Below are 72,089 nucleotides of genomic sequence, written 5' to 3' on the forward strand. Positions count from 1 at the left end.
AGCCAGAGCCCTGACTTAAACCCAATTGAGCATCTCTGGAGAGACCTAAAAATGGCTGTCCACCAACGTTTACCATCCAACCTGACCGAACTGGAGAGGATCTGCAAGGAGGAATGGCAGAGGATCCCCAAATCCAGGTGTGAAAGACTTGTTGCATCTTTCCCAAAAAGACTCCTGGCTGTATTAGATCAAAAGGGGGCTTCTACTAAATACTGAGCAAAGGGTCTGAATACTTAGGACCATGTGATATTTCAGTTTTTCTTTTTTAATAAATCTGCAACAATGTCAACAATTCTGTGTTTTTCTGTCAGTATGGGGTGCTATGTGTACATTCATGAGGAAGAAGAATGAAGTTAAATGATTTTAGCAAATGGCTGCAATATAACAAAGAGTGAAAAATTTAAGGGGGTCTGAATACTTTCTGTACCCACTGTATATAGCCCAAACATATAATTGTATGGGGAATCCCTTTTTTGTGGTGTTAGGGGAGACTTGGATGCATGGGGGTTTTTTCATTCGGTTTTTCCTCTTTGTATTTTACTTTTTTGTTGTTTTTCAATGTATAAGTTTCATCTATTTGTGTATATATATTTTTTCTAGTCCAGAGAGTTGGAAGACATTGCGCATTTCCTGAAGAAGCCTATATCAGCGAAACATGTTGAAATAAGAGCGCATATAATCTTTATACAACTTTACAGCTCCATAATGTCGTACGGTGATGTAATGAAGTGTTTTTTATTTTATGGATCTGTGTGTCTTTGTATACCTTTTTATGTAATAAATATGAGATATTTTTACTTTTTTCTTCATGTCTGAGTTACTATTTGGTAAATGTTAGCACCTTTAAAGTCCCACATCTCCTTCTAGTTTTGGTTTTCCTCTTGTTGAGATGTCAGCGCTATTGTCAACATTTAATAATTATCCGAAAAATACTGGTAGCATGAGGTGATACCTGGACCCTATAGAGCAGCTTTTCTCAACCTTTTCAACACAGAGCAACCCTTGAAATACATTTCTGGTCTTGGGGAACCCCTGCTAATTATTAAAAATCTACAACTCATGACACATTAGTGTGACAGTCAGTGGGAAGAATTCTCCTTACTCTTGTCATCATTGGGAAGAATTACCTCTTCACAAATAGCTAAAAGGAACAATGGTGTCACTGGGAACTTATCAGAGAGGCAGAAATTGCCCATTGCTCAAGGAACCCCTAGCAAACTCAGGAGGAACCCTGGTTGAGAAACCCTGATATAGAGGTTGCACAGGCAGTCCAACTCCTCCAGGATGGCACATCAATACATGTCATTGCCAGAAGGTTTGCTGTGTCTCCCAGCACAGTCTCAAGAGCATGGAGGAGATTCCAGGAGACAGGCAGTTACTCTATGAGAGCTGGACAGGGCTGTAGAAGGTCCTTAACCCATAAGTATCTGCTCCTTTGTGCAAGGAGGAACAGGATGAGCACTGTCAGAGGCCTACACAATGACCTCCAGCAGGCCACTGGTGTAAATGTCTCTGACCAAACAATCAGAAAAAGACTTCATGAGGTTGGCCTGAGAGCCCAACGTCCTCTAGTGGGCCCTGTGCTCAGTGACTGGTACTGTGGAGCTAGATTGGCATTTGCCATTGAACACCAGAACTGGCAGGTCCACCACTGGCACCCTGTGCTTTTCACAGATGAGAGCAGGTTCACCCTGAGCACATGTGACAGACGTGAAAGGGTCTGGAGAAGCAATGGAGAATGTTATGCTGCCTGTAACATCGTTCAGCATGACCAGTTTGGTTGTGTATCAGTGATGGCCTGGGGAAGCGTATCCATGGAGGGACGCACAGACCTCTAAAGGCTAGACAATGGCACCCTGACTGCCATTAGATATCTGGGGGAAATCCTTGGACCCATTTTCAGACCCTATGCTGGTGCAGTGGGTCCTGGGTTCCTCCTGGTGCACGACAATACCATGCCTCACCAATACCAATTCCTCTTGTGGTGAAAGTATGCAGCAAGTTCATGGAGGATGAAGGAATTGATAACAATGAATGGCCCCTGCGCTCGCCTGACCTGAATCCAATAGAACACCTATGGGACATTATGTTTTGGTCCATCCCACACCACCAGATTGCACTTCAGTCTGTTCAGGAGCTCAGTGATGCCCTGGTCCGGATCTGGGAGGAAATACCCCAGGGCACTATTCGTCTTCTCATAAGGAGCATGCCCTGACATTGTCAGACATGCGTACAAGCACATGGGAGCCATAAAAACTTCTGTGTACCATTTTGAGTTGTAAATGCAATACAATTTCAGCAAGATGGACTCGCCTACTGCATTATTTTTTAATTTTGATTTTAGGGTTGTCTTTGAATTCAGCCCTCTGTAGGTTGATAATGTTCATTTCCATCAAACAATGTGGTATCCTTTTTTTCCTAACACATTAACCAGTCCATATCAGTATAGATATCCTGCGTGATATTTTTCCCATTTGAAATCTGAGGTGTTTTCAAAGTGTTCCTTTAATTTTGTTTTGAGTAGTGCATTTGTGATAATGTAGTACTGTCCCCGTAGGGTTTGGTGATGACTTCTTGGGCCTCCTCTGATTACCTGCAGACAGTCACTCAGGGACAGTTCACTCATCCATCCTTACTACCAGTTGCTCGTTACTCAATAAACAGTCCAGGGGTTTTGGTTTTGATATTTATTGTGGAACTTGGATGGGAGAAGGGAATAGTGGGATACTCCAACTTGAACTATATACAGTTGACAAGTTGGCCTCACCAGATTACTTGTGGAAGCAGACACTGCTTTAACTATACTGCCAATTGTATTGAAAGGGTTAAGTCTCCAGCGACAGACTTGATGCAAGCTACATTCACTTCAGGACACTCACTAGCATCCCCTTGACTGACACCTGTCCACTGACTCTTCTAGCAGAAGGGGTGGCCCCTACAGGGCAGGCCCCATGACACAGATCTGTACTCACTGTAGTCAGAATCAGATCCTTTCCAGTGTCTCCCTTCCAGTCAGCTCTGCAGGACATCTGGGTTCAGCGTTTCTCTGACTCTCAGGCCCTCGGGTCGATCCACCTGAGGCCGCATGGCAGCTTCTACAGAGAAGAAACAGCCGTCCCCTCCCTCCAGGACCCTGCTCTCCAGCTGAAAGACCCTGAGCACATGTGCCCTTGGCATTTATACAGTATCCCAGCATACAGTATCCCAGCAGGCACTTTCCTCTACCAATCACCAGGGTTGTACTAAATGCCTGTGCACTCATTTGTCAGGTTTCCTCCCACTGTCCAATATACCTCCCTATTGGACCAGTGGTAAACACTTCAGACAAACTGAGCTGCACCTGAGTACAATGAACAGGCCTCACTAGCAGATCTTGCTCTCTCATAGGCAGAGAACAATATAGATTTAGCTGGCAATCACTCTGGTAAGCAGAAAAGATCCAAAATGATACTCTCTCTCTAGCACCTACCTAGGAGGGTGTTACAATAAAAAAATGTTGCCAAAAGATATAATAGCCTTGATGCTAATCGCTGGAATGTGTTCCTACAGCAAACTGAACTAAATAACAAAAAAGTGTAGCGCTGCCTCCATAACTTACATACATTCACCTGTGTCTTTATTAGGTACAATTGTTCCAATGCTTGGTAGCACAAATTGCTAATCAGCTACATGGCAGCAACTCAATGCATTTAGCCATCTAGATGTGGTGAAGACAACTTGCTGAAGTTCAAGCGGAGCATCAGAATGGGGAAGAAAGGGGATTTAAGTGACTTTAATGTGTCATGGTTGTTGGTGCCAGACGGGCTGGTCTGATTTTTTTTAAAAACTTCTGATCTACGGGGATTTTCACATACAATCATCTCTCGGGTTTACAGAGAATGGTCCGAAAAAGAGAAAATTTCCAGTGAGCGGCAGTTGTGTGGAGGAAAATGCCTTGTTGATGGAAGAGGTCAGAAGAGAATGGAAAGACTGGTTTCAGATGATAGAAAGGCAACAATAACTCAAATAACCACTCGTTACAACCTAAGTATGGAAAGCACCATCTCTGAAAGCACAACACATTTTATCTTGAAGTAGATGGGCTACAGCAGCAGAAGACCACACTGGGTGCCACTCCTGTCAGCTAAGAACGGGAAACTTGTTACAATTCGCAGAGGCTTACCAAAATTGGACAATAGAAGTGTAGCACACCCCACATAGGAGCTGCAAGTTAAAGGGATCCCCCATCTCCGTGCAGCCAGGCACACCAAATCTTCCCCAGCACGTTGGAGACAGAGAACAGTCCAAAGCTTTGTTTTTATGTTTTATTGGGGGATTTCAACTGTGATAGGGTTTACAGATTATGGGATGCCCACTTGACTTCAAAACTTCAGGGACAACTTATATACAGTCTCTATATACATTCCTATGTCTTCCTTCTACACTCACTTGGTTGCAGAACCCAGCTGGATCACTGTGTAAAGATCTGATAGTCACTCAGGCAGATTAAAGGCAATAGCCCATTACAGGCGGGAAGCCGAAGCCCCTTGGTTGTGTAGCAAAAAAAAAGGATTACAGGTTTCAGATTGTACTTTTCCTCCTGTGGCCACTGATCCCAGCACCACCTTTTCAGGCACTGCAACCCCACCTGGCTGCAGCTGCCCCTGTACTAGCCCACCAGGCTAGTCCTCCGGTCCTCCAGACCGACACTCACCAGCCCACCCATCTGACATTTAGGAGATCTCCCAGTAGTGCTTACCTGCTCCTGCTGTCCTCTCACCTTTTTCCCATGCCTCTAAGAAGGGTCACCTCTGTGTGTTGTAGTAGGGCCCTCCCAGCACCCAAGCCCTGGCCCAAGGTCACCCCCCCCCCTTAGGGAGCACACCTAAGGGCCACTGACAGCCTCCTCAGCACTCTATCTTCCACCCGAAGGCCCCGGCTGGCTGACATAGCCCATGTCTATTTATGAGGTAAACCTCAGCCCCATGCTGACACTCTACCAGGGATTGGCTGGGGCCCTCATAAATATTCCAGACAGCTCCTCCTAACCTCCACCCACTAGTTCTAGAAGTTTCTACAACCTTCTAGACCAGGGGGAGGCACCAGAGGAGCTGACACGATGAGTACTCCAGCCCTGACCTAAAGTAACCCTGACTCAGATTACACAGTTTAGGCTTAACCCTAAACCAACTATGTCTTTCCTACCCTAATAAACCTACCCTAACTTTAGCATACTTCCAAAGTATCAACAGTTCAGGCTGGTGGTGTAATGGTGTAAAGGAATATTTTCTTGGCACACTTTTGGCCCCTTACTACCAATTAAGCATCATTTAAATGCCACGGCCTACCTGAGTATTGTTGCTGACCATGTTCATGCCTTTATGACTGCAGTGTACCCATCTTCTGATGGCTCCTTCCAGGAGGATAATGCACCATGTCACAAAGCTCCAATCATCTCAAACTGGTTTCAAATACATTTATGTAATTTATAATTGAGTTTTCAAAGTCCTTAAACAGGTTTTTTTGTTATTAGTTTTAAATTAGTTATGTCTCAGTGATGCTAAGGTAGGCCATGGATGATGCAATTTTCTTTCCTGCAACACATTTATTGTTGATGGGGGAATACCTCCCATGGAGTTATTGTGTTCTCCCGGCAGGGGGGCGCAGGGAGCCATCCCTGCCAGGTGAACACAGTGATTATTGCTAGCGGCTATAGCCACTGGCAATAATCGCATGTAAAAATCCAAAATGCTGGTTTTACCAGTCGATGGATGGATCAAATTGGGTACAATCAGCCTGCCCATAGATGGTTTTAATCTCAGCTGGTTCTTGCTGAACCGGCCAAGATTCAAACCATCTATGGCCAGCTTAAGGCAGGCAGTGAAGGTTTTTGAGGTACAATATTACAACCCAGGAGCAAGGTTATGATATTATGAAGGGTGAACTCCATGACAGCAGCAGGAGAACTGGCTCAGCCTTCATCTAGTATTAATGGGCCCCTACTCTCTGAGGACCTTTGTGTAGATGCACAGTCTGCACAAATGGTTTGGCAACCTCTAACTTTTCTTCACTCTACAAGATAGTTGGCTTTTCTGAGGAGTCATATAATCTGCTTTTATAAGCCCAAAAAGCCTTGTTACAGGTGTGTTTTCTCTTTTCTCAAGATATATCCATAGGTGGTAGGGCATTGTTTCTGGTAGAGATGTTCCACCAATGTGTTGCTTCCAGGTACCATAGATACACCCTTTTTATTCTTGAAATTCCAAAGATGTAAGGCATATGAGTCAATAAATGTTGGCAAATTCTCCCAGACTTCAAAGTACTTTTTCCATGCTGGATGCAAGATGGGGTAGAAACGTTGCATATGTAAATAACTGATGTTTGCACACATGACATCATCCGTAGAGTTAAATACCGGCATACCACACAATTTCTTCACAACACGTGTGAAAACCCCAGGCCCTTGGTGTCCCCATATTTGTCCCCTGTAGTTCTGAACAAAGTTCTCCATAAACTGCCATGTCAACTGGTAATGTGGGGAGAGGCCAAAAACACTACTGCTAGTAACTATGGTAGATTCGGCTGCTAGAAAATGGTCCTGGGGTATTGGACGAAGTGAGATGACATCGGTATCCATGTAAATTCCACCATATTTCCACATCATTGCAAACCTACAGGCATCTGAGCTAACGTGCCTCCAGTAGATTTCTTTTTGAGGATTTACCTGGTAATCAAGCAAAGTACAATATTTCATGAGAACATAACATAAGCATAAGCAATATTTCATATTTTTAAAATACCACGTAGAAGCAGCTGTACCATGACTTTCTTGTATAAAAAAAAAAAAAAAAGGATTTAAACCGTATACACATGGATATAATCTTACCCTATACAAAGCTAAAATAAGACCCCATCTTGAATAAGCAATTAAGTTTTGGACACCAATTTACAAAAAGGATTTTGTGGAACTGGAAATGAGTAGCTATGTTAGTAAAGGGCTATGACAAGGAGGCACATAGAGAAATGACAAGGGGGCACATAGAGGAAGGCTTCTTATTAGTATGTTAACACAAATGTAGAAAAGGCTCTGTAAATTGTTTAACCGCTTTACGTCCGCTCACTGTGCCTCTACTGCGGCACAGTGGCTCGTTATCGTCCAGCGACGTAGACCTACGTCGCTGGACTCCTCCCCCTGTAGGCGGCGCTCGCGCACCGCCGGAGGCGCGCTCCCGCTGTTTTCTTTCACAGCGGGAGTCGGGCCAGGGGAGGAGCGGCGGCGATCACCGCTGCTTTTCCCCGGTCGTCGGGGAATCTAGTTTGGAGATCCGCCTGCCTGTGTAAACAGAGCGGGCGGATCTCCTAAGTGACAGGGAGTGACAGATCGGAGTGTTCAGCATAGCTGAACATCCGATCTGTCCCTGACTCACTCAGTCACCTCCCCCCCCCCCCACACGTCAGTAAGCACCAGGCATACATTAACCCCTTCCTCTCCAATAAAATTAACCCCTTCCCTGCCAGTGTCATTTTTACAGTAAGAGTGCATATATATAGCACTGATTACTGCAGTAATGTCACTGGTACCCCCAAAAGTGTCAAAAATTTCAGGCAAGGGTCCGATCTGTCCGCCGCAATGTCACAGTCCCGCAAAAAAATCGCAGATCGCCGCCATTACTCGTTAAAAAAAAAATTACAGCCCGTATCAAATATTATGGATTTGAATCGCTCCCTTTTTCCATTGGCCGGGGTACCCGCTGTCACCCCTCCTATTTGTTCTGGCTTTGGAGCCCTTAGCAGCAGCAATACGTACCCACCCTGACATCTCGGGCATCGAAGTGGCGGGCTCCCCGCACAAGATATCGTTATTTGCGGACGATATCTTGCTGTCCCTTACATCGCCTAGGATTTCATTGCCCAACCTTCTGGCTTTGCTGGATGCGTTTGCCGTTTTCTCGGGCCTGCATATCAATCCTGCCAAATCTAGTGCAATGTCCGTTACTTTGCCCCCTGAGGATGTGGCAGCCCTCCAAGCGGCCTTTCCTTTCAAATGGCACCCTGCTTTACCCTACCTGGGTATTAAATTATCTCCCACGTATGAAGGTCTTTATGCTGTTAATTACCCGCCTCTCTTTCGCCACTTGACATCCCTGCTTTCTTCCTGGTCTTACCTCTCTTTGTCCTGGTTTGGTAGGATCACGGCCGTTCGTATGACCTATCTTCCTAAACTATTGTTCTATTTCCGTGTACTACCGGTTCCGAATCCCTCTCATATTTTACGCATTCATCAGCGCAAAATTCTGAAATTTATTTGGGGTTCTTCTAGACCCCGTATTAATAAACGCGTTCTGTATGCTCGGAGGATTTCTGGAGGGTTTTCGGTTCTGAATTTGAAGGCGTACTACACTGCAGCGTCAATAGCCCCTCTCTCTCATTTACACGACTCGTTTCAATTGCCACTATGGGTCACGATTGACTTGGTGGATGCCAGCCCAGTCCCCCTTTCTTCCATCCCTTGGCTCCCTCCTAAATTCCGACCGCCGGACTTGCGTCCTTGCCTCCTTCACTCTCTCCGCCTCTGGGACTCTGTCAAGTACTCAGCCAGTTTGATTTCCCCCCACTTACCCTTACTGCGTCTCTTCCCTTGCCCTATGTTTCCACCTGGTCTTGCTAATCCACGCGTGTTTTCATGGTGGACGGACCATGGCTTCGTGGACGTCCACTCGTTATTTACCCCCACGAAGATACTCCCTTTTGGGGCCCTCCGCTCTTCGCACGATATACCTTTGCGAGAACATTTTCGATATATGCAACTCCATAGTTTTCTTCAGCAACTCATTAAACATAGGCCCTTACCCTACACACTTACGCCATTTGAAAGCCTCTGTAGGGCACTGCCCCACTCGCCGGGACTCATATCCCTCTTATATGCCTCCATTATTGCCTGCGATACACCCCCTTTCACGGTCTATCACTCCAACTGGGAATTAGAATTGGGGGGTGGGTTGGACGGGGAAGACTGGCGGCATATGACGGCAGCTCTCTCTAAATGTTCACGAAATGTCTTGATTCTGGAAAATGCATATAAGGTATTTTACCGGTGGTACTATACTCCGGCTAGGCTGGCTAAATTTATACCCTCATGTTCCCCCCTGTGCTTCCGAGGATGTGCTCAGGAAGGGACTATGGCTCATATTTGGTGGAAGTGCCCCAGGGTATGCAGACTGTGGATTAGGGTTTATGCCTTGCTCCGTAATATTTTTCAAGTTACCCTGAAGAGGGACCCATATGAAGCACTCTTGTGTAAACCTATACCTGACCTGACTCGTACACAACGTCAGTTGGCTCAGCATTTGTTTACAGCTACGAAACTGACCATTGCCCGATCTTGGAGGCAGTTTTGAGGCGGTCAAAAACCGTATGAATGATATCCTTGTTAATGAAAAGTTGACTGCAATAGTTTCTGATTCCCACGCCAAGTTTTTAAAGGTGTGGGACCCTTGGATCTCGAACGTTGCCCCTTCCAGATTCCAGACCACCCTTCTCTCTCTTTAAAGCCTCCTGGACGCTCGCCCCGCAGGACTTGTTCCCCCCTCTTCCCCTTCCCCGCCCTTTCTCTAATCTTCTTTCTTTGTTGTTTTTCTCTTTGTTTGTCCTGCTTCTTCGCTCCTTCTTTCTCTCTTTTCCTTGTCTTTTTGTGTTGTTTTTCCTCCTGGCTCGGTACTCTCAGGCCCAGCCCCTGTTTGCTCACTGGAACGTAATAGCACTTTTAATTTTGTTAGTCTTTCTGCTTTGTGAAAGCACTAAGGGATTTTAGGTCCCTATTTATGCATTTCCACTTGTTGATACCCATTATTTGGTCCGTGATGTTTCCCGGTTGGCTCACGCCATATGTCGGTATCGTGTTTTGCTGCCATCTGTTCCCATGCGTTCCATTTTCTTTTGTCTTATTGTACACATGTACCATGTTTTTGATGTATGTTTATGCCTCTTCTTAAAATAAAACTTTTGTACAAGAAAAAAAAAAATTACAGAAATCTTTCCCTTAGTTAGTAAACGCAATAACTTTTGCGCAAACCAATCAAAATACGCTTATTGTGATTTTTTTTACCAAACATAGGAAGCAGAAAACAAATTGGCCAAAAATTTTAAAACAATTTGATTTTTACATATTTTTTGGGGGGAATTTCATATAAAAAAATGTTAAAAATATTATTTTTTCAAAATAAACGCTCTTTTTTTGTTTATAGCGCAAAAAGTAAAAATCGCACAGGTGATCAAATACCACCAAAAGAAAGCTCTGTTTGTGGGAAAAAAGGACGTAAATTTCGTTTGGGTACGGCGTCGCACGACCGCGCAATTGTCAGTTAAATTCGCACAGCACCGAATCGCAAAAAGTGGCTTGAACGTAAGACAGCAAAATCCTCCGGTGGTAAAGTGGTTAATAAAAGGCTAATTGTGTTTCTGAATGCAGAAAATATATAATCATTTGGTGTGACACTCATGGCCATCATCTTTGGTGTATACAAGGAAAACATATTCATTTTATTCTGCCTTTAGATGTAACACACACTTTCTTCCACAAGATGTCTCCCTTACCAAAACCATACATTGTTTAGAAACATCCCTCTTGTATAATGTATTAGGTTAAAACCACCCGTGTTATCTAATATCTAATTTTTCCTCCGCCCACTTATTAATCTATAAAAAAAATTTTGACCATTAAATTTATCTTCGTTGGCATTTAAAATTTTATACCACCCACTCTTTTTATTTTTGTTTTTGTTTTCACGTATAATACACAATTTTAACCACTAGATGTCCCTCTCTTTATAAAACTATACATCGTTTAAAACATTTTTTTATGCAATATATAAAATTTAAATGTATTCATATTATCCAATAGCAATGTTTTTAACTATTGATTTCTCTCCCTGTATGTGTATACAGTGGTTTGGGTTATATTATTTGTGGCACGGTGAATATATAGCAACATAGAAGGAGTACATTCCTTTGATGCTTATTCCTTTTTTCTTCCTCCGTTTTTAGATTATAGTATTATTTGCAGATAATATTTTTAGCAAGGTACATTAGTTATATTCACGATCTATGCCATGTTACAGCAAGCGCCTACGATCGTTGATTCTCTTTGCCCTACAGAGATCTGGCGGCTCCCGTTGCCTGGTAACCCCCGTATACAAAAGGGATCGCACTGGAAGTGATGTGATGCTGCAGAAGACGTCTGATGACGAAACGCGTACAGCGCCATCACATCACTTCCGGTTCCGGTATCTCGGTGGAACGCATTGTGTTCCAGGACACCATTTCCTTGCTCTGAATCATTTTGTACTATGTGAGTACCCATTTTATTGTATATATTCTAATAAAGGTTTAAACAGTAATGACTATCGAGCCTTTCTTTGCCCTATATGACCCTCCCGTCCACACACATCATTGAGTGACCGGAATCCACTCACGGACCGCCGGACATCACATCACCCTATTAGGAGAAGTCCTATAAAGCCTGGTTTCCTTCTGGGATACTCTGGACCTCCAGGGACGCCCCGCAGTTCCCCCCCCCCCCCACACTACAGAAGGGAGCTAGGAGCCAACGGAAGGAACACCCAACTACATCTAAAATACCCACTCTATACCCCTGTGTGGGCTGGGTATATCTGGTTAGTAGGTCTTTTTTCACTAGGGGTCACCCTGCACCTCACCAGTCACCCACCACGGGGTCACCGCAAGGCTGTTTTCATCATTCACTTGTACACCTATCAAGTTATGGACTAATATTTGCACTTTACCACGGGTTTCCACTACTGTATTTATTTATTCATCCAGTTATTTTATCCATTCACTTGCATATTTATATTCCACTTTGGTACGCACATTGCACTTTATTATTGCCTATTTATTTAGAGTGTAATTTATTATATGTGGATTATATATAAATTATATATTCTTAGTGTATATTTATTCATTTTTTATACACATTCGTAGTGCATATTTTATACTACACGCATTCAACTATTTATTGATACCCACCATATAGGCAGCGCCAAGTACCCAAATTCCCCACCCAAAGCTAAAATAAGACCTCATCTTGAATAAGCAATTACGTTTTGGACACCAATTTACAAAAATACAGTTTTAATTAATTTAACTGTATTTATTCTCCCTTCAGAAGGTGATATTAAAGGGTGATATGACCACCTTGTGTAAATTCATAAATGGTCCATGTAGTAAACTTGGTTGTTCACTTTATGGTCATTGCAAATGACAAGGAGGCACATAGAGAAATGACAAGGGGGCACATAGAGAAAGGCTTCTTATTAGTATGTTAACACAAATGTAGAAAAGGCTCTGTAAATTGTTTAATAAAAGGCTAATTGTGTTTCTGAATGCAGAAAATATATAATCATTTGGTGTGACTCTCATGGCCATCATCTTTGGTGTACAGTATACAAGGAAAAAAGGGGGAAGATAATATCAGACTGTACAGGCCATAAAGTAGTATAAACTGATATAATATAAAAAATGTTTTTATTAAAATACCAAAAACGAAAAAGATATTATGCCAATGCATATATCAAAGTATTACAAGCGCCAAAGGCTGGCGCATGAGGACCCAACATTAAAGTACCTTACCTCTTGCCTTAGAACCATGCAGGAAACTGCGTTACTTAGCTTTTGTTTTTGTTTTTAATACTTTGATGTATGCGTTGGCACAATATCTTTTACATTTTTGGTATTTCAATAAAATTTGTAATTTTTTTATATTATATCTGTGTATGCCCCTCTCTGGCCTGTACAGTTTGATATTCTCTTTCCCCCTTTTTTCCTAGAAAATATATAAGGCTATAATTATTATACATATATAACCCAAAAAGCTTTTTACCCCCTCAGTTAGCAATTTTATAGGTGCTAACATCCTCATAAAAGGGTTCATTAAAAAACATGGTATGAAATGAGACTTTTTAGGTACCATGTAATTAAACTGAAATGCAACCAAATCTAAAATATATAATGTTTAATAGTACAGCATGCAATTACAATCCCACGATAAAATCACATATTACACCTTGTAGCCACCTTAAAAAATGGTGGAAGACTATTTGGAAATTTTGAGAAATGATTAGGATTGTTTTTGAATTGTATTTGTTGCAACAGAGGGGATTGGTCCATTCATTTGCAATATCCGCTGGGGGTTGCCCCCCTCTTTCTTGTTTCTGGTGCCTACATGGTTTGGCCTGGCACCTGGACATTAGTATGCTGCTTGATTTTATTATGGCTGCAGACTATGCCGTATACAACGTATATGAAACTTTGTAGATCCAACAATATGTAATACATATCTATATATATATACTGTATATATATATATATATATATATATATATATATATATATATATATATACAGTATCTCACAAAAGTGAGTACACCCCTCACATGTTTGTAAATATTATATTATACCTTTTCATGTGACAAAACTGAAGAAATTACACTTTGCTACAATGTAAAGTAGTGAGTGTACAGCTTGTGTAACAGTGTACATTTGCTGTTCCCTCAAAATAACTCAGCACACAGCCATTAATGTCTAAACCGCTGGCAACAAAAGTGAGTACACCCCTAAGTTAAAATGTCCAAATTTGGCCCCAAGTGTCAATATTTTGTGTGGCCACCATTATTTTCCAGCACTGCCTTAACCCACTTGGGCATGGAGTTCAGCAGAGCTTCACAGGTTGCCCCTAGAGTCCTCTTCCACTCCTCAATGATGACATCACGGAGCTGGTGGATGTTAGAGATCTTGCACTCCTCCTCCTTCCGTTTGAGGATGCCCGACAGATGCTCAATAGGGTTTAGGTCTGGAGACATGCTTGGCTAGTCCATCACCTTTACCCTCAGCTTCTTTAGCAAGGCAGTAGTCGTCTTGGAGGTGTGTTTGGGGTCGTTATCATGTTGGAATACTGCCCTGCGGCCCAGTCTCTGAAGTGAGGAGATCATGCTCTGCTTCAGTATGTCACAGTACTTGTTGGCATTCATGGTTCCCACAATGAGCTGTAGCTCCCCAGTGCTGGTAGCACTCATGCAGCCCCAGACCATGACACTCCCACCACCATGCTTGACTATAGGCAAGACACACTTGTCTTTGTACTCCTCACCTGGTAGCCGCCACACACGCTTGACACCATCTGAACCAAATAAGTTTATCTTGGTCTCATCAGACCACAGGACATGGTTCCAGTAATCCATGTCCATAGTCTGGTTGTCTTCAGCAAACTGTTTGCAGGCTTTCTTGTGCATCATCTTTAGAAGAGGCTTCCTTCTAGGACAACAGCCATGCAGATCAATTAAATGCAGTGTGCGGTGTCTGAGCACTGACAGGCTGACCCCCCACCCCTTCAACCTCTGCAGCAATGCTGGCAGCACTCATACTTCTATTTCCCAAAGACAACCTCTGGATATGACGCTGAGCACGTGCACTCAACTTCTTTGGTCGACCATGGCGAAGCCTTTTCTGAGTGGAACCTGTCCTGTTAAACCGCTGTATGGTCTTGGCCACCGTGCTGCAGCTCAGTTTCAGAGTCTTGGCAATCTTCTTATAGCCTAGGCCATCTTTATGTAGAGCAACAATTCTTTTTTTTCAGATCCTCAGAGAGTTCTTTGGCATTAGGTGCTATGAACTTCCAGTGACCAGTATGAGAGAGTAATTCACTACTTTATGTTGTAGCAAAGTGTCATTTCTTTAGTGTTGTCACATGAAAAGATATAATAAAATATTTACAAAAATGTGAGGGGTATACTCACTTTTGTGAGATACTGTATATCTGTATATATATATATATATATATATATATATATATATATATATATATATATATATATATATATATATATACTGTATCTGTATATATATATATTTGAAAATTGTTCAATCCTGATGTACTGACAGCATATCTCGTTTCTTGAGCCCCATTACAAGTTATTGGAAAATGCAGGAAATAAAATGGAATTTGTTTTTTTTACACAAAGTTGTCAGTCAAGAAGACATTTCTAACACACATCATAGTCATACTTAGAATGACACCCCAAAACATACTGTGAGGGAAGAAGTCCAAGGATTACGTAAAAATATGGCAATGCCCAATATGGTCACGCTAATTTGCGCATGCGCATTAGCGAAAGGCACGCAATGGCGCATTGGCGTATGCTCCGGAGCATTGACGTACGCAAAACTTGCTAATTGCCAGTGTTCACTGGCCTATATAAGGACACCGGTGGCTATAGTAAATTGCTGGATTATCTTCAGCTTTGTATCCTGTGTTCCTGTGCATTGTGCTTCTGTTTGATTACCAGTAGGGATGAGCTTCGAGTTCGAGTCGAGGCTACGTTCGACTCGAACACCGGGCATTCGATAATTCGTCGAATGACGAACTGAATGTGCTTCTTCGCGGGAAATTCGAGTTTCCCATAATGCACTGCATGCGCGCCACGCATTATGTGATTGGCCAAAGCATGCACCCTGACCTCATGCTTTGGCCAACCAAATGGTCTCTGCCATGATTGGACTAAAGGCAGGCTGCCTTTATCCAATCATGTCTCAGGGGCCAAGTACAAGCCCCACACTACATAAAGGGCTGCTCGCACAGCCGCAGCGTGTAGTGTCATTGTGCAGCGATCAGACAGGGACAGGCACGCAATTCAGGCAGGGAGAGAGTAGTTGTTTTTTTGGAGTCAGACAGTGCAGAGAGACATTTGTAGCAGTGCAGGGAGGGCGAAGTTCCTGTGTGAGGTAGGGATAGACTGATTTCTTTACATCGTATCAGACAGTATAGCGCCAGTAAGTGAGTAGCAGTGTAGGGAGGGCCAAGGTTCCTGTGTGAGGTAGGGATAGATTGATTTCTTTACATCATATCAGACAGTGTAGGGAGGGCCAAGGTTCCTGTGTGAGGTAGGGATAGATTGATTTCTTTACATCAGATACCAGTACCAGTATTGTTCATTGGTCAGTTTTTGCAACATTCTAAAAATCTTTATAGACATGACTACAGATATCAGCCACAGTAACCTTTGTGCTCAGCTGTGTTTTTTTCTTTGTGGATTGTGTTTTTTTCTATAGGGGTCACATAGCTGTGGGAATAAAGATCACTGCAGATATAAGCCACAGTAACCTTTGCTCTCAGTTGTGTTTTTTTCTATAGGGGTCACATAGCTGTGGGAATAAAGATCACTGCAGATATCAGCCACAGTAACCTTTGCGCTGAGTTGTGGATTTATCTACAGGGGTCACATAGCTGTGTGAATAGAGATCACTACAGATATCAGCCACAATAACCTTTGCGCTCAGTTGTGTTTTTTTTCTACAGGGGGTCACATAGCTGTGGGAATAAAGATCACTGCAGATATCAGCCACAGTAACCTTTGCGCTCAGTTGTGGATTTATCTACAGGGGTCACATAGCTGTGTGAATAGAGATCACTACAGATATTAGCCACAGTAACCTTTGCTCAGTTGTGGATTTATCTATAGGGGTCACATACCTGTGTGAATAGAGATCACTACAGATATCAGCCACAGTAACCTTTGCGCTCAGTTGTAGATTTATCTATAGGGGTCACATAGCTGTGTGAATAGAGATCACTACAGATATCAGCCACAGTAACCTTTGCTCTCAGTTGTGTTTTTTTTCTATAGGGGTCACATACCTGAGGTAATAGAGATCACTACAGATATCAGCCACAGTAACCTTTGCTCAGTTGTGGTTTTATCTATAGGGGTCACATACCTGTGTGAATAGTGATCACTACAGATATCAGCCACAGTAACCTTTGCGCTCATTTGTGGTTTTATCTATAGGGATCACAGATCATCCATCTATAGGATTATAGATTACATCAGATATCAGTGTGAGTATTGATAATCGGTCAGTTGTGTACATCTATAACCACCACAGTTCATCTATAGGGCTATCAATTACATCATATTCTGTCATTGAGTTATATTGTCATATTGGTCAGTTGCGTATATCCTATATTGATCTGTATCAACATAATGTCCAAAAGGCTGACAAGGAGAGGCCGACGCTCACAGGCCATGAAAATAGGGCAAGCAGCCTCTGTGTCGATTGTGAAAAATGGTGGTCACAATAGACATAGTGCATCCTCTGCAGGCGGGGCACACTTTATTTCCGGTGCTGCCCGTGCTATTCATCCACAACACGTGGAAGAGTTGATGGAGTGGATCAATAAGCCATCCTCATCTTCCTCTGACACCAACGCTCCCAGTAGTTTGACTTCCACCGCAGCTGCCAAAGCGGCCCTTTCCACAGGCTCCTCCTCCACAGCTACTCCTTCAGTTGACCCACCATCATGCACGGAGGAGTCACCTGAACTATTTGATCATATTGTCAGTGACATGCTGCTGGAGGATGCGCAGCAATTTGAAAGCTGTGATGTTGTTTCCCAGGTTGATGAAGGGAATAACATGAGCCTAGAGAGAGGGGGTAGCAATAACGGACAAGAGACCAGCAGTCATGTTGCCACAGCTGAAGCATATTGCCAAGCTTGCTCAAGTGACGAGGAGGGAGGGGATGATGAGGTCACTGACCATACTTGGGTGCCTGACAGGATAGAGGAGGAGGAGAAGGAGGAGGGGGAGGATGAGGAGGAGGGAGAGGAGGAGGAGGAGGAGGGGGAGGATGCACAACTGAAACGAGGCAGGATGTGCTCCATGGGCCGGCCTAGCAGTAGCCAACCTATTGCGTCACAGCACAGAGCTCCACAGGTGCAGGGTGCTGCAAAATCCCAGCGGACACTGTCTAAAGCGGATCAAGCGTGGCCAGAACACCAGCCGCTTGGGCATCACATGCTTGACAAGGCATATGACTTCCTGCCATGCAGTCCTTTGGCAACAGCACCTGAAAGAGGCACCAGATCAAATCAAGCATACATCACCTTGCTCCTCATCTGCGATCTCTAACCCTACTATACCATGCCTTCTCAAATACCAGCATTGAGAGGGATGAAGATATAGCAATGAGTGGCACAGACAGTTGCACCCAATCTGCTAGCAGTACACCACCGCATGATTTGAGCAGTAGGCACATTTCACTACCCCAGTATTTGAACCATAGAAAGAAATACTGTCCCAGCCATCCACATGCTCAGCGTCTTAATGCTAGCTTGGCCAAATTGCTAGCATTACAGTCGCTGCCTTTTCAGCTGGTAGACTCGGCTCCCTATCGCAAATTTGTGGAATGTGCTGCACCACAGTGGCAGGTCCCAAAAAGGCATTACTTTAGGCCATTCCGGCTCTCTACCATCATGTAGAAGGTAGTGTTTTGGCCTTGTTGGAAAAAGCGGTCAGCAGGAAGGTGCACATTACTGCTGACTCTTGGTCCAGCAGGCATGGACAGGGACATTACATTTCTTTCACGGTGCACTGGGTAACTCTGCTGGCAGCTGGGAAGGATGCAGGACAGGGTTAGGTCTTGCAGCTTGTTTTGCCACCACGCCTCCAAAAAGCTGGTGCTGGTTCTGCCACATCTGGCTACTCCACCAGCACCTCCTCCTCCTCTTCCTTCATGTCCTCTTCTGCGCAATTCTCCTCTGCAGCAGCAGCAGTGCTCCCTAAGCATTCAAGGGAATACACAAGCAGTCAGGCTAAAAGATGTCATGCTGTGCTTCAGTTGGTCTGTCTAGGGGATAGGAGTCACACCGGTGCAGAGATTCTGTAAGCTCTGCAAGGGCAGGCTCAGAGATGGTTGACGCCATGACAGCTTGAACCAGGAATGGTTGTATGCGATAATGGCACAGACCTTCTCTCCGCCCGCCGACAGGGACACTTGACACATGTTCCATGCTTGGCACATGTTCTGAATCTGGTAGTGCAGCGTTTCTTTAGCAAATACCCGGGCTTCCAAGATCTCCTGAGACAGGCCAGGAAAGTCTGTGGCCATTTCCGCCATTCGTTCAATGCCAGTGATCGCTTATCTGACATTGAACGGGAATTCAACCTGCCCGCCAACTGCCTCATTTGTGACATGCCCACCAGGTGGAACTCAATATTGGCAATGCTTCAGCAGCTGCACATGCAGCAGAGGGCCATCAATGAGTATCTGTGTGAGTATGGCGAAAGGACAGGGTCAGGGGAGCTTTGCTTTTTTTTGCCACGCAGTGGCTTTTGATTAAGGATGCATGCATCGTCCTGTCACCATTTGAGGAGGCCACTCGGATGGTGAGCCGGGACGATGCATGCATCAGTGACACTATCCCGCTAGTCTACCTGCTGGAGCACACACTGTGTGGAATCATGCACAGGGCACTTGAGGCAGAACAGCGGCAGGAAGAGGAGGACTTCCTTTCCTAACAAGGCTACCTTTATGCAGATATCATTCCTGCAGGGGCACGAAACACACAGGAGGAAGAGGAGGATGAGGATTTTCGGCAGCATGCATGTAGAGGAAGAGGATAGGATACAGCAGTCTTCAAGGGATGGTTTGGATTCCCCAGAAACTCCAGGAGTTGTACGTGGTTGGGGAGAGGTTGCTCATGCTGACAATGTCATCCTTAGTGACCCAGAGGACTCAGAAGCTCATGCCTCCTCCAACTTACGTTGCATGGGCTTCCTGATTTTGCAAAGCCTGCGAAAGGACCCAAGGATTTGTGCTATCAAGGAGAGGGATAATTACTGGTTGGCAACCCTTCTTGATCCACGTTACAAGGGTAAAGTTGCAGAGCTCATCCTGCCTTCGCAGAGGAAGGAGAGGATGAAACATCTTGAGGAGGCCTTGAAAAAAAATTTGTGTACCGCCTTTCCAGACACTGGGAGGTCAACATTCTCCGGAGGTGTTTCTGAGGCATGGTTCAGCCAAAGTAGGAGCGGTGGAGAAGGCAGCCGGCTGACCGATGCCTTTAAACAGTTCTTTTGTCATCAGCAGCACCCAGGGCTGTTAGGTTTAAACAACCATCGCCAGCGTCTCCATCATATGGTACATGATTATCTAGGTGCAAGAGCAGACTTGGAGAACTTTCCAGCTGCCCATCGACTGACTTACTGGGTCTTGAGGATGGACCACTGGCCAGAACTTGCTCAATATGCAATGGAGCTACTGGCCTGTCCTGCTTCCAGCGTGCTTTCCGAACAGACGCTCAGTGCCGCTGGAGGTTTTGTGAAGGACAAAAGAGTGCGTCTTTCCACAGACTCTGTTGATCAGTAGACTTTCATCAAAATAAACCAGTCCTGGATCAACAAGAGCTATCAGGCCCCTGATGCTGATGTAACTGATTGAATTTGCTAGGGGTCTGCCATCCCTTGACTGCATATGCTGCCTATCCTATTCCTCTACCTTGATTCTGCTAGCTTCCAACAATGTTTTTGGTTTTGGTCACTACTAACCCCCAAGACCTAATTTTTTAAATGTCCTATGTCGTATGTCACTTTTAACAGCAGGCCCTGTCCCTGTGCCCTGCTAACTGTGAGGGGTTACGGTGTTCAGGCACCAACTTCCACAAAACCACCACCTTCCACCTTCCACAAAGGCCCAATTTTTGGCACTTGTATAGCACATGCGATTTCAAATTTGCATGGCATTCTTACCAGCAGGTCCCATTCCTGCACCAAGCAAGAGTAACTGCGAGGCCTTGGCTACGGTGTTCAGGCACTACCTTTCACAAAGGCCCAATTTTTGGCACTTGTATAGCACATGCGATTTCAAATTTGCATGGCATTCTCACCAGCAGGTCCCATTCCTGCACCAAGCAAGAGTAACTGCGAGGCCTTGGTTACGGTGTTCAGGCACCACATACGGCAAAGGCCAAATTTTTGGCACTTGTATAGCACATGCGATTTCAAATTTGCATGGCATTCTTACCAGCAGGTCCCATTCCTGCACCCAGCAAAAGTATCTCTGAGGGGTTGGTTAACCACTTGCCGACCGCCGCACGACTATCTACGGCGGCGGTCAGCCCCTCACAGGCAAAGTGACGTAGGGCTACGTCACTAGCTTGTGAGGGTCTAGGGAGCGAGCGCGCGCCGCCGGAGGCGCTTCCACTCCCGCGTGGTCACGGACCCCCCCGCGCGTGTGACCGGCGGACCCGATGTCCGCCGGCCACTTTGCAATCGGCGGGGGAGAGGGAGAAAGTCAGGCAGCTTGTGTAAACAAGCTGCCTGTCATTCTCCCCTCTGTATGAGAGATGATCATACGGATCTACTATGTAGATCCGTTGATCACTCTGCATACAGCTGAAGCCACAGCCAATCACAGTAAGAATCACGCCCCTAGGGACACACACAGCCCCTCCCTCTCAAATAAAGTTAACCCCTTCACTACCAGTGTATTTTTACAGTAACAGTGCATATATATAGCACTGATTACTGTAGAAATGTCACTGGTAACCCCAAAAGTGTCAAAAATGTCAGTCAAGGGTCCGATCTGTCCGCCGCAATGTCGCAGTACCGCAAAAGAAATCGCAGATCGCCGCCATTACGCGTTAAAAAAAAACAACAAAAATGACAAAAATCTTTCCCTTAGTTAGTAAACGCAATAACTTTTGCGCAAACCAATCAAAATACGCTTTTTGCGATTTTTTTTTACCAAACATAGGTAGCATAAAACAAATTGGCCGAAAATGTTAAAAAATTTTGATTTTTACTTTTTTTTTGGGGGAATTTCATATAAAAAAAAGTGAAAAATATTGCTATTTTTGCAAAATTTACGCTCTTTTTTTGTTTATAGCGCGTGATCAAAAAATCGCACAGGTGATCAAATACCGCCAAAAGAAAGCTCTGTTTGTGGGAAAAAAAGGACGCCAAATTCGTTTAGGTACAGCGTCGCACGACCGCGCAATTGTCCGTTAAAATCACGCAGTGCCGAATCGCAAAATACCCCCTGGTCGTTTAGCAGCCAAATCCTCCGGGGCTTAAGTGGTTAAGGTGTTCAGGCACCAGCAACACCAAAGGCCCAATTTTTGGCACCTGTATGACAAGTACATGCAATTTCATATTTGTATGGATTTTTTAGCAGCAGGGCCTGTTCCTGCACCCACCAAGAGTAACTGTGAGGGGTTACAGTGTTCAGGCACCACCAACAAGCAAGGCCCAATTTTTCTGCACCTGTATGACAAGTAAATGTGATTTGAAACTTGTATGTATATTTGTATATGACATTTTTTGCTTTAGAAATGTCAGTATTGCTGCAGCAGGCTAAATACATTGTAGAGGTGCACTACTTTATAGGCACATTCAGGGGACCCCCCAGGCATATTTGAAGGAATTTTTCTTTTTAAATAGTTTACATAGAAACATAGAATGTGTCAGCAGATAAGAACCATTTGGCCCATCTAGTCTGCTTCACTTTAAGCCTCATTAAAATCAGTAAATCAGTGCTCCTTTAAAAACGATCATTTTTAAAAACTTTTTTTTCATTGCTACATGTTCCCCAGGTCAGTACCCGGACCCCCATACACTTTTTTGGGGCAATAACTTGCATTTAAGACTTTAAAATGAGGCCGTTTGATTTTCCAGGTTCGAGTCCCATAGACTTCAATGGGGTTTGTTTGTTCGAACAAACTTTTCCTCTGTTCGCAGTGTTCTGGTGCGAACCGAACCGGGGAGTGTTCGGCTCATCACTAATTACCAGTTACCGACCCGGCTTACCTCTGACCTGCTCTGGCTTATCTCCTGGCTCTGAACTGGGCTTGCTTCTCGGACCTGCTCAAGTCAATTCCAGATTGATATCCTGTGTTTGACCCTGGCTTGATCTCGACTACGCTGCTTGCCTCTGCTCCTGACTGGCTTGCTGTGTTTGACTCCCGACCTGGCTTCTAACTTTGCTCCTGCTTATTCCTCTCTCAAGATCCACCAGTACCTAGAGAGAACCATTGGCTGTGACCACCTTCTCTACCTGTGGGTGTCCTCGCATCTGGTTTTATCAGGCAGCTTCACCTGCAGGCAACCCATGCTTTCTTGGGCATAGCACCCCCTGTCACAACCTTCAGGGGTACTCTGCCCTCAGCCACAAGGGGAGCCCTCTCGTCACCTCTGCCTCCAGTCAGGTACGTGACACATACTTTTGTATTTGTCCCGAGTATCAGGATATAATGTGTGAGGCCTTTTCACAGCCTAGTCATATAGAGAGCCCCAAAATACAAGGAGCTCCTTTAAGCGTTTTAGGGGCATAAATTACGCATCTAATTTACTGACTACTAACACATTTTTGGAGGCCATGGAGCACCAGGACAGTACAAACGCCTTCAAAATTATCACGTTTTGAAAAGTAAACGCCCCATGGTATATTTAAGATGCATTTGTGAGTATTTTGAAGACTTCATTTTTTTGGCACATGTTTTTTGAAAATGCGGAAAGAAAATAGAGCAAGAAAAGAGCATATTTAGACTTACACCACAAAACACATTCTGCTACTACTCCCGAGTATGGTGATACTACATGTATGAGACTTTTTCACTTTTTCAATGGATATACTGGACATTGTATCTTGTGTATCACACAAATCAACCAGTGTACTGTAATGGTCACCTCTATACGAGTGGTCAGGGAATATCGCTTAATGTAGCATCACCTATAACAGTCCCAGTTCCCATAAGCCATACAGGCCTAGGCTACTGGTACATGACTGCTCCCAGGAATGCCACGTTCACTGGCCTGATGTCTCACAGTGGGATGCACACATGGGTCAGTTCAGGCCAAAGACAGAGACATGGTCAGCAAACAGGAAATGGATTGTCCAGGCAGCAGGAAGAAATGTGGTCAATAAACATGCCTGGTTTAGAGTATAGGTTGTTGTGGATGGAGCCAGAAATAAGATAAAAGCACCGACATCCCAAAAAGACTGTAGCTAAAGAGGGTGTAGGATACAGGACTTCTAAGGTGCTCAGACACATAACAATATGAGATTACCGTAATCAAAATATAAACATTTATTTGTCAAAAAAGAATATAAAAACACTTTTACAGCTAGATTCCATGTGTGACACACATGTATTCACACGTGGAATCTTTGGCTGTAAAAGCGTTTTTATATTCTTTTTCAACAAATAAATATTATATTTTATTTCAATAATCTCGTATTGTTATGTCTCTAAGCACCTTAAAAGTCATGTATCCTACACCCTCTTGAGCTACATGCCTGGTTTAACCACTTCTGGACCGGAAAGGATTTGCCCCCTTAACCAATTAAGCCCCGGAGGATTTGGCTGCTCAAAGACCAGGCCCTATTTTGCGATTCGGCACTGTGTGAGTTTAACGGACAATTGCACGGTCATGCGACGCTGTACCTAAACTAAATTGACGTCCCACAAACAGAGCTTTCTTTTGGTGGTATTTGATCACCTGTGCGATTTTTATTTTTTGCGCTATAAACAAAAAAAGAGCGAAAATTTTGAAAAAATAACAATATTTTTCAAATTTTTTATATGAAATTCCCCCCAAAAAATGTAAAAAATGTTTAAAATGTTAGGCCAATTTGTTTTCTGCTACATATTTTTGGTAAAAAAAAAATCGCAATAAGCGTATTTTGATTGGTTTGCACAAAAGTTATTGCATTTACTAACTACAGGAAAGATTTATGTCATTTTTATTGGGTTTTTTTTTAACTAGTAATGGCGATTTTTTTTTGCGGGATTGCGACATTGCGGCGGACAGATTGGACCCTTGACTCACAATTTTGACACTTTTGGGGGTACCAGTAACATTACTACAGTAATCAGTGCTATAAATATGCACTGTTACTGTCAAAATGACACTGGCAGGGAAGGGGTTAACTTTATTGGTGATCAGTGGGTTAAATGTATCCCTAGGGGCATGTTTCTAACTGTGGGGGGGGGGGGGGTGTGGCTAGTGATGTAACCACAGAGACATACAATCCTACATAGCAGGATCGTATCATCTCTGCCTTTACATCAGTGAGAATGAAAGACGGCTGTGTTTACATCAGCCCCCTGCATTTCTCCCTCTCCTGCGGGAGATCGCGAGTGGCCGGCGGACACACGCGCGGGGATGCCCGTGAACGAGGGCGAGCGACGTAGTACTACGTTGGTTTGCCTAGGAGCGGCTGACTGCCGCAGTAAATATACTGACGGCGGTCGGCAAGTGATTAATGACCAGCCCATTTTTTGCGATTCGGCACTGCATTATATTAATGGAAAATTGCGCGGTCGTGCAACGCTGTACCCAAATAAAAATTGATGTCATTTTTTTCCCACAAATAGAGTTTTCTTTTGGTGGTATTTGATCACCTGTGCGCATTTTATTTTTGCGCTAAAAAAATAAGGAGGGACAATCCTGACAAAAAAACAATATTTTTTCACATTCTGCTATACAGTATAGCATTCCCAAAAGAAAATTTAAAAATCCAATTTTTTTTCATCCTTTTAGGCCAATTTGTATTCTGCTACATATTTTTGGTAAAAAAAAACCCAATAAGCGTATTTTGATTGGTTTGCGCAAAAGTTATCACATCTACAAACTAGGCGAAAGATTTATGTCATTTTTATTTTATTTTATTTTTTTACTAGAAATGGCAGCAATCTTCAATTTTTAGCGGGACTGTGACATTGCGTCGGACAGATCGGACCCCTAACTGACATTTTTTACAGTTTTGGGGGGACCAGTGTCATTACTACAGTAATCAGTGCTAAAAATATGCACTGTTACTGTAATAATGCCATTGGCAGGGAAGGGGTTAACCTAGTGGGGGGATCAAGGGGTTAAATGTAAGCCTAGGAGAGTGTTTTCTAACTGTGGGGGGGGGGTGGGCTTTTGAAATGACCATAGAGACCTGTGATCCTATATAGCGGGAAGCGATCGCGGGTGGCCGGCGGCAATCGGTGCCACCAGCCCTGTGCATCGGCATCCCCGCTGGCTAGTGGGGGCAGGAGCACCCCCTAGCACCAGCCGCGCGACAGACGTAGTACTATGTCAGTTCGTGCAAGAGGGGCTGCCTGCCGCAGTAAAACTGCAACGGGCGGTCTGGAAGCAGTGGAAGAGGAACTCCATAAAAATAAAGATAAAAATAAGGCTTTTCCCTCTAAGAAAAAACAACCTACGAAAGGTAATTTTTGTGCTTTTCCACAGTCCCACAGGGGTAGGGAACAAGGAAACAAGCCCAGATGGTCAGGTCAAAAAGCCAAAGGCGGGGGGAGGGGTGCTTTTTAAGCCCCTGGAGCAGCCCTCTAAAACCAAATGACGGTACCACTCCAGTGGGAGGAAGGTTAAGTCTGTTCCTCACTCAGTGGGAACAAATCCCTTCGAGTCCTTTCATCCAAAACATTGTGTCATCAGGTTACAACCTGGAGTTCTCAGAAACTCCCCCAAGCAGATTCTTTGTCATCCCGGTTCCAAGGGATCCGGAGAAGGCTTCAGCAATGATGTCTCTCTTACAGGAGCTGATGCAACAGGAAGTAGTCATCCAGGTCCCCAAGGAACAGGAAGGCCGGGGATTCTATTCACACGTCTTCTTGGTAAAGAAACCTTCAGGCAAATACCGTTTGATCCTAAACCTAAAGATTTTGAACAACTCAATAAGGTACAAGCGTTTCCGGATGGAAACCATCTATACAGTGACAAAGCTGCTAGAGATCATCAGCTCCTCCTCCTCCCTCTCCTCCTGGTCTCTGATGTAAGAGGGGCTCTGTGGGGGGTCTCTGATGTAAGAGGGGTCTCTGATGTAAGAGGGGGCTCTGTGGGGGTATCTGATGTAAGGGGGGCTCTGTGCGGGGGGTCTCTGATGTAAGGGGGCTCTGTGGGGGGTCTCTGATGTAAGGGGGGCTCTGTGGGGGGTATCTGATGTAAGGGGGCTCTGTGTGGGGGTCTCTGATGTAAGGGGGGCTCTGTGTGGGGTCTCTGATGTAAGGGGCTCTGTGTGTGGGTCCCTGATGTAAGGGGGGCTCTGTGTGGGGGGGGGTCTCTGATATAAGGGGGGCTCTGTGTGGGGGTCTCTGATGTAAGAGGGGGCTCTGTGCGGGGGTCTCTGATGTAAGGGGGGCTTTCTGATGTAAGAGGGAGCTCTGTGTGGGGGTTTCTGATGTAAGGGGGGCTCTGTGAGGGTCTCTGATGTAAGGGGGCTCTGTAGGGGTTCTCTGATGTAAGGGGGGGGGGCTCTGTGAGGGTCTCTAAAGTATGCAGGCTCTGTGAGAGTCTCTGATGTAAGGGGGCTCTGTGGGGGTCTCTGATGTAAGGGGGGGCTCTGTGAGGGTCTCTGATGTAAGGGGGGCTCTGTGGGGGTCTCTGATGTAAGGGGGGTCTCTGTGAGGATCTCTGATGTAAGGGGGGCTCTGTGGGGGGTCTCTGAAGCAGGGGGGCTCTGTGAGGGTCCCTGATGTAAGGGGGGTTCTGTGGGGGTCTCTGATGTAAGGGGGGGTCTCTAATGTAAGGGGGGCTAAGTTAATAGTGATCATAAAAAAGTTCCAAGAAAAGTCTAATGAAGTGCAAAAAAGGTGCAAGAAAATATGCAAAAAAGTGCAAATAAATATTTATAGTGACAAATCTTCAACGGAAGGTGTGCGCCAAAAAAGCACCCTATGTACTGCTTCCACCAATCCACCACAAACTGACTCACCAGACTTAAATAAAAGCCTATGTATTTTATGGAATCACGCTATGTTGATTCATTTTTTGCACATTGTATAGGTTATAAATATTCAATTGTTATTTAGTAGTGGTATATGATATATATACTGTAGTAGCCATGCAGATCTAATTATTCATTTTGCACTGTGCACTTTTTACAACAGAAACAGATTTGGGTGATATATTTATATATCATTTTAGGGTAAATACTTAAAGTATTTTTGCGCTCATTTTTTCCCTGTTTTTATCTTGGTGCTGCATCCACTTGCAGTCAATTAGCAGCAATTATACTCTTAAAAAGTTTTTCAATAGATACAGCCATGTTTAGAGGGGCGAAGGGTGAGAATGGGGGAGGGGGCGCAACAGGATTAGCTCGCACAGGGCTCCTGAACACCTAAGGCCTGCCCTGACTGAGATTGAGGGGGATCTCAGTGGTTCCCTATCTGGACGATTTATTACTTTTTGCAGACTCCAAAGCAAGGATGCTAGAGGATCTTCAGGAGACTCGATCACATCTCGAGAGCCTAGGGTCGCTTCTAAACCTAGAAAAATCCAACCTGACGCCTTTGCAGATAATTCTGTTTTTGGGTTACAACATTCATTCAGTGCTCCAAAAAGTCTTTCTTCCTCAAGAGAAGGTTGTAAAGGTTTAGTCCACAGTAGCTCAGTTGCAGACCAACCTCAAACTGTCAGTTCGGACAGCAATGACGGCCCTGGGCCTTCTCACTTCATCCATTCCAGCGGTCCAGTGGGCCAGGTTGCACTCTCGCCCTCTGCAGATAGACATTCTTCAGAAGTGTTCTCTCCTCAGAAAAAGAGCCACTAGAAAAACCAATCAAGATTTCTGCAAGGGTAAAAAGGGCTCTCTGGTGGTGGCGAAACCCGGACAATCTGGCAAAGGGCCTAGGTTGGTATTTTCCGCTAAACAAAAGACTGACCACAGACGCGAGTGCCTGGGAGTGGGGGGCCCATTTGGACGGTCATACAGTTCAGGGCACTTGGTCCAAGACAGAAGCCAGGAAGTCAGCGAACTGGCGAGAAATAAAAGCTTTTTCTCTGGGTCTAATGTCCTTCTGTCAAAGAATCAGAGGTCAGCATGTGCAGGTCCTATCACACAACATGATGGCAGTAGCCTAATGTCTCAAAACAGGGGGGAACAAGGAGCAGAAGCCTCTCGGATCTGGCCATGCAGTTTCTGGCTTGGGCAGAGCAGAATGTGGCTTCTATGACAGCAGTCCACTTGAAGGGTTCCCAGAATCTCCTGGCAGATCTTCTGAGCAGGAAGAGGGTTCTGGAAGCAGAATGGAGTCTGAATCAGGAAGTTTTCCTGATGATTTCGGAGGCTTAGGGGCATCCTCAGGTCGACTTGTTTGCGAACCAGCAAAACACCAAAGTTCCAGTATTCTTTTCCCTCCACAGGGAAGATCAATCTCTGGGCATGGACGCATTTGCTCATCCTTGGGACTTCCCCTTGTGCTATGCGTTTCCCCTCTTCCAGTTGATACCACTGGTTCTCAGAAAGTTCAGGGAAGAATCTACCAACCTAATTCTGATCACACCTTTCTGGCCAAAAAGGCCTTGATTTGCAACTCTTCTGAATCTGGCTGTGAAACCACCTTGGAAACTCCCGGTCTGGGAAGATCTTCTGACTCAAGGGACCCTGAATCATCCAGAGTCGGATCGGCTTCAGTTGATGGCGTGGTTTCTGAGGAAGACCTCTTGAGGGCTAGAGGCCTGTCGGAAAAGCTAATATCCACACTTATGTCCAGTAGGAAAAAAGTGACCAGAGATATCCATATGAAAGTTTGGAAAAAATATAACTCCTGGTGTTCCTTTAAGAAACTTCAGGTCAAAAATATAATTTCTGTTTTGGAATTCCTCCATGAAGGAATGGAGAAGGGGCTGGCTGCCAGTACCCTGAAAACCCAAGTAGCAGCTCTTTCAGTTTTCTTTGAAAAAATCTTGTCGCAAGAAACTCTAATTGTGAGGTTTTTACTTTCAAAATTTTTTATTGAATTTTCAAATAGGAAGAAAAACAATAACAATAAGACATCCATAACATTGCAAAGGTACAGTCCGGTAAAACAGGAGCAGAGAACAATGTAACAACATAGGCAGACATGAGAGTCATGGGTGAAAAAGAACAACCTCTGTCCTTGCGAATACCAACAAACGCAAAATAGGGAGTTAAGGGAGTTGGGAAATCTAGAAGCGGCAACTCGCCGCAGACTGCAAAGATGTGAGCCCAGGTGAGGGAGATAGAGAAAGAATCCGTCCGGACAGAACCACCTCCAGCCGGCCACCCGCAGCAGAGGACAAGCCCCTAAAAGGTGGCAACACATTCGCCCCCTGTGTGGGAAGCCAGTGGCGGAGCCCCCGCCCGGAATACAAGGCTGATACCATAGCAAAATAGAGAGTAGGAGAAGAAATAGAGGGAAATGAAGGGGAGGGAAAGAAAGAAAATAGGTAGAGGGTCCTAGGTCAGGTGTGGAACAGCTAACATCAGATAGTAAAGTTAACATATTTAGCCCATGGCTCCCAGGTGGATTCAAACTGGGCCACTCGGTCAGAAAGAATGCTAGATAGTTTCTCTTGGGACATGATCCAGGAGATTTTCAGTTTGGCTTCTCTAACCGAAACTCGCGGTTTCTTCCACGCCCTGGCTATGGTAAGTTTAGCCCCCAGAAGGATAAAATGGAAGAGTCTTTGGTATAATTTAGAAACACCAGAAACCCTACCATTGAGCAGGGCTATTTGGGGAGACTGGTCTATCGGATGATGAAGAACCTTCCGGGCCATGCGAAAAATGAACGACCAGAAGGAGCAGATCCTCGGACATGACCACCAGGTATGAAGGAAATCTCCTGTCATTGCACACCCACGAAAACATAAAGCAGAGGCGTTTGGGTACATACAAGCTAAACGTGTAGGGACCAAATACCTGCGAGTGAGCAACTTAACATTGGCTTCAATCAAAGAAACATTAACTATACCTTTAAAGGCTCGGTGAAAGTGTGATCTCCAATCATCCAGCTCCAGCTCCACTCCAAGGTCCCTCTCCCAATCAAGCATATATTTCGGTTTGTCATTAGTGTCAGAGAGGGCGCTGTAAATCAGGGAGATACCCCCTTTAGGGTCACCAGCTTCAGAACACCACCGGTCAGGCTTCGTAAGCCAAAAGGAGTGAAGAAAATGAGAAATCTGCGTGTGGCGGAATCTCTCTGTTAACGGCATTTTAAGGGAGCTGACACAGTGTGGCAGTGTGGGAAGGACAAAGGGCCCATTGAATTAAAAAAATGACCAATGCGAAAAAGACCCTTGTTGAGCCACCAGCCAAATGTTCTAATATTGAGGCCCGGGGGAAAGTCCGGGTTGTGAAAGAGGTGCGTAAGAGGTCTCATGGGAGATACAAGATTGGGGTGTTTAGACAGTGCGTCATGGATGGAGAATGAATGCGACAGTGTAGGGGAGAGGATTGGGGGTCTAGTGGGGGTCGAGGCCAAGGTGTGGTGAGGGGTTGGTTGTCTTTCAATGTTGACCCAGTCAGGTTTGGCTGTACATCTATAAATAGCTGAGAACTGGGCCAGCTGAGCTGATTGGTAGTACCAGTGAAGATTGGGGAGGGCTAGTCCCCCCTTCTCCCTCGAGCAATACAGTACCGATTTGGCGAACCTATGACCCTTAGAACCCCAAATAAATTTGGTGACGGCCCTTTGGAGCTCCTCCAGATGCGTGGAGTTAACCGGGATTGGTAATGAATGGATAAATATATAGTATCCTGGGGAGCAGCGTCATCTTTACAGCATGAATTCTCCCCAACGAAGACAGTGCGCGTGTGGACCAGTTAGAAAGATCAGCTTTAAGTTTTTTAAGCAAGGGGGGGTAATTAGCAGAGTAGAGCGAGGTTATAGAAGGGGTCAGGTGAGTGCCCAAGTACGGGATAGAATCCGCTTTCCAGGAGAAAGGGAAGGTAGCTTGCGCGATGGCTAGTTGCGACAAATCGAGGGAGACATTCATGGCCCAAGATTTTGACAAATTGACCTGAAGGCCCGAAGCAGCGCCGAAGGTTTTGAGTTGAGCAAGTATAACCGGTATAGAGATCACAGGATTTGTTACAAAGAGTAGTATGTCGTCCGCGAACAACGCACATTTATGTACCCTGTCCCCACAGCGCACCCCAGACACGTCGTTATCGTGCCGAAGCGCGATTGCTAACGATTCAATCGCAATTGCAAATAACAGTGGCGAGAGAGGACAGCCTTGGCGGGTGTCTCTGGTTATAGGGAAGGATTCAGAGTAGCAGCCATGAAACCGCAACCTGGCCGAGGGAGTGGAGTACAGGGATCTCAGAATGTTCGTAAAGCAGGGTCCAAACCCCCACCTCTCAAGCACCCCAAAAATGTAGGGCCAAGCTACCGTGTCAAAGGCCTTTTGGATGTCAAGGGAGAGGAGGAAACCTTTCTGTGGAGGCCCACCATCTCAGGCGGAGTAAAGGACCGCGATCAGATAAACAGCTCAACGGATTTGATCCGTACCCTGTCTGCCAGGAATAAACCCAGCTTGGTCCTTATGGACATATTGCGAGATAAAAGCGTTCAACCTGTTCGTGAGGAGCTTAGTAAGAATCTTAATATCGTTGTTGATAAGGGAAATAGGCCTATAATTGGAGACATCGCTGGGATCCTTAGAGGGTTTGGGGATTACCAAGATGAGAGCTGCATTGAGTTCTGGGGGCAGTGGAGCACCGGAAGTAAGGGAGTTAAATAATTTCGTTAAGTGAGGGGCCAAGGTATCAGAAAACGTTTTGTAATATATCGGCGAAAAACCGTCGGGGCCCGGGGCCGAGGAGGTTTTCAAGTTTTTAATGACGTCGCGAACCTCGGCTTCGGAGATCGGGTCCTCTAGGCTCTTCCTATGGGGTGAGGAGAGCGTAGGGATGGGGATCGCGTCAAGAAAACGTTCGGTTGCCCCTGGGGTGTCCGAACCCTTGTCGTACAACCTGGAAAAAAAAAAAAAGCTGCCATAACCTGGGCAGGATTTTGAGACAAAACTCCAGTAGGAAGTCTTAGGGAAGGCCCGAGCTCGGGTCCTAGGGGTCAGTTTGGAGGCCAAGCGGGAACCTATTTTGTCACGTTCCGCATAGAAGCGGGCTCAAGTCCAGCACAGATGTTTCTCTGCAGCCGTAGTAAGAGCCATATTCAGGGCCAGCCTGGCTTCGTCAAGAAGACGTAAAGAGTCTGCCGTGGGATTCCGCTGATGACTTTTGCGCAATGACTGGAAGGAGCGTTCGAGGTTAAGCACATCAAGCCGCCGTTCACGCTTAATTTTGGACGCCAATTGAATGATATGACCCTGGGTAACGGCCTTATGGGCCACCCAAAGGGAGACCGGGGAGATATTATCCACATCTTTCAGCAGGAAGTATTCTCTAATCCCGTTATCGATCATCGTGCAGTGTACTGGGTTGGATAGAAGCGATTCCTTAAGTCTCCAGTAGGACGGAGAACTAGAGCGAGACGGTATAAGGAACGAGATTGAAACTATGGAATGGTCAGATAAAGGGGTATCGTGAATTTCGGATTTGAACGCATTGGGGATAAAAGGAGCAGGGACGAAGATATGCTCAATCCGAGCATAAGTTCGATGAGGAGCAGAGTAATGGGTCTAGTCCTTAGAGGTTGGGTGTAGCTCCCGCCAAATGTCAACAAGGCCCATGGAGGAAATCGTCTTGGCGACTCTAAAGCTCTGTCTGGAGGGCTGCTTGTAAGAAGAGGACGTAGGCCTGGATTTATCCAGGCTGCGGTCAAATGCTAAATTGGAATCACCCCCCAGGATCAAGGATCCCACTGCGTGCTGGGAGACCAGGTCGGCCAAAGTGGAGAAAAATTTAGCTTGTCCCTTGTTAGGAGCATAATAAGATATAAATGTAAATGTCTGTCCTGCGATGTCACCAATCAGGAGAAGATAGCGCCCATTAGGGTCGCAGACTGTCTTGGTGGGGGAGAACTTCACCCTGCCCGAAAAAAATATGGCTACCCCCCAGTTTTAGAGTCAGAGTTCGCCAAATAGAACAGCGGGTACTTAGCATGCACAAAGGAGGGGTTGTATGAGGGAGGAAAGTGGGTTTCCTGCAGGAACAAAATGTCATAGTGTGAGGTGTGGTAATATTGAAATAACTTACGCCTCTTGAGCGGGGAATTAAGACCCTGGACGTTATGGGAAGCCAATCTTAGTGGTGGAGTTCGAAGGTCAGAGGAGGCCATGGAAACAATGGGTGGGCCACTCGAATGAGGGGCTTGCGGAAGGAGAGGCCCGAGGAAGGCCTGTGGAGTGGAGCCAGAGCCGAAGGATCCCAGTAGTTCGCCGAACTAGGACAAGAGGGGAGAGAGAGGAGAAAAAAGAGAAGGGGGAGAGAAGGAAAAAGAAGAAAGGGAGGGGGGAAGGGGAAGGCACATGTAGAAAAACAACCGTTAGTGAAGACCATAGAAAAAACCATACTGATGCATTTACAGTAACAAAATTACTAGACCGTGACAACAAGTCACATCCGGAGTCGCGACCGGGCGAGCAGCGCCCGGGGGCGAACCCGGATAAACACGCCGGGAGCCTGGTTAAAGGACCCGGGGGAGCCCCAGTGGGGCACAAGAAGGCCATTTCGTGCAACCGCTGGAGCAAGGGGAGTGGCATGACAGCCGCTCTGGCAAAGGCTCAAAAAAAGTAAAAACTGAGCCAACACAGTAGGGAGAGGAGCCCCCCACCATGCCCTCCATGTAAAAAAAGGGCACAACACATATATGAAGCTCAAAAGGGCACCAAGAGAAGCATATAAAGCATCAAAAAATTAGAAAAAGGTAAAAAATTGGCAACGTCAGAGTCCCAAAATCGCAAAAAGGGACCAGCCAGCCAGAAACGGGGGTGGTATTGGAAGGTTTTTAAGGCCTTAGCTCAAAACAGGCCAATGACTTAAGAATTTTTCCCAAATAGGATTTATCTTTGATTCTAAAGGACTTACTAAGTTCCGTTTGAACCTTTAGAGGAGTCATCTTTGAGTAACTTGGTCCTTAAAACAATTTTTTGGGTGGCCCGGATAATCAGTGAGATTCAGGCCTTGTCAATTACAGATCCCTTTTTAGTTATTTTTCCGGATCGAGTAATTCTTCAAACGGATCCTGCCTTCCTTCCGAAAATAGCTACATCCTTTCACCGCACTCAAGAAATAGTACTGCCTACTTTTTCCTCGGCTCCAGCTAAGGCTAAAGAGGAATCCTTTCATTCTCTGGATGTGAGAAGGTGTTTACTACATTATCTGTCAGTAACTAAAGAATTCAGACGATCGAATGCTCTTTTCAAAATCTTCACGGGACCTCGTAGAGGTAAAAAAGCATCCAAAGGTACCCTGGGAAGATGGCTTAAATGGGCAATCAAAGAAGCCTATAAAGCTCAAGGAGAAACTCCTCCTGAAGGTATTGTAGCCCATTCTACCAGGTCAGTGGCTGCGTCCTGGACCGAAAGGGCCGGTGCTTCGCCTGAACAAATTGGCAAGGCTGCCACTTGGTCCAGTTTTTCCACTCTCTTTCTGCACTATAGGCTGGACTTACTGTCAGCTGCAGATCAGGCCTTCAGGAGGAAGGTACTGCAGGCAGTGGTCCCGCCCTAGGGTAAGTTATTCGGCTATCGTCTCCAGGTGCTGTCCTGAAAGGCGATTTGAGAAAACCTTAGTTAGACTTACTGGTGACTGTATTTCTAAGAGCCTTTCAGGACAGCAGCCTACTACCCTCCCTAAAATGTTTTCTGAATTAAGAATTAATAACCTGTGTGTTGGTTGTTCTGTTATGTGCTCTGTTTTCCAGCATGTCGGAGGCTACTATATAACTGAAGGCATGGTGGAAAGGAGGGATTTAAAGACTGCAGTGTTTCCTGCGCTCTCTCCAGGTGCTGTCCTGAAAGGCTCCTAGAAATACCGTCGCCGGTAAGTCTAACTAAGGTTATTTTTATCATGTTATTTTTATTACTTTATTTTTGCGCGGCTGTTTTGTTACATATTTGAATGTATTCTGTGATAATTATCTGACAGCAGAGCAGAGTTGCTGCTTATATCACCAATTAGTTGTGGTTTTAATAATGATGTTTTCCAAGCGCAGTTTCACATTTTGGATTATATATATATATATATAGAGATATATATATATATATATAGATATAGATATATAGAGATACAGTATATATATATATAGATATATATTAGTGATCGACCGATATCGGTTTTTCATTGCCAATACCGATATTTTGCCCATCGCATATTGGCCGATATTTTTGCACATTTGAAGTTTTGCAAAAAAAACACAAATTTCGACACAAATCTGTTAATAAATAAAGATTTACATGTTCAGTAACATTTTTAAAATTAAGGGCTCATTCTTCACACCTTAACTGCATGAAAAGTGATAGGAAAACTTCAATTGCTGGGACATTTTACATCATCTGATTGTGCATTAATGCAAAATAAACTGCTGCAGTACTGCACTCACTCACTGCAATAATTGTAATTTACTACTGCAGTGCAGTCAGTGCAAAACTGCTAGAAAAAAAGCTAGACAGTGGATTGGACTGGAGTCAATGGACTACCTCAGCAGTATGGTACTCACTGCAACTATTGCAGTCAGTGCAAAACTGCTAGATAAAAAGCTAGGCAGACATAACCCAAGCGACTTACAGCTGTAATCGCAGCAAAAGGTGGCGCTACAAAGTATTAACTTAAGGGGCTGAATAATTTTGCGTGCCCAATTTTTCAGTTTTTTAATTGTTAAAAAAGTTTGAAATATCCAATAAATTTCGTTCCACTTCATGATTGTGTCCCACTTGTTGTTGATTCTTCAAAAAAAAAATTACAGTTTTATATCTTTATGTTTGAAACCTGAAATGTGGCAAAAGCTCGAAAAGTTCAAGGGGGCCGAATACTTTCGCAATGCACTGTATATATATATATATATATATATATATATTTTTTTTTTTTTTTTAATATTAATTTTGAACCCAATGGTGCTGATATATAGGAAGAAAGAAGTCTTCTTCCTCTAATTGCACCAGCTTCTCTCCCTGATTCTCCACCTCTGAGCTGGAGAATCTGGAATGGAGATATTTCAGAGTAACGGCTGTGAGATCTTCAGATCTCACTTTTCTAAACTGGCCGTTTGTGACAGAACGGTCATGTACTGTGATGAGAAGCGAAGAACATGTTCTCTGCTCTTCATCTCAGCTACCTAAACCGGTACACGCCAGAGATTAGTCGTGATCCTGAGGATAGCGGCTTTTCTATGTTTATTAAAAGTACACCTTAACCCGTTAACTCATTTGTTTAATAACCCGGATTTCCCCCCAGGGCAAGATATTGTGGCATTTAAGTGGTGGCATGACAAGGGACTATACAGAATTGGACTGTTTATTACCCATAGAGGACCTTTTACACTCCGTCATTGTACGGAAGTCCTTGAAATGCCCCAATCTGAGCGTTTTCATTTTTTTAAAATCTCACATTTTTTAAAATCCCTCTTGCCAGTTAAGCCAGATCACTATCAAGTGACCCCATTTGAAAAATGGTGCACACAGGATGCGAATCAGCGGGGCGGTGGGGGGGGGGGGGGTCTGCCTTGTTTATGGGCTGCTACTGGGCTTCCCTCCTAAATTCTCATACATGGTGGACTGGGATACTGATCTGGGTGAGGATAGAGACACTGAACCATGCCACACTTGTTTCCTGGGGTCATATAAGGGCATAATGAATATTTCCTTGATTGAAGCAAATTTAAAGGTGCTCACCTGTTGGTACTTAGTGCCGACCCAGCTAGCCAAAATGTACTTTTCTGTTTCACCTCTGTGTTTTCGAAGATGTGGGGGACAATGTGCCATATTTGGTGGGAATGTCCTAGAATCCGTAACTTTTGGAATGTCCTTTTGATCTGATCCGTAGAGTAACGGGACAGTCAGTGCCCCAGAATCCACGTATAGCACTCCTTAATGCCCATGTACCTGGTCTACCTAAATGCTTACAATGTCTGATTTTCTTTATCTTGTTGGAGGCTAAGATTACTCTTGCTAAATCCTGGAAACAATCCACTGTTATCCCTGGCTCAGGAAAAGAATAAAACAACCTAGATCATGGTACATGAGAATATTGTTAGTATCCTGAAAGACACTGTCCAAATATTTGCACAGATATGGGAACCATGGGACGACTATATGCATGTCTCACTGGTGCATTAGTATGTACTCTCCTTCTGGTCTTGGGGAATTTCTTGTTCTCTCTGACTCCGGTTTGGCCCGTTTCTTTCTACTCTACTCTTTTTTCCGTTCTTATTCTTTGTTTCTTCTTCTGTTGTCTCTTCATTTTCTATGGGACTACCCTAGAGCATTGATAACTTATCATCATATACAGTGAACTTATCATCATATACAGTGAATCCGGAAAGTATTCACAGCGCTTCACTTTTTCCACATTTTGTTATATTACAACCTTATTCCAAAACGGATTACATTCATTATTTTTCACAACATTCTACAAATAATACCCCATAATGACAACATGAAAGAAGTTTGTTTAAAATCTTTGCAAATTTATTAAAAATAAAAAAACAAAAAAATCCTATGTACAATGTAAGTATTTGCAGCGTTTGCCATGACACCCAAAATTGAGCTCAGATGCATCCTGCTTCCACTGATCATATTTGAAATGTTTCTTACAACTTGATTGGAGTCCCCCTGTGGTAATCTCAGTTGACTGGACATGATTTGGAAAGGCACACACCTGTCTATATAAGGTCCCACAGTTAACAGGGCTTTTCAGAGCTAAAACCAAGCCATGAAGTCCAAGGAATTGTATGTAGACCTCCGAGACAGGATTTTATGGAGACACAGATCTGGGGAAGGGTAGAGAAACTTTTCTGCAGCATTGAAGTAAGTGGGAGAAGTTTGGATCCACCAGGACTATTGCTAGAGTTGGCCGCCCTACCAAACTAAGTGTTTGGGATAGAAGGGCCTTAGTCAGGGAGATGACCAAGAATCCAATAATCACTCTGACAGAGCTCCAGTGTTTCTCTATGGAGAGAGGAGAACCTTCCAGAAGAACAACCATCTCTGCAGCACTCCACTAATAAGGCCTGTATGGTAGAGTGGCTAGACGGAAGCCACTCCTCCGTAAAAGGCACATGGCAGCCCACCTGGAATTTGCCAAAAGGCACCTGAAGGACTCTTAGACCATGAGAAACAAAATTCTCTGGTCTTATGGAACAAAGATTTAACTTTTTGGCCTGAATGGCAAGCGTCACAGTGAAGCATGGCAGTGGCAGCATCATGCTGTGGGGATGTTTTTCAGCGGCAGGAACTGGGAGACTAGTCAGGATTGAGGGAAAGATGAATGCTGCAATGTACAGAGACATCCTTGATGAATACCTGCTGCAGAGCCCTCTGGACCTCAGACTGGGGTGAAGGTATATCTTCTAACAGGACAATGACCCTAAGCATACAACCAAGATAACAAAGGAGTAGCTACAGGACAACTCTGTGAATGTGGTTGAGTGCCACAGCCAGAGCCCACACTTGAACCCAATTGACTATCTCTGGAGAGATCTGAAAATGGCTGTGCACTGACGCCCTCCATTTAACCTGATGGAGCTTTAGAGTTCCTGCAAAGAAGAATGGGAAAAACTGCCCAAAAAAGTGTATTAAGTTTGTAGCATCATACTCAAAAAGACTTGAGGCTGTAATTGGTGCCAAAGGTGCTTCAACAAAGTATTAGGCAAAGGCTGTGAATACTTATTTACATGTGATTTTTTTCGTTTTTTATTTTTAATAAATTTGCAAAGATTTCAAACAAACTTCTTTCATGTTGTCATTATGGGGTATCATTTGTAGAATTTTGAGGAAAATAATGAATTTACTAAATATTTACAAAGTAGTTGTTGAGATTGAATAAAGACGATAGTCCATCCAGTTCAACCTGTGTAGGTGTGTGTGGACGTAATCATTTCACATACCCCTGAATGTTTTGATCCTTGAGATGTACGTCCAAGAGTCTTTTAAAAGTAGCCATACTCCCTGCAGTTACTACCGTAGAGAGTTCCACAATCTTGTAGCCCTTTCTGTAAAAAAAAACCCCCTGCGTAGCCTGAGGTTAAATCGCTTTTCCTCTAATCACATTGGCCTCGTGTCCTCATGCATTCGTTGCGACTGAATAGTTTTTTTTCTATGCTGAGATCACCATTGATGTATTTGTAAATCGCTATCATGTCCCCTCTCAGGCGTCTCCTTTCCAGGGAGAATAAATCAATCGCTTGTAAGCGCTCTTCATAATTATGGTCCTCCAATCCCCTAATTAGTTTAGTTGCCCTTCTCAGGACTCTCTCCAGTTCCAACACATCCCTCCTGAGGACTGGCGACCAGAACTGGACAGAATACTCCAGATGTGGTTGGACCAGTGTTTTATAAAGTGGTAGGATTATAGTTTTATCTCTGGAATACATCCCCTTCCTTATGCATGCTAATATTCTGCCGGCTTTGGCAGCTGCAGCTTGACATTGCATGCTATTGCTAAGTCTATCTTCTACTAAAGCCTCGTACACATGATCAGATTATCGAACGATCTTTCATCCGTTTTTTGTTGCATGCTAGTCTCATATCAAAAGTGAAGAGGTTACTTTCATATGAAAATTCCCATACGACAGAATTCAATTTCAGCAGTGATGTCATGTGTTGAATTGTTTTGTATGTGTTCTTTTGTTTCTGAGCATGCCTAGTCTTGCTCTTACGATTTTTTTTGGATGAAAACTCTACTAAGTAAATGAAAATCGGACGTTGTGTTGACGTACAATAAACATTTTATAGCCTGCACATCCAGTTTTTGTCGTCCAAAAACTAAATAGTTAACTCCTCCCCTTAGCTATTTAGGAACTGTCAGACACAAGAACAGGTAGTCGGCGGGAGCCTTCGTCAGCACCGGAGGTTTGTATTTTATCTACTTTTTCAGGTCTGGCAGGTGTCATGATTGATGTTGAATCTCCTTCGGGGGACATTTGTTTTTTTAAATTTTTTAAAATAAAGGATTTGTCATGCATTGTGGGGGGGGGGGGGGGACACTGCACTGTTTTTTTTTTTTTTCAAAAACTCTAATTGCTGGGATGTTTTCTTAAGGCCCCTTTCACACGGGCGATCCGATCCGATCCTCCTGTCAGTTTTTCAGGCGGACCTGATCTGATGCTCTATGCATCCCTATGGGGCAGCAGCAGGTCTCAGTGGAGACATGTCTCCGCTGACACCCTCTGCTAATCCTGTCCGTAAAATCCAGATGGATGGAAACCCTATTTTCCATCCGTCCAGCGGATCGGATCGGATGGGATTAGATGAGAACGGACAGGCGGTCTGTTCTCATCCGATCTCCCCATAGAGGACAGCGGGGATCTGACCACTCCATCTTCACACACAGAGTGGAGACGGAGCTGTCATCTGCCTGCTCAGTGGGGATTGGCGGATCGATCCCCCGCTGAGCAGAATGGGCTCCGTCGGGTGCACCGCCCGTGTGAAAGAGCCCTTACATTCAGCTGTCAGCGAGGAACCCTCAATGCGATAAATTACTGCATTATCAAAACTTTTTTGCAGTAGGTATTTATCGCACAATGTGAATTGAACATTTGCACAATTCGAAAGCTATCTGGTGTCTTAGGTCCCTTTTACACAAGTTTTTCTGATCAGGTCCGCCTGTCAGTTTTTCAAGCGGACCTGATCAGATGCTCCATGCACCCCTATGGAGCAGCGGATGTCAGCGGTAACATGTGCGCTGATACCTACTGGTATCCGATCCGATCCTGTCCGTGAAATCCAGACCGATGAAAACCCTATTTTCCATCCATCTGGAGGATCGGATCGGATAAGATCGGATAAAAACGGACAGGCGGTTCGTTTTTATCCGATCTCCCATAGAGGACAGCTCCATCTCAGCACAGTGAGCGGAGACAGACCTGTCATCCGCCTGCTCAGCAGGGATCAGCGGATCGATCCCCAGCTGAGCAAAACAGATTCCATCCGGACGGAAAGCCTGTGTGAAAAGGACCCTAAAAGTCCCCGGCACCACATCCCAAAGAACATATTCAAATGTATAAAGAGAGCAAAGCAGGGATTTTATAGGTGCCAACACAAATACATTTGTAAAGATTCTCATTCTATTATAAACATTTAAAAATAGTAAGAATTTCATATAAAACCATTGAATGTTAATATGGCTTTTACAATGAAGATGCAGTAACTTCATCTCTACATGTTGCGCCAGGCTATGGCTTCTTCAGGAGACTTAAATACTACATGCAGAACCACGAAAGATTCAAAAACAATTTACTGTATTAGCCAAAACAGACACAAAGCTACAAAACTACAAACAGCACATAAAATGCTTTTACATATACAGTAAAACCTTGGATTGCGAGCATAATTGGTTCCGGAAACATGCTTGTAATCCAAAGCACTCTTATATCAAAGCAAATTTCCCCATAAGAAATAATGGAAACTCAGATGATTCGTTCCACAACCATTTATTCATAAGTCCTTCAGTTTATAGTCCATATAAAAAGATTATAGCATTGCGATAGGTTGTGTAACCATAAAATGTCCATCCACAAATAGCCACTTCCACAAGGGGATTAGGAGTAAAATCCAGCAGGAGCTGCAGAGTATCAAAGAGAAGAGAGGCGCCTCTAAGTGTAGCAATATGGTTCCATTTAATGAAGGTACAACATTTAGCAACTCACATGGTTGATGAATAAAACAGGCACATCTAAGTGTGCAGGCATCCGGGGTAAAGCTGTCCACATAGACTAGTCTGTAATCCTGACCGGGAAGACCACCCTGGAGTAAAGCGATCTGATAGCGAGGGTCAGCATGGAAGGGATGACGTAGATGACGGTGTGGAGGATGGTCCTATGTAGACAGCTTTATCCCTGATGCCTGCATCCTTAGATGTGCCTGTTCCAATCATCAACCATGTGAGTTGCTAAATGTTGTACCTTCATTAATTGTAACCATATTGCTACACTTCGAGGGGCCTCTCTTCTCTTTTTTACTCAGCTGTGACTTGAGGCTACTTGTATATCAAGACATCGCTTGTATATCAAGTCAAAATTTATTGGAAAATTTTGCTTGTCTTGCAAAGCGCTCTTAAACCAAGTTACTCTCAAACCAAGGTTTTACTGTATGTAAAAATTTAGCTATTGTGCATTAACGCAGGTGAGGCAGTGGGCCTGGGGTGCTGGGAGATTAGGAAGTCAGGGTAGAGGAGACTACTCAGATCCTGGTGGAAATCTTCTCCTGCCTGGCACACAGCTAGCCCTCCTGTCCCTGGTGTGCTGCAAATTCCACCATTGACACCATCCGGAAAGGCGCAGCAGGACTGGTGAATTCTGGGGGGATTTTTAAACCCAAAGTGTGTGTGTGATGAGATCGGAACACTGCAATTGATTAGACAAGCAGACACAGGCTTGCAGCCCCTGCTGCATGTGTCAGAGCGGAGTGTTCGTATGCTTACATGCCTACATGCCTTGTGTCTGGAATAGACACCAATGAATGTGAGTGTAATTTTAGTGTATTTAAATAAACATATATTTTAATGGAATTACACTATGTCTGATTCTCCTTCCCCTCTATTTTATAACATTCTGGATACAACTTTGCTATAACCTGAAGGATACAATGAGAGTTTAAAGCTATTGATGTTGCCGATCCATTCCCTGGAATATATTGGAAAAAGTTTAATCTGCTGGTTACACCAGCTTTATCTCTGGTGAGTTCATTTAGTGAGCCCTTTCTAACACGGATGGTGGGATGATCATGAACGCACATTGAAGACACCAATTTTTTTGGATTGTTTGCACTTGTGGCACCTTTCCTGCACTGGCACTTTGTTGCAACTTTTATTGAAAAATTGTGGACTCTCTCTAAAGGACTTTTTTTTTGGATATATATTTTGCATGCACTTTATACGTATGATGTGATGATATATGTAATGATTAGTTGATATATGAATTTTTTCTATTTTCTTGCACTTTATATATAATTTCCAGGATGCTGCTTAGCATTCTTTTTTTGGTATTTGGACTGATAATTGCACTACGGTCTACAAACACCTTTTAGGTATTGGCATTCACATATTGCAAAGGCACTTTCCTTGCACAGAACATTTTGTTATTAGCATTCTTACTAGAGTAATTCATAAAAAAAATGTTTCGGATATTACATTTACGTTATAGTCATATTGCACATATTGCGCAGGCACCTTTATCACATGGAATATTTTGTTATTAACTACTTATAAGATTATTTCCACCATTTTCCAGCATCCTATTTCCGTTATAGGTATATTGCACTTTTTACATGGTGCACTTTGTTTCAGGCTTTATATAATAATTGTTTCAACATTGTTGATATACATATTTGGTTCACATACTGTACACATTTTTTATCATTAGTGGCATAATATTTAGATCATTTTTTTATTACATTACAGTGACCTTGAGATTTAGGGATAATTTTGGGGTTTTGCGCTGAATGTTACTATTTCTTTCATTCAAACCTTTGTTTACTACTGTGATGCTGTGATTGGTCACAGCTATCACATGTGCAGGGCCACTGTGATTGGCACTTAAGTGCCTGGCACTTTCAATACAGCACTTTCAATAAGGCACTACTATAAAGGCAAGTACAAACATTAGTTATCAACGTCAAGTTCTCTTAAAAATACCTTATATCTTTTCTCTTTCCCTCTGCCTTCTTTCCCCCCTCACTCCCCCTCCCAACATGCTCATACTACTCTTCTTCTTTGCAATAACATCCACTCTCCCCAAACTTTCATCTCTTTACCCCCATGTGCACCCCACAGCCTGTACATATCCCCCTCACATTTGCCCTCTCAAAATTACTGCACTTATTACCTCCTGCTCATTCGGAGCCCACACAATGCCACCTCTTCCACTTCACTGCAGTACCTGCCCTCATATAAATCCCACTTCCACCTTACTGCCCTCACCCTCCTACTACTCCTAACTTCTGAGGGTATCGATCCAAACTCTGGCCCTCCCCCAGCCAACTCCTTACCCCAGAATTTGCAGTCTACCATCTCTGACATTAGCCATAACTCCTGCACTCTTATCTCAATCCCCTTGATTCCAAGAGTCAGCCCCCTTTTTGTGTGCCCTCTGGAATTCCCACTCAGTCTCTAACAAAAGTGCCTCTATCAATGACCTTTTTCTCTCCAAATCCCTCAATCTACTTGTTATCATCGAAACCTGGCTCCAGGAATCCGACACTGCCCCTCCAGCTGCCCTCTCCCATGGTGGCCTCCTATGGACTCACTCACCTTTTATTTACTATATAAATTTCTCTTCTCTCTATTTACAAGTATTTTTTGCTGGTGCAGTTGGCCATTTTTGGACATGTGGATATTTCATATCTGTACAGAATCCTTGTGACTCTGAGCTTTTGAGGGGGAATTTATACAGATGCTGTGCCACTTTTGGAATGTCTTTTGCACACCTGTAAAACACCGGCCAGCAATTATATTAAGATTTTCTGCCCTGTTGTGCATTTTATGTATTGGGATACCTATCTGCAGTTCTATGTGCATGTAAGTACTGTGCTAATCTTTAATGTGATATAGAGAACAGTATATATACTATTATACATGTACATGATATTATTATAAACGTAACATTATTTTTCTCAAAAATGTTTTTCTACCAATAGACATATTGCTATTGAGAATTCGTGGTCATTCGGTGTTACCTCTGAAGAAGAAAAAATATCTCTATAGTCTGAAACATGTCAGGTGTCACCCACTCACCAAGTGACTACTCTCTGCATTGGCCTCATTAGCCAACTATTGTTGTTGTTGTTTTTATATACTGACAGTTCCATGTACATATACCAATGTGGTTGTGTTGATATGAGATTCCCGTTTAGTATACTGCAGGATTTACTCAGTGTTTTATACACACATATTCATTTATGTTTTGACATTTTTGCAAAACAATTTACAATTTTACATTAGTCTGATGGGTGTCCTTGAGGGGTAAACGGCACAGTACCATATGTGTCTCTATTTTTTGTAATTAATTACATGGACATGCCTTACCTCCATTTTTTTAATCCATCCACTATGGGCCTCTTCTATTTTATGGACTCACTCACCTAGATCCAGAGGACAAATAGGAGGCGGAGTTGAACTTCTCCTCTCCCCTCTCCTTCCAGGTTTTTCCTACCCATCCCTCTCTTTCCCTCTGCTCATTTGAAGTGCACTGCATTCATCTTTTTCCCCCAGTTTGTCTGAGGATTGCAGTAATTTACCAGCCCCCCCAGTACAGTCTCGCGTTTTCTAGATGACTTCTCCGTATGGCTACCCTACTTTCTCTCCTCAGAAGTACCTGCCATCATTCTTGGCGACTTTAACATTCCAATCAATGCTAATACCTCAGCAACTTCGCAACTACTCAATTTAACCTCCTCTTTCAACCTAACACAATGGACACAAACCACCACCCACTCCAATGGCAACACTCTTGACCTCTTGACTCTAGTCTCCCACCTATGCACTCCCCTCAACCTCTCTAACACCCATTTTCCTCTCTCTAAACACAACCTTATAAGTTTCACACTCTCCCTGTCTTCTACCTCCCATGCCACCAACCTGTAAACACTTACAAACCTTGCAAGCCTGCAGGAACCTGTGCCACCTCAACCCTTCCCTTCTCCATTCTGCTACTGACTGCCTTTATGACAAAATTGCCCCCCTATCCTGCCCAGACCTGGCCATTTCTGTCTACAACAACATACTCTCATGCTCCCTGGACACTCTCGCCCCCCCTTTCTACACATGGAACCAGGCCTCACCGGCAACAATCCTGGCAAATAGATGACACCACAAGTCTCAAAAAATGCAGCCATGCTCTTGAGCGAGTGTGGCGAAAAACTAAAACCCTTCAAGACTTCACCCTCTACCATCTGTCCATCTCAAATACAACTCCTGCCTCCACTCTGCTAAACAAACCTACTACACCACTCTCATCAAAACCCTCTCATCCAAACCTCATCAACTCTTCTCTACCCTTAATTCCTTACTTCACCCCCCCCACTGCCTAACCCCCCCCCCCCACTGCCTCCACCCATCAACTTGCCTACTGCCTAGGAGACTGCCAATCACTTCAAAAACAAAATCAATACAATTTGTGATGAGATATCCAGCGTCCATCTTCCTCCACCAACCAACACATATCCAACTCCAAACTCAACACTTTCCTGCTTCCCCGGACCTCCCGCTTCAATGGGTAGACAGATTAAAATACCCGGGGGTCTGAGTTTCTTAGCAGTCCTCGGATTACGTTTCCTTAAACCTAGTACCTGTGGTACAGGATATTAGGTGTCAGCTGAAGGTGTGGGAGCCCTTGCCGCTTTCACTCTTGGGCCGGGTGAATTTAATTAAAATGAAAATAATACCTAAACTTATTTATCTCTTTCGCCACTTCCCATCCTGGATTCTGAAATCCTTTTTTACCCAGCCACAGTAGCATCACCAAACACACACCTCTGGAAAAATCCTTCTTTGCCTCATTTTTTTTATGTTACCAGAACCGATTATTTGGACTAAACACAATATTAAGTCCCTTTCTCAAATAGTGGATCGGGGCTTGTTGAGATCCCTGGCCCGCCTTTCTGAAGACTACAATGTCCCTTTTATGTATCACTTTTACTACAGGCAGCTTTCCCACACGTTCCATAGCCAATTCCCGGAGTTTGCTCCGAATGGACTGCATGGCGAGGCCCACATCACATATTTATACACATCTGGTGGCTCTTGCCTTGCCTCCACTGGATAAACTTAGGGACAAGTGGTTGAAGGATGTGCCATGCTTGGATGCTGATGACTGGGATGACATTTGGGATTTACCATTCCAAACTTTAGTCTCCTTACGAGACCGACAAATTCAGTTCAAAATAATCCACAGGCCTTATTTCACTCCCTCTAGATTACATTTGATGAACCCCTCTCACTCTTCAGAGTTTTGGAGGTGTGACGATCCCGGGGGGAACTATTTCCACATCTTTTGGACATGGTCTCATATCACGGGTTTCTGGGAAGAGATTATCATACGTCAATACAGGTCCCGGGGGCCATTGAAAATTGCATAATGGGCCTTGTGGACAATCTCCTACATACTAAATCCGAAAAGACCCTTCTTAGCCTTCTTCTGTTTATGCTCGGAAAGCTATCACCTTGCATTGGAAGAAACAGGCTCCACCATCTATTTCCTTTTGGAAGAGTATGGTCAATAGCAATCTCCCACTGTATAAGGATACATATGCACACAGGGGTTGCCCTACTAAATATGACAGGGTTTGGTCTAGGTGGCTGCATACCCCGTCATGGCATCCTAAACATTAATACCGTAGAACCTAGAGATGCCTGGGGAAGGGGGGATTAAAAAAAATAAAAAAATGATAAGTGGGGTCAAGCGTGAGATGGGGGCTCATTTGGGTGTAGCCACAACACCGATAGATCTGTTGTCCCTCTTTACTGCACTTATACCATGTAATGGATTTATATATCCCCTGCGAACATCGCCCCAAAATAGCTCCAGCCCCCTCCCCTCTGATACCTATTTTGGGAAATCCGGAATTTCCTCCAGGATGTATGAATGCGAAAATGCGACGATTGGCACAGGTTGGCAAAATTCGTATATTTGATGTGTGGCAAAAAGGACATATACCTACCCAGGAGGAAATAATAGCTTGGCCAGATACTGATCTGGATTTTATTTAGTACTTATCAATTGAGACATTTTCTTAAAACATACCAGCAAAGGGGTTACGTTCCACGTAACTTAACTCCATTTGAAATTATATGTAATTCAGAAGCCCCGCCTAAACATTTGATATCCTTACTTTATACATGGTTATCAGAGGACCAAGAAGGTCAGCAGTTGCCGTTTATTCGACAATGGGAACGTGAGCTTGGAGTAGTTTTGACCCCAAGGCAGGTGAATACGATTTTGACTACTGTCCATAAATTTTCTATGGACAGTAAAATCCAGGAAATGGGGTACAAAATACTCACCAGGTGGTATAAGGGTCCCTGAGGTGCTGCACAAAATGGACGTAAATTGCTCAGATAGATGTTGGCATTGTGGATCGGAGGTAGGGACGATGCTCCACATTTTTTGGACATGCCCCCTTATAAAGACGTTGTGGACAAAAATTGCGTTAGTTATCAAACGGCTAACTGCTGTTGAGGTTCAAGATGATCCGGCCTTATGCCTACTTCACCTTACGAAAAGCTTGTTAAAAAGGTATAGAAAATCGCTGACACTCAGACTTTTGAATGCTGCAAAGGCGTGTATACCTGCCTTATGGAGACAGACACAGCCGCCTGCTCTGACGTTATGGTACTCTAAAGTAAAAGAGATCCACAAGATGGAGGAACTCACAGCCTCTTTGAAAAACACAGAGGAGGAGACTAGAGCCCGATGGCTGCCTTGGGTGCATTTGAGCAACACGGAAACTCCTCCAATATAATATGACAAATCTCCGTTTGGATCCCTTCCTCTCGTCCCTCCCCTCTCGCCCCCCCTTTTTTTTTTTCTTATTCTTCCTCTTTCTTTTGTCTTTGTCTTCCCTTCCCCCTTTTGATGGGTGGGGGATATATCTATTCACAAGCCTTCATATATTTGTAATGTGTATTGACTCTATGATTATAATAGGGGCCGTACCCCTTCTTATGCACCCTTTTTTTTTTCTCCTCACGTTTTCAGCAGTATAGATGTGGTTTGGATTCACGTATCATCACCCCATTGTGAAGGGAGATGAAATCTGGTTTGGATATATGTATTCACATTAGTGATTTGATTATATGATATACACTACTAGATTAACACGGGCACTCTATCTTTATACTGGGGTTTTTTTTTTTTTCTGCCTTTTTGTGTGGTTGTTGGGAACAGATACTACAATGAATCAACATACGTGTGTATTTCTGTATCCTACACATACCATGTTTTTTCTCCTTTTGTATATGTGTTGTTATTAGATGTGTATAAAAATAATAAAAATATATCCCCTGCGAGGGCAACACCAGTATATTTATTGTTTTGTCTTTTGTGTTCTACTGTTTTGTGGTTGCATTCACAAACTTTCAATAAACAGATTTGAAAAAAAAAACTCAACACTTTCCTTCTTCAACCCTGTTACCACTGATGAAGTTGCCAAACTCCTTTCCACAGCCCACCTCACTACCTGTCCCCTTGACCCTGTCCCCTCGCAACTACTGTGAACACCCTCCTGCTCTATCCTAAACTCTCTGACCCACATCTTAAACCTCTCCTTCTCTTCTGGCACCTTTCCCTCGCCGCTCAAACATGCACTGGTTACCCCCATACTTAAAAAAGTGAGTACCCACCTTCCTGGAAAACTTAAGACCAATTTCCCTGCTTCCATTTGCCTCTAGGCTTCTTGAACGCCTTATCTTCAACCATATGAGTTGCTATCTCACTGAGCACAACCTTCTCGATCCCCTGCAGTCCGGCTTCTGTCCACAACATTCGACAGAAACTGCCCTACTAAAACTCACCAAGGACCTATTAACTGCAAAATCCAATGGCCAGTACTCCATACTCATACTCTTAGACCTTTCTGCGGCCTTCGACACAGTTGACCACCTACTCCTCCTCAATAAACTCCACTTCCTTGGCCTCTGCGACTATGCTCTTTCCTGGTTCTCCTATTCCTATCTAAACGCACTTTTAGCATCACATACAACTCCATCAGATCATCCCCTGCAGCCACTAGCTTTTGTACCACCTCCCACTCCATTTAGAATGTAAGCTCCATGAGCAGGGCCCTCCAATTCCTTTTGTATTGAACTGTATTGTTAATTGTGCTGTCCCCCTTTTTTTATTGTTAAGCGTTGCGTAAACTGTTGGCGCTATATAAATCCTGTATAATAATAATAATAATTGCTGTGACCATTTACAGAGATCACACATTAGTTAACAATGAGGGAAGGGCATGAGGCACTCTTTTGGGAGGACATACGAGTACATCCTCCCAGAACAATGATGCTCAAGCATGGCCATGTATCTACAATGACCGTGTGGGAAGCAGTTAAACATCAGTATTTACACATTTAATAGAAATAACACCTTCAAAAAATCTAATTTATGTGAATGTTTAACTTGCTTCAACCATTTTTTGTAGGAAGATGCAAATTTTAATGTGTGATTTTATAAAATTGTATTTTTAGGCTGAATAATTAAAGACTATATTTTTTTAGATCTGAATGTATTTCAGTAAAACGACTTGTTACCTAAAAACTCAGATTTCACACCAAGATTCCTGGTTTGAGGAGCATACAACTGTTTTCAGAGAATAAGGAAGGATTTTGCCTTCCTCTTGGCCATTTGTAGGTTAAGCATCCGAGGATGCAGGTTTTTAATTCATTTATTTTTGTCCTTTGGATGAACTCCACGGTTTTGTGTCTTTTTACATCTTGGCTAACCAGGTAACTACATGTAAGTACCCTTGCACCCCTGTAACGTGAACACTGCATGCTGCTTTTGGGGCCCCATGTTTGCTTGCAGTACTTTCTTGATGAATAATTACAACCTAGAATACCTTATAGAGGAAACATGCCCCTGGCTGTAAAATATGTCACATTATGCAGTAACCATCTTATGGGGATACACGACTACCTAATGTCTATACCAAGTGTTTTGTAAAGTTAAAGTTACTGCTACCCATTAAAATAACCAATGCCGAATTATTAACTCACTTTATTACCTTAATTATTTCCCCTTGTTGTACTGTAAATCAATGATTCCCCCACAGCAAAATGATTCTGGGAGGACTTTAAGAAATGTCTTTGTGGGCAATTGAGGACTCTTGTAACCATTATCTCCTCTGGAAGAGAATTCCAAAGTGTGATCAGATCACCAAATGACCATTTTGTGTATTAGTGGCGGCAAAATGATTTCTCCATGAATTATAAAGGGAACCCTTACTGAGCAAAACACAGTCAAACCTCATTATAGCCAGTCCTGCCTAATGGAAACTCATTTATTCGTTAGTCTCTGTTGCATCCCATTGAAATCTTGGGATAAACATGGAAGTTTCTATATTTAAGCTCTCCTGTAGATGCTCTTTGGCAGGAAGTCAGCCTGCCATTCTGTCTTTGATATGTTGAGTTATTGATTTAAAAGAAATGTAAATAAGGATTTCTGACTTTTCTTGACTTTCCATATCTGCATATTTATTCACAATGACTTAAAATGTGTTTAAGATATTTATAAGTATTGTTTTTAGATCTGTCAGTAGCCACTAGTGATGGGGGAAGTGGTTTTGGTAAACTTATTGATTTTGCTGTCAGCAATAATTTGTGAAAGGAAAAAGAAAACTTTTTAAAGTGTTTAATCTATTTTTTGCTATTTTTTTTGTGTGTATTAAGGATAGTTTCTTTTTTGTGTTATTTGTGTTTGTGTTTTTTTTTATTTTTTCTATGTATTTGACCTTTTGTGTATTTAATTTTTTTTTTTTTTTAATCGTAAAATGATAACACTAATGAGGGTTTATTTTTTTGGCACAATAACAGTTTAGGGATAATTGAAAGGAGCCACAGTAACCCTCAGATGCTATTTAAAGTGTTTTACCAGCCTTTGAAGCAGTTGAATATAGAATATTATTCCATCTACAACCACCAACATTTTTTTTCTGTAACAACTTTCCCCAAAAGGTACCCCACTTAGTCTATAATGTACCTTATCAAACCACGGCTTAAGAGGCGTGTTATTAAATAATTGATCCATTCTGAGAGGGAAGAGGTAAACATTGTCAAAAGATGATAGGGTTGGAAATTGTTGTCTTGCTCTCTTCTCATCTTCTTCTGTGGCAATGTGCTCCAGTCCTTTCATGAAGAAGGCCACCGGTCGGTCAGGGTAGACTCGTGCAGCTGACTCAATAGCACACAGTACCAGGGATGGCGGTTCCATTCTGTCTGTGGTCTCCATAAATAAAATTCCATTTCCTTCTCTTAGAATTGTATTTGCGATAAAAGAACTTTCCATTCCAGTAGCTTTGTCCATGCTTACTATTTCTGAGTCATTAAAAATGAGGAAATTCAAGATGGAATAGCCTTTTTGCCTAATAGAAGTCCTACTGATATATCCCAAAGCTGCTATCATCAAAAAAACTACAAATATTCTTATTTCTTTCAGCATGGCTGTAGAGTATATTTGTCGAGCTGTAACAGGAACAGACAGATGTATATAGATTATTAGAGATACTTTTACTAAAAGGTAATCATAAGAACTCTATAGGCCAATGCCCAGTAAATTTAGCATGTCACTTCAAACAGTGTATTATAAAGACAAAGATTTGGGAATTGGTTCTGCCTATGTACAGGTCAGAAAAATGTTTTCCCTGTATTAGGAACAGGGAAGAAAAAGAGGCTATTTTTATGACAAAGAATGGCAATTGGGATGCAAAAAAGAAATGTTGTGTCAATTTATTAATTCTCAATAGTTACATTTATCAATAATGTGTTTCCCAGGTTAGGGAGATACCAAAACCACATCCACTGTGTATGTTTGACATGCTGACAAAAAAATGAAAAACAAGACAACATATAACGTAAAATGACAAGACCATCCGGACGCCAGGTGATCTTGGCACACAGGGTATTACCACGGCAAGTCGCCGTATGATAATTACCAAAAATATGTATATGAGGTAGTATTCCTGTGTGTGAGCCCCTGGGAGCTTGAGCTAAGGGATAGGGTAGAGGATTGCAACTGGAGGACCAGAATGTAATATTATATTCTAATAAGGGTATAGTGGACCCTGTGGTTACTGCAAGTCCATTAGATGTTGCCTATGTCAATGTATTGGAGAAATAAAGTATTATAGGGAATTCCCTAGATAGTATGTATCAAGACATCTGTTTGGGTCGACAGTCCATGGAATCAGGTACCATAATAAACAATCCCTCTGAGATTAAACTCAATGTAAAAGATCATCTGCTCCTGCAAATATGAGGTGGTGCTATAACAGGTGAAAGTTCATATGGATCTCTGCTGATGAATGTTGGATTAGTATAGCACCGTGCATGCGGGGAGGTAATGGATTCTCTCAGGTGCTTCTGTTCAAGAAATTATGAATGTTTCATAATTATTATGTTTTATAAATAATTTATGCTTATAATGTATATACATATGCTTACATAAATAGTGTTTAGAATTGCAAGTCAATCACATGTATTTTCACCATATATCTGCTAACAAAAGCTTACTATAACTACATGACGTCGGTATATCCTGTCTCACATGTCTTGTAAGAGCAGGGACATGGCTCATATGACTACACTATATGAATAAACTACTGTTTGCATTAAGCATGTGAAACCCCTTCAGGAAGTGATACAATAAAGCTTGTATGTAGGCCTGATCAATCACTGTCCTGGGGGAAGGGTTAACGGGATGTTATAACTGTATATAAATGAGCGAGCTGGCCTAAGAAGGCAGACAAGTGTCAGATATGAAGCCAACTAGGCTAGCTACTGTGTATGGAACCCTATACCACGGGTCACAGGTGGCTAGAACCGGTGGGCGAATATCTGTCAATCTCCTGTACTTGTCTCCTCGTATACGAGAAATAAATCTTTCCTTGTAATCAGCTTGTGGTCTACAGGTGATTTCCCTGACATCTTTGGTGCCGAAACCCGGGAATCCAAAATCCTGCTGTGAGGGACCAGAATTACTAGTGACCGATACTGTACAGGGGAATTTCTGGTTCAGGCGGAATTCCTATCTTAAAGTCCTCCGTCTGAATTGACGTTATCAGAGGCCGGTTCGGTTATCTGGCTGGTCCTCAGTAACAGGTGACGGGTTTCCACGAATCAGTAAGAAAGAGACCCAATCTGGTTCAAGGTAAGAACATTTTATTTATATATGCATATATCGATAACAATAAGAATGTTAGTGGTGTAAGGTTTATTTGTTTGTCTATGTATCAGAGTGTGTTTTTGTCAGTCTTATTTCGTTTCTGTGTCTGGTTTGATGTACGGATATAAGTCTATAATATATGTCGGGCCATAGATAAAGGAAATTTGTAGGACTTTTAAGTCCAAAGCAGCCTTGTAACTCTATAAAGAAGTCCCGTGCAGACAACATAAATATCCATGAGATCAACAACTGCATAACGGTCTGTCTTATGTGTCTCTGTCGTAGCTTGATAGAGAGGTATGGTCTCCAATAAGTGCCAGGCAGCAGACAGAGGAAATTTGCGGGACCTTTTGAGTCCAATGCAGCCTTGTAAATCTGTAAAAAAGTCCTGTGCAGACAACATAAATATCTCTGAATCAAATATAAAAACTGAATGACTGTGTATAGGTGTTTAGAATACCAATATTTTTAGTAGAACACAGAACTCTTATGGAGTCTGTGTCTGACTGCGAGATAACAAAAATATTGTGTATAAATATAGGTCTGACCATACATGATACAATTCTCTTACAATTTTCTGTCCAGTTTTCTTGGGATTTACCTTCATCTATGTAGTGCAAGGGCCTGCCTAATTGGATACAAGTTACAGTGTTGTTTAGCTTGACCTACTATTGTGCGGTTTGTGGTGAATCTAACAGAAAATTGGACAACAAAGGTTGAACATGTATGGCCAGCCTAAGAATGTCAATACTTTTTAGTAGAACACAGAACTGGAAGATTAAAGGAGTATAGTAAGTTTTCCAGAGAATCTGTGGCTGTCTGCGAGATAACAAAAGTATTGTGCATAAGTGTCGGTGTGAGAAGACCTAAACTAACTCCGTGCGCACGCCAAAAGGCCAAGGTTAATTGTGTGAGAGTGGGCCACAGATGTGTGAAACAAGAAGAAATAAGTAAGAATATATGTTATTTGAATTTAGACAGAATAGATTTATTGTGGTGTCTGCGTCTTTAAGTGTTAAACTTCTGAACTAAATGATATAATAATTGACAGAATTATAGTATCTGGCTTAGACTCAGAGTTGACTGGACAAAGGTGCCCATGACTGGACACCAGCTTGCAACTATTGGTATCTGGATGCTAGAAGTTTCAGAGTAATGAGACTTGGTTGGATATTAAAAACGATGAGCTGACTGCTCAGATTACAAAACTGCAGTAACGTAAGATATGTGTGTATGTCCAGATTGTTCATAGCTAGCTAATGTTGAGAACATGGTACTTGTAATATGTGAAGAAGATGTGTCTAAAAAACTTCTTGTGGAGGACCCACAAACAAAAGGAAAAAGCTATGAGGTTCAACATAATTTACTATGTATTTTACTATGTATTTACTATGTATTCACTATGTATTTTAAACATTCCATAGGAACTGATGTTGATTATGAAAGAAAATTGGGTAAATTCTCAGGGGTCAGAATTACGTTGAAAACTTTATACTGGAATCAGGAGAGAAACAGCGTGGCCACCTGTCTCATTCCTGATGAGATATTCAAGTTACATAAGGGAAGAACTGTACCCCATGTATCAATTACTTGGAATGTCTCTATGAGTTAGGGGAACACTTGACTGACTGGGTACATATGACACCTGAGCAGCAGAAAATAACGGGAATCCAGTCTTTCAACCTTAATTGGGTCACACAATGTGCTCCAGGAGTGCACCTTTCAGGAGGGTACTCAAAACGGTAAGTGAAGTACAAATCACCCCTAAAAAAGTACTAAGGGACCCTATTAAAAATAATACCCCTTAAGAGAAGATGTTTAATGTATGTTGTGTTGTCGGTGTAAAATGACAATGTTACATAAATAAAGAGCGAAAGGTAAGGTTGAAGTATGTCTGAATTGTAACATGAGTTTTGCTTTTCCGCTGTATTAGAAAGTAGATGAGAAAAGCCTGCTTGTATTTGCAGATTCCTCCCCCACCCTTTGTGTGTGTGAGTTTCATGAGCAGATGAGACAGGCTTTTTCAGCTTTCCCCTTTCAACCCCACCCCCTCCTCCATGAACACATCCTGTGTGAGATACGAGACTGTGTAGCATGTTCTAAGAATGACAGTGTGAGATGGGACAACGGAAGATGGTCACATATATAGGTAAATTCATTTTACACAGAGATCTTATTCTAGCCCTATCAGACCATGTACAAAAGCCAATCCAAGTAGCGATATGCAAGTGCACAGCACATAAGAAAGGTACAGACCTAATTACATTAGGAAATGCACTAGCAGACAGAGCAGCAAAAGAGGTAGCAGAAGGCAAACAAAAATACATTTTCTACCTTGTGAAATCAACAGAAATACAATAAGTAATAGATGAAATATGGTTGATTTGACATGCAAAAAGTAGCGCCTGAGAATGGAAAAACAAAAATGATTATCAAAAAGAGCGACACAGGTGAAAGGTATCTACACAAGTACGGAAGGCAAATCTATTGTCAGGGTCCGGACTGGCGGCAGGTGACGGCACTGGAGGTGGATCCTCTGTGTCAGTGAGGGATTGGCGTGGACCGTACCAGGGGACCAGTTCTAAGTTACTACCGGTTTTCACCAGAGCCCGCCGCAAGGCGGGATGGACTTGCTGCGGCGGTAGCAACCAGGTCGTATCCTCTGGTAACGGCTCAACCTCAAAGACAGCTGATTCTGGCGCGGTACAGAAGGACAAGGCAAAAGCAAGGTCAGACGGAGCAAAAGGTCAAGGCAGGCGGCAAGGTTCGTAGTCAGGGGCAACAGCAGAAGGTCAGATACACAGGCAGGGAACGATACACCAAAAGCTTTCTCAAGGCACAAAAGGCAACAAGATCCGGCAATGACAGGAAGGGAAAGTGGGTTTTTATATGGTTTGGACTGATTGGACCAGGCACCAATTAGTGGTGCACTGGCCCTTTAAATTTCAGTGCAGCGGCGCGCGCGCGCCCTAAGGAGCGGGGCCGCGCGCGCCGGGAGGAGGACGGAACCCGGCGTGCGCCGGGAGGCAGAGATGGCGGGACCCGGCGTGTAAGTACTACAGCTGCGGGGGAACAGCCTGCGGAACGCCTTGAGTGCTCCGGGGAAGCCAAGGGACCCGGAGCACTCGGCGTTACACCTATCTTGCCTTCCTCCTTGTTTAGATATGCAGCTTTATTGAGCCATGGGCAAAGCCATGTCTCAAAAGGGGGGATGGTACAGATGGTTAACAAAGTGTTCACAACGTATGGTTTCACTAATTACTAAAAATTTTTTTGTTTGCAATGTCCAACTTGCAATAGATATCATGTGCAAGGGGCACTTAGACCTCTACGAGGCCAGTTCCCTAAGCCTCCTTGCCCCTTTCACATGATATGTATGGACACCCTGAAGGTCAGTCGGTGGCCAGGATAATCATAAAGGAAATAGTTCCCAGGTTTAGGATCCCTTCCATCATTTACAGTAAAAATGGTTCTCATTTTGTGAATCAGGCAATACAGCAGATCGGCAAATGGTACAGTATTGACTTACAAAACCATTGTGTCTATCACCCACGGTCTGCAGGTACCGTAGAGAGACATAATGGTATTTTAAAGGGTAAATTGAGAAAATGAATGGAAGAGACTGAAATAAAACCTGGATACAGTGTCTGCCAATAGCCTTGCTAAGCATGAGAGTAATTCCCACAGAAATGGGGTTGACACCTTATGAGATATTGTATGGGAGACCGCACTACATCCCACAACTTAGGCCATTTGTTAGAGAAGATGAGGCATCGGACAGTGGTCTAGCAATCTATATGGGAAAACTGTTAACATCTAAGGAAGTGCTGTCTCCGAACTCTCTTACAGGTTAAGAAACTCCGGCAGAGCAGGGCACCCTTGTTCAACCAGGGGATTGGGTGTGGATCAAAATAATAAAGAGAAAATAGTGGTCAGATCCAAGGTACTATTGTCTACACCCGCAGCTGTAAAAATAGCAGAAAGGGTACCTTGGATACATCTATCACATTGCAAGAAAACAAAGTATCTAGGGCCAGAAGAGGGAGCGCCCACAGAGCCTTGATTGTAAGTCCGGCTACAAAGGGGGGTGACTCCAATAGGGACCACTCGTCTCAAACCCGGTGAAGAAAATGGAACAAGATAGGCTCACAGGGGCGATAAAACAGCTTAGGGAAAGACAGCTATTGGAACCTGGGTATTTTACTAAGACATGGACAGGTAGGATCTTATTAGGTGGAATGGTAGTCCCTGAGAGTAAAAAGGATTTGGAATCCAGACTGTCAATAAGTCAATTTACTTACGCAGGCTATGACTATAACCTTAAAAATCCTAAAAAGCACTGACTCTGGAGATTATGGTTTAGGAATAGCTGTCCCATGGAACTACAGATCAGACCTTTTGATGAGAATAAGAATCCAAGTCACACCTAATACTCCTCCAACACCACTCCCAGTAAACCCCGACTTTAAATCTTCCTGATACTAAATCTGAATACCTATTTAAAAACAGATTTTACCTACAAAAAACTTTGAAACGGGATATGGAGATAAGAATGAATGGATAGTATGGGTTAGATGGACTACTTAGCAACAGTCCCCTTCCTCGCTGGCGAAACAGATCCAGTGCAAAAATGAGCGGGAGTTATACCCAGCAACTAAAATGTTGAGTGTGTCCCCATTAATTAGATTAGTTCCTGGAAATTTTACTTGTTTCATCAGTACTGATGAGACGGGACAACAAGTAGGGGAGCTACCCTTGTCTTACTGCCCCCAGAACGTACTTATCACAAGTTCACCTTACCAACAGACATGGTTTGAGGATAAGGAGAAGCAATTAGCTGATGTATGGTGGTTATGCGGGGATATGAAGCTTAGGCCTAAACTCCCTCCCAGGTGGAAAGGGAGCTGTGCTTTAACATACTTGCTTCTTCCCTTTTATATGATACCTGTAGGTGCTGAAGTAAAAATGCCTCGGTTGGAGAAGCACCATTTTAGCATGAAAAGAGAAACACCTCGAGGATCGTTTGACAATCGAGTCTATGTTGATTCCATCGGAGTGCCACGAGGAGTCCCTGATGAGTTCAAAGCACAGAACCAAGTATTAGCCGGACTCACCTCCATCTTCCTATGGGTACAGCCCAACAAGAATGTTGACTGGATAAATTACATCTACTATAACCAGCAAAGGTTTGTGAACTATACCCGAGACGCTCTTAAAGGACTAGCCAGCCAACTGGATGCAACTTCGTTGATAGCCTGGCAGAATCGTATTGCTCTCGATATGCTGTTGGCGGAAAAAGGAGGTGTGTGTAAGATGTTTGGAACTTTTTGTTGCACCTTCATTCCTAACAATACAGCTGCTGATAGTAGCATAATGAGGGCTCTGCAAGGATTGCTGATGCTATCTGAGGAACTAGCAGAGAATTCTGGAGTGGAAAACCCCTTAACTGGACTCTTTGAGACTTGGTTCGGTAGGTGGGGTGAACTGGTGAAAAATGCGTTGATTTCAATAATAATGGCCGCCACAGTGCTAACTGTGTGTGGTTGCTGTTGCATTCCCTGTGTTCAAGGACTCCTCCAACGTTTCATTGACACCTCTTTGACAAAGACTATGTACTTTCAAGGGGACTCAAACGAACTATACTCTGGATTTGGTCCAGAGTCAGATGACGACGAATTCAAGGATTCTGCCCCTATCTCTCATGTATGAACTATATGATGAATCTTGGCAAAATCTGGGAAGCCAGGATGCTGATGAGCCGGTCATAAATGATTTATAAATAGGGGGGGAAATGTTAAAGAAATTATGAATGTTTCATAATTATTTATGTTTTATAAATAATGTATGCTTATAATGTATATACATATGCTTACATAAATAGTGTTTAGAATTGCAAGTCAATCACATGTATTTTCACCATATATCTGCTAACAAAAGCTTACTATAACTACATGACGTCAGTATATCCTGTCTCACATGTCTTGTAAGAGCAGGGACATGACTCATATGACTACACTATATGAATAAACTACTGTTTGCATTAAGCATGTGAAACCCCTTCAGGAAGTGATACAATAAAGCTTGTATGTAGGCCTGATCAATCATTGTCCTGGGGGAAGGGTTAAGACGGGATGTTATAACTGTATATAAATGAGCGAACTGGCCTAAGAAGGCAGACAAGTGTCAGATATGAAGCCAACTAGGCTAGCTACTGTGTATGGAACCCTATACCACGGGTCACAGGTGGCTAGGACCGGTGGGCAGATATCTGACAATCTCCTGTACTTGTCTCCTCGTATACGGAAATAAATCTTTCCTTGTAATCAGCTTGTGGTCTACAGGTGATTTCCCTGACAGCTTCTGACATCCAAGAGTGTGTATTACACTACCTGTTCCCTAGCACTATTTAGACATCTTCTAGGATAATAGTGTCGGTGGTGTAAAGGATCTTCAATGCACCTGGGATCTATGGTGTAAACAATGTTAACTCGGCATGTGTCCAAGGCATGTTTGGCTTAGGGGCTACATGTGTGGTAGTCAAAGCTATATTAGCATATGTACTTTACCCCCCTCATAGAGCCAATGGCCAAACAATCACTGTCACGATCCCTGCTACGGTACTTCTAAGTCAAAGCTTATCCTCCCCACTATAGCCTGCCTAGATCCCCACCTTGTTGGGCACTCTGTCTCGAGCTTGTGGTCTGCTAAACCGAGTTGTTTTTGTGCCTAAGAAAGCTCCCTCTTCCTCCTCCAACTGTAGCTGAAACACCTGACAAGCTTTGTGCACAAGCCCATAGCATGCTCAATTCATGGATCCTTCATTGCATTCTCTATTGTGAGATGAAGCCTATGGCCAAAACACTGCAGTCGTGTCCAGTGATTTATGGATATGGCCTTTACAATATTGGTTCCATTGTCTGTAGTGATGCACACAAGATTTTCCTCCTCCAACTTCCAGTTTATGAGAGCATCCTTTAATCCCTGCGCTAAAGCTTCACCAGTGTGGCCCTCAGGGAAAAACCCAGTTTGTAGGCACTGACTTTTCATCTCAAAATCATCAGTAATGAAATGGATCGTTATGCTCATGTATGGTTCCATTGCTCTGCTGGACCATAAATCTGAAGTTGCTGCAAAATTAAGTACATCTCGCAATTCCGTTTCAACTGTTTCACATTTGTCTTACAGAGCAGGGATTGCAACATGTGAAAAATGATTACAAGAGGGCACACAATAGCGCTTATCAAGGGTTTGAATGAGTATTTTAATCCTATCTTTTTCAGCAATGGTCACGGGAGCCGTATCATTAGCCAGGTGAAATGTGATTGCATCTATTATTTCTTTGAGCCTGGGAGAGGTTGTTGGGTACGGTGTTCCATTGAATAATGTTGCTTTAATTGACGTTTGTTTTGTCTGGTTACAGGTACTTTGTGATTGAGTGGTTTTGTTTTTCCGTACCATCTCCTACTGTTGTATGTGATTTACGTTTCAGGTGATTAAACAGATTGGTGGTTTTACCCTTTGGTGCAAACATTGTTTGCAGTATATGGTTTGCCGAGTATCATCATCTGGTTTGAAACCGAAATAAGCCCACAATTCGGAATAAGATCCTTTTTTCGGTACTAAAACAAGGTCCGGGTTTTATCAGACTGATTAACTGCTCTGCCTCACTCATTCTTAACATCTGTTTAGTTTCTGTTTCAAACTTCTCGACTGTCGCATCTGCTGTTCTGATGCAGTTAACACAAGCACATCTGGCTAGCGCAATACCCAATGTGACGTCAACTACGTCAAGGAGTTATTGTGTATTATCTCCAGATCGTGAACAGAGTTATGCTTCTCAGTTCTCTCCTGTATGTTCTTGAAAATATAATTGGCTGAACTTAGATTAGAAAATCCAACAAAAACAACCACCAGCGATTGTGCTGATGCAGAAGACCCCAGCTGGGCTAAAGAGTCCTGTGTGACTGTACACCCCTCACATTTTTGTAAATATTTTATTATATGTTTTCATGTGACAACACTGAAGAAATGACAATTTGCTACAATGTAAAGTAGTGAGTGTACAGCTTGTATAACAGTGTAAATTTGCTGTCCCCTCAAAATAACTCAACACACAGCCATTATTGTCTAAACTGGTGGCAACAAAAGTGAGTACACCCCTAAGTGAAAATGTCCAAATTGGGCCCAATTAGCCATTTTCCCTCCCCAGTGTCTTGTGACTTGTTAGTATTACAAGATGAAGGGGGAGCAGGTGTGTTAAATTTGGTGTTATCGCTCTCCCTCTCTCACACTGGTCACTGGAAGTTCAACATGGCACCTCATGGCAAAGAACTCCTTGAGAATCTGAAAAAAATGAATTGTTGCTCTACATAAAGATGGCCTAGGCTATAAGAAGATTGCCAAGACCCTGAAACTGAGCTGCAGCACGGTGGCCAAGACCATACATCGGTTTAACAGGACAGGTTCCACTCAGAACAGGCATTGCCATGGTCTACCAAAGGAGTTGAGTGCACGTCATATCAAGGGGTAGTCTTTTGAAAATGGACGTATGAGTGCTGCCAGCTTTGCTGCAAAGGTCGAAGGGGTGGTGGGGGGGGGGGGGGCAGCCTGTCAGTGCTCAGACCATACACTGTACACTGCATCAAATTGGTCTGCATGGCTGTTGTCCCAGAAGGAAGCCTCTTCTAAAGATGATGCCAAGAAAGCCTGCAAATAGTTTGCTGAAGACAAGCAGACTAAGGACATGGATTACTGGAACCATGTCCTGTGGTCTGATGAGACCAAGATAAACTTATTTGGTTCAGATGGTGTCAAGAGTGTGTGGCAGCAACCAGGTGAGGAGTAGAAAGACAAACGTGACTTGCCTACAGTCAAGCATGGTGGTGGGAGTGTTATGGTCTCCGGCTGCATGAGTGTTGCCGGTATTGAGGAACTACAGTTTATTGAGGAAACCATAAATGCCAATATGTACTGTGACATACTGAAGCAGAGCATGATCCTGCCCCTTTGGAGACTGGGCCGCAGGGCAGTATTCCAACATGATAACGACCCCAAACACACCTCCAAGATGAACACTGCCTTGCTAATGAAGCCGCGGGTAAAGGGGATGGACTGGCCAAGCATGTCTCCAGGCCTAAACCCTATTGAGCATCTTTGGGGCATTCTCAAACGAAAGGTGGAGGAACGCAAGGTCTCTAACATCCACCAGCTCTGTGATGTCGCCATGGAGGAGTGGAAGAGGACTCCAGTGGCAACCTGTGAAGCTCTGGTGAACTCCATGCCCAAGAGGGTTAAGGCAGTGCTGGAAAAGAATGGTAGCCACACAAAATATTGGCGCTTAGGGCCCAATTTGGACATTTTCACTTAGGGGTGTACTCACTTTTGTTGCCAGTGGTTTAGACATTAATGTGTTGAGTTATTTTGAGGGACAGAAAATTTACACAGAATTGACACTTTGCTACAATGTAAAGTAGTGAGTGTACAGCTTGTATAACAGTGTAAATTTGCTGTCCCCTCAAAATAAAGCAATACACAGCTATTAATGTCTAAACCGCTGGCAACAAAAGTGAGTACACCAATAAGTGCAAATGTCCAAATTGGACCCAATTAGCCATTTTCCCTCCCCGATGTCATGTGACTCAATGTTACAAGGTCTCAGGTGGGAATTGGGAGCAGGTGTGTTAAATTTGGTGTTATTGCTCTCACTCTCTCATACTCGTCACTAGAAGTTCAACATGGCATCTCATGGCAAAGAATTCTCTGAGGATCAGAAAAAAAGAATTGTTGCTCTACATAAAGATGGCCTAGGCTATAAGAAGATTGCCAAGACCCTGAAACTGAGCTGCAGCATGGTGGCCAAGACCATACAGTGGTTTAACAGGACAGGTTCCACTCAGAACAGGCCTCGCCATGGTCTACCAAAGAAGTTGAGTGCACGTGCAGGGAAAACTTTTTTTCTGTATGCTTGTTAGGCTATGGTGACAACACCATACATGTGAAGGCAAAACTGGGTATATAATTTCCAAGTTAGGCATATATAATTGGTTCTTATATATGTATAGGTCATCCTTTCTTACTCATGTAGTGAGCCACTGACCTGGAACTTTTCTGGCTGCATTACCTGACATTCATGGGTCGGAGTGAGCGTATGTCCCACAGTCCCCAGTAAATCAGACTTATAGAGGTAAAGGGTTAGTCCACTTAAACTCAGTATTCAGTAGCTAAGTACTGTCTGTGATACTTATTTGCACTAACATACAATTTCTCAGGACAAGCTTTCGGGGTATGTTCCCTTCTTCAAAGTCCCAGCAGTACTGATTCAAAAATGTTTTAGCAGAATGTTAAAAAAAAAAAGACAATCTCTGAGGAAAAGGAAAAAAAAACAAAAAACAAACACACTCAAACAAATGTACTCTACAGGGCAATGGTAAAAAAACTAGCATAGTTAGTGAGATAAGACAGAGGGAGAGCTATAGACTGGGGAAGGGGGAATGACACTCACAGAGGGGGGGTCGTAAAACTGTTGGATGATGAGTAAGAAAACCCATAACTAAATTTAGGCTGTTACGTTTTGTGTGAAATAGAACTATCATTCTTTGCTCAAAAGTTTTCTTTTCCTGAAGAGTTTTGAAATTCGCTAGAACAACTAAGACATTGAGGTCTTTCATAGTGTGGTCCGGTTGTGGGAAGTGATGTCCCACAGATGTGCAGAAACTATCTTTATGTTCCTTGATGGTATGTCTGTGCAAGTTCATCCTTGTTCTCAAAATCTGTCTTGTTTCGCCAATGTAAGATCCTTTGCTACATCTTTTGCATTGGATGAGGTACACAACATTACTGGAGGTGCAGTTGATCCTTTGATATTGAAGATCCCTTTTGTGTGTGTGGCACTTTACATTTGGTTACAGTTTGCAGCATAAGTGTGAAGCTTGTCACACCTGATGTATGCTGTGGTGTCTAGGAAGTTGAAATTTGTGTTTGAATAATCAATTTTTAGTTTGTTTGATGGGTGAAAAGTATTGATCAATGAGTAAAACTGTTTTAGCTTTTCTTCACCTTCTGGCCATATGATGAATATATCATCAATATAGCGATAGTTGCTGTATGGCTTTTGTTTTATGTTGTTTAGGAATCTGTCCTCCAGATCAGCCATAAATAAGTTTACATATTGGGTGCCATTTTACTTCCCATAGCAGTACCCATACACTAAAGATAGATGTCATTGTTGAAGGTGAAGTAGTTGTGTGTAAGAATGATTACAATGAGCTGTGTAACATCCTCTGCACTGCATTTATGGTTTGGTGGGGATATTAAGAATCTGTGACATGCAGCCAAGCCATCCTTGTGAGGGGTGTTACTATCTAGAGATTCTACATCCATAGTGACTAGAAGTGTATTTGGTGGTAATTGTATATTATTAAGCTTGTTCAGAAATTAATTTGTGTGTTGCAGGAAACTTTTAGTAATCATGACCTTTACCGGTTTTAACATTTTTTCTATGAGACCTGAGATTTTTTCAGTAAGTGTATTCACACCTGTTGTGATGGATCTGCCTGGATTTCCTGGCTTGTGGATCATGGGCAGCATGTAGAAGTCCCAGTTTCTGGATTGTCCAGAATCACACTGATAAGTTCTGAATGTAGATGTGTTGGTATGGTTTTAATGGTTTTAATGTATATATTTGTTTGTATCCATCACAACAACTGCTCCCCCTTTATCTACAGATTTGATGGTGATGGCCTGATTATTGTGTAAATTGTGTTTAGCTTTTGGCTCCATTGGTGAAAGATTTTATAACATTTTCTTTTGTTGAATGGATATCAGGGATATACCTCACAGTCTGAAGCTGTCAATATAGGTGCTGTCATTTACCTGGTCAGAGGCCGAAGTGCTGAGAGGGTTTTCCTTGTGGCTGAGTGCAGGGCACCGCTGAAGGTAGTGACAGGGAGGGCTATGCTCAAAGAAGCAGGAATTTCCAGCTGCGACAGGCTGAGTGATGAGACGTCTGCTGGATGGCGACTGGACAAGCAGGATGCACTGCTGGGCAGGGGTCCCTCCGATGTACCAGAAGAAACTTGGCAGAAGGGAGAGCCAGGAGCAGGGTCAGGGGCCAGGCCAATAGCCATACATGAAATTTTAGCCAGAGATAAGGCAGTAAGTAAGGTCAGGAGTAAGCCGGGTCTGTCACCATTGCGTGCACTTTGGTGCGTGCGCACTGGCACATTAATTCTTATGGCTGATTGTGCGCATGCACATTTGCATTGGTAAATTTTTATGTGCCAATATGCGATTCCGCTGGGCATTTGCAGATGTGCAGTTTTACTGTGAGCCCTTCTCTGACAGGTGTCCAGTTTGGGGTTGTCCTTGTGGAGGTGTAAAGTTGCTGTTCTTTTTCTTTTTGTATCATTCTATTGTCATATGATTCCTTTCATTGCTGTGAAAATATTCTTTGAGCCCTAATCTCCAGAAGAATCCCTCCATATCTGACAATACCTGTAAATTATCCATTTTGGTGGTTGGGTATAGGCCTTTGGAGGGGACCGTTATTTCTGGTTGGGAAAGTTTATGTTTTGACAAATTAATGATTCCGAGTTCCTCGGTTATATCCATATTTTCAGTCAGGTCAGCATTTACAAGGGATACCTTAGGATTCTGGATTGCATTCTATGTCACCAGTAGAAGGAGGTATACAGTAGTTGTTGTGTTAGTTTTATGTTATTTAGGTTGTATCCAAAAGGTCTTGGTGTAGCTTCTGGAGTGTACATTTTTGCATTTGTCTTTGTAAGGTTTCCATTTCATTCTTAATTTGGTTGATGCTTGTAGGGACCAATGATGGTAAAGTTTCAAACACCGTCTGCTTTTGTTTCCTGGATTGTTACCCTTTTACCATAGTTTTTGAATGAGGTTGTTCCTTAATCTTTTACTGGTACGTCCGCAAAGTCCTTCTGCGTAAGGAGAGTTGAGTGTATTTGAATAAGGATTTTTAATCTCGAGACCTTGTGGTATGAGATTCCTCTTTTTGCATCTTGAGAGAAAGAAGATGTCACTGTTTTTGTTTCAAATAATTTTATTGAAGGTTTACAAAATACAAGCTTAAAGATGAAACAACCACATATATCATTGAAGAGTATGAAACTGCAGTTATCAGCAAAACATAGAATCCATCAAAAATAATAGAGAATGTCATCTGGGACGATTAAAACGGTAAGTGTGTTTTAGTAAGTGGCTCAGATGTACCAAGAATTGTATAATATCAATCCTTCTTGGGAAGGGACTAAGCCTAGTACTGTGGGCGAAGCAGCAGTCATGGGTCAGTTAAAGCACGTAAAAATCCCTCCCGGGGCGGGAAAAGGAAGAATGACAGAGAAAAAAAAAGAGGAAGAGGTGGGTAAGGGTAGTGTTGGTATGGTGATCAGTACTTGGATCTCTTGATGTTGAGTGTGTTATAATAAAGGTGTTATGGGGGCATGTATCCTGATGTTCAGTGTCCATCTGGTATGAAGAGAAGGAGTTTGGAGAGATCAAACTATACTGTAGGCCTGTAGGGTTTGAGCTCTCATCTCTTGTTCCCTTCTGATCTCGTGTCAAACTCCCGTCAGCTATTAGAGTTTTAACCACTCATTAGCCTGGAGTACTCTGCTGATTCTATAAATATCAATCAGCATGCCCAGGTTTTAAAGAATTTGGTGGGGGTCTCATGGGCCTGATGTACTAAATCCTCCATTTCTGCAGTTTCCTAACATGTTGCAGCCATTCTGCTATTGTTGGGGGAGGGGGTTTATCTTTCCAGTGTATCGGGGTTCACAGTTTGGCCACATTAATTAGGTGGAGGGTCAAAGACTTCCGATACGCCGTCTGGGGGAGTGAAGTGTGATGAAGAAGATATTGCGCGGGGGTGTAATTTTTGAAGTAGGACGTGATGCTTGTAGTAAAACAGTGCACTTCTCTCCAGAAGGGTTGTATTAGTGGGCAGTCCCACCAAATGTGCAGTAAAGAACCAAAATCTGCATTACACCTCCAGAAAAGCGGAGAAGCTGTAGGGTAATATTTTTGAAATTTGAAAGGGGTTCTGTACCACCTTGAGTATATTTCAAAACTGTTTTCCTGCACCGAAACATTCTTTGGTCCTTTGTGGATGTGGGAGTCTACACACCCCCAGTCGTCTAACGAAAGGTCTGAGGCTAAGTCTGCTTCCCACTGTTGACTAGCTTTATTACATTTAGGGTTACATTTAGATAACATGAGAGAGTATAAGTCGGAAATCTGATGTCTTTGGGGTTTAGATCTGGTGCATAATGTTTCAAAAGGGGTATGATCTATGTACCATACTGTCGAAGGTTTAGAGCTGTTCAGAAAGTGTCTAATTTTTAGATACAGTAGGTGTAAAAAGGGATGGACTTTATCTTTATTGAAGAAGCTTTTAGAACAAACAGATAACTCGGAGTCGGAGTCACAAATAGGATAGTCTGAGATGCCAGGGGGAACTCAGGGTTGTGATTAATTGGGGTTAGAGGACCTGGGGAGGAGGAAATGTTCAGTTTTTTGCACCCTGCCTGAAAGTTCTGTAGAGTGTGGCCTATTAGAGGATGACTAGAGCTCTGCTTAGGAATCAAGTTTGGTCTAATCCAGGGTAAGTGACGTACTGGGATCAGAGAGAACGAGTCTTCTATATGCACCCAGGCTTTGGTACGGGTATGGACATGCCAGTCTTATATCCTTGTGAGTTGGAAAGCCCAGTAATATTTATGTAAGTCGAGAAGGCCAATACTTCCTTTAGTTTGGGACTCATAACTTTATCCCATCCCATTAATGGGTTTTTTGTAAAGCCAAATGAAGTTGGTGCATATCTGTTTATATAAGGAGAAAAAAGTTGCTACAATTTGAATTGAAAGGGTCTGCAATGTGAAGAGAATTCTTGAGAGGATATTCATTTTAATAATTGCTGCCCTTCCAAACCACAAGTAAAGGCCGGATTTCCTAGGTAGAGAATTCTTGGGAGGATTTTCATTTTGATAATTGCTGCCCTTCCAAACCACGAGAAAGGACCAGATTTCCAGAAAATGTCACTGTTGATCTGTGTTTTCTTTGATATTAGGTTGGTTAACTGCTTCTTCATGCATCTATATGCAGTATTTTCCATCATGCTTGAGGTGATTGTAGCTGTATTAGTGCACTTGCAACAGAAACAATACAAAGAGAAAAAAAAACAGATAACCATGTACCTCTAGTAACCACATACAATCCAGCACTAGAAGGGATAAGAAAGGTAATCAAAGATTTACAACCCATCATAACAGAGGATGAAACTCTGAAAGAAATATTCCAACAACCCCCAATACTGGCTTTCAGACAACCACCCATCCTCAGAAATAAACTAAACTAATCAGCAGGAAACTTCATTCTGATTATCAAGTCACAAATAATGGAAGCAACCCCTGCAATAAAAAAACGCTGCAAACTGCAATCAAATAAACCCACACAAAAGGGACCGTCAATTAGGGATGGCCTTGCGGTTCGCCCAGCGGTCGGTTCGCGGCGAATTTTGCTTGTTCGCTACCCGCCAAATTTGCGAACACATGGCGTCATTCGCGGTGGCCATGTTAGTTTACATTGGTGAGAACTTTGACCCATGACACAGCTGTCAGGTGGAACGGGACAGCCAATTGAAAAATTCCAGCACATGGTCAGTCCCCCTACCCTATAAATAGACCTGACCTGGCGGCCATTTCACATTCCGCTTTTTGCCAGTGTAGGGAGAGGTCTGCTGTGCTTATCAGGGAGAGTTTGCTAGACACATATAGCGCTGTGAAGATCCACAAATCTCCTTTTCAGGGCTGGTATTTCGGTATAGGCCTTCTACAGTCTCTTTTCAGGTTAGGGACAGGTATCCAGTGGTTGCTTTAGGGGCAGTTAGAGATCGGCTGCAGTCACACAAATCGCTATGTTAATGTCCACAAAAGTCCTTTTCAGGGCTGGTATATCAGTATAGGTCCAGTCTCTCTTCATTATACAGACAGGTTATCCAGTCTGTGCTGAAGGGGCAGTTAGAGATCGTCATCTGCAGTGATACAAATCGTTCTGTTAATGTCCACAAAAGTCGTTTAAAGTGCTTCAATGTTGTTATAGGGTCTATTACAGTCTCTTTACTTTAGGGAGAGGTATCCAGTGGTTGCTGTAGGGGCAATTAGAGATCGTCATCTGCAGTGTCACAAATTGCTCTGTTAATGTCCACAAAAGTAATTTAAAGTGCTCCAATGTCGTTATAGGGTCTATTGCAGTCTCTTTACTATAGGGAGAGGTATCCAGTGGTTGCTTTAGGGGCAGTTAGAGATCGGCTGCAGTCACACACAAATTGCTCTGTCAATGTCCACAAAAGTCATTTAAAGGGCTGCAAATGTTTTGGTATTGCTGTGCAGTGCACTAAAAAGGGGGTGGGGGAGGGGGTAATCCACGGTATAATATACTTTGTAGAAAGCATATTATAGTGGATTAGTAGTATTATTGTGCACTGTGCAGCATTGTGACAGGTGTGGTGGTGAGACTGAGCGCTTCTGCAGCAACACTACACACAGTGACAAAAGCACTTATAATGTATTATAACTGGTGTGATAGACCAATTGCCCCCCCCCCTCCCAATACCACATATTGAAGTGGGGTGTTATCTGAGTATACTTTTACATGTTTATTTGTGTCATGCAACAATATTGCCTCATTTGCTGAGTGAAGTCTGGTACACACAAGGCCAAACTCACTGGCCAATTTTTTGAACTGGTGTGATACACCAATGGCCCCCCAATACCACATATTGAAGTGGGGTGTTATTTAACAGTATAATTTTCTAAGATTGTATTTTAGTCCTGCAAAAATGTGGCCTCTTGCTGTGTAAACAGTGCTACACACAGTGACAACAGTTACTGTCCAATTATTTGTAGAACTGGTGTGATAAACCTGTGCCCCCCAATACCACATATTGAAGTGGGGTACTATTTAACAGTATATTTTTCTAAGAGTGTATTTTAGTCCTGCAAGATTTGGCCTCTTGCTGTGTAAACAGTGCTACACAGTGATAACTTTTACTGGCCAATGATTTGTAGAAATGGTGTAATAAACCTGTGCCCCCCCCCCAATACCACATATTGAAGTGGGTTGTTATCTGAGGAAATATTTCCCAAGTGTATTTGTGTCATGCAACAATATTGCCTCGTTTGCTGAGTGAAGTCTGGTACACACAGCGCCAAACTCACTGGCCAATTTTTTGAACAGGTGTGATACACCAATGGCCCCCCAATACCACATATTGAAGTGGGGTGTTATCTGAGTAAAGTTTTAAAAGTGTATTTGTGTCATGCAACAATTTTGCCTCGTTTGCTGGGTGAAGTCTGGTACACACAGCGCCAAACTCACTGGCCAATTTTTTGAACTGGTGTGATACACCAATGGCCCCCCAATTCCACATATTGAAGTGGGGTGTTATCTGAGTAAAGTTTTACAAGTGTATTTGAGTCATGCAACAATA

The 72,089-nt window shown here is 43.3% G+C and overlaps 1 protein-coding gene across 1 annotated transcript; it reads right to left on the reverse strand.

Moving 5' to 3' along the window:
- Positions 1–6,060: 6,060 nt before the first annotated feature.
- On the reverse strand, positions 6,061–52,852 carry LOC309551450 (alpha-1,4-N-acetylglucosaminyltransferase-like; the record flags this gene model as incomplete). Its single annotated transcript, XM_082252043.1, has 2 exons — positions 6,061–6,703; positions 52,394–52,852. 2 exons carry the CDS (start codon positions 52,850–52,852, stop codon positions 6,116–6,118), a joined length of 1,047 nt encoding a protein of 348 aa, XP_082108169.1. The 3' UTR covers positions 6,061–6,115.
- Positions 52,853–72,089: the final 19,237 nt, after the last annotated feature.

The sequence above is a fragment of the Pelophylax lessonae genome (genome assembly GCF_965119305.1).
Source record: "Pelophylax lessonae genome assembly, chromosome: 3".
Taxonomy (NCBI): Eukaryota; Metazoa; Chordata; class Amphibia; order Anura; family Ranidae; genus Pelophylax; species Pelophylax lessonae.